Source organism: Physella acuta, unplaced genomic scaffold, assembly GCF_028476545.2.
Source record: "Physella acuta isolate Inbredline_101_S28 unplaced genomic scaffold, ASM2847654v3 ptg000037l, whole genome shotgun sequence".
Taxonomy (NCBI): domain Eukaryota; kingdom Metazoa; phylum Mollusca; class Gastropoda; family Physidae; genus Physella; species Physella acuta.
In genome coordinates, this window is record NW_026731557.1 from 5,001 (window position 1) to 59,529 (window position 54,529).

The 54,529-nt window shown below is 37.7% G+C and overlaps 2 protein-coding genes across 3 annotated transcripts; one reads left to right on the forward strand and one right to left on the reverse strand.

Annotated features, from left to right (window-relative positions):
* Positions 1-36,696: 36,696 nt before the first annotated feature.
* Positions 36,697-44,380, forward strand: LOC131942857 (major facilitator superfamily domain-containing protein 9-like). Its single transcript, XM_059302820.1, has 8 exons — positions 36,697-36,841; positions 37,805-37,892; positions 38,137-38,180; positions 40,469-40,598; positions 41,286-41,495; positions 41,914-42,117; positions 42,835-42,982; positions 43,291-44,380. Exons 1-8 carry the CDS (start codon positions 36,743-36,745, stop codon positions 43,667-43,669), a joined length of 1,302 nt encoding a protein of 433 aa, XP_059158803.1. The 5' UTR covers positions 36,697-36,742; the 3' UTR covers positions 43,670-44,380.
* Positions 44,381-44,449: 69 nt separating this feature from the next.
* Positions 44,450-53,224, reverse strand: LOC131942846 (heterogeneous nuclear ribonucleoprotein R). 2 transcript variants are annotated; one of them, XM_059302798.1, is made up of 10 exons: positions 53,103-53,224; positions 51,108-51,243; positions 50,489-50,712; positions 50,277-50,384; positions 49,757-49,933; positions 49,172-49,307; positions 48,292-48,500; positions 47,825-48,194; positions 46,523-46,626; positions 44,450-45,895 (listed from the first exon to the last, which is right to left on the reverse strand). In XM_059302798.1, exons 2-10 carry the CDS (start codon positions 51,241-51,243, stop codon positions 45,524-45,526), a joined length of 1,836 nt encoding a protein of 611 aa, XP_059158781.1. In that variant the 5' UTR covers positions 53,103-53,224; the 3' UTR covers positions 44,450-45,523. The 2 variants fall into 2 exon arrangements, with proteins under 2 accessions (XP_059158781.1, XP_059158791.1); XM_059302808.1 differs by having other exon boundaries at positions 45,676-45,895; positions 46,519-46,626.
* Positions 53,225-54,529: the final 1,305 nt, after the last annotated feature.

Genomic DNA, 54,529 nt, shown 5'->3' on the forward strand with positions numbered 1-54,529 from the left:
TAGTCCCGGGCGATTCCATTTTTTTAAAACTAGGGGTGTTAGGTTATTTTTTTTTCCTCTCGATTGCTGAATATCGATTTATGTAAAGGGTAAAATGTAGCGGATATAGAATCCATTCTAACACTTCCCCCTTCCTAGCCCCCACCCCCCATAAAGACAGAGGTGTTTCTATATTTAACGCTTCATGTGACTGTTTAGCCTCTAGAGAAAAGTTCGCCAGGATTCGCCTCTGAACTATGATGTACTTTAGCACAGCGGAGTTTTGTACTTTGTCGTCTGCCATGGCCGCCATACTTCTTCCCCCTCCCCCCATCTCCCCCACCCCTCGTCTCATATTTTCTGTCTCGTTTTTCCGATTTCTAAGAAGACAGAAAGCTTCCAAAGTTTTTCACGTAAAAGAAAGGGAAAGTTAACGATTAGTGCGATTGATTGCTGCAGTGAAAGGGTATAATTAAGAGAGGGGGGGGGGGGGTGGGTGTGGGGTGCGTGGGGATGGGTGGGTGGGTGGGGCGTTTTTGTGGAGAGTGTGGATTGTGTGGGTGGAGAGTGTGGATTGTGTGGGTAGGTGGGGTGGAGAGTGTGGGTGAGTTGGGGTGGGTGAAGAGTGGATTGTTGGGTGGAGGGTGTGGGTAGGTGGGTGGAGGGGTGGGTGAGTTGGGGTGGGTGAAGAGTGGATTGTTGGGTGGAGTGTGTGGATTGGGTGGGTCGATTGGGTGGGTGGATGGTGTGGATTGGGTGAGTGTGGGGGTACGAGGGTTAAGGGATGAAGATGTGTGAGGATAAATTTAGTGAAGAATTTGGTGTGGTAGAACAAATGGAAGACTTCTTTTTTTTTTCTCCCCCCCCCCCCCCCCTTAGGATTTTTCTTTTAAACACAGGGCATATAAAATGTTGTCCAGACCGTCTTACTCATGTGGTCTGACGATAGAGCGCATAACATCTACACAAGTCTCAGTGTTCGGATCTACCGCTCGATACTACAGTAACCCACCCAGCTTTGATGTGTCCCTGATGGGCAAAGTGCTGACCTTCGTACGCCGAGGCTCACTGACACAGGTGAACTCTACTTCACCATCCCCTATGGACCGTACGTTTCGAAAAAGGTACTTTACTAAATTTACTTGAAGCTTTAAAATATAGAGACAGGACATGGAAGATTGAAGATCAAAATCAAGTTGTGTCCTTCTAATACCCCTTGGCTCACCCTAGGGTGGACGACTCTCCCCCCTCCCCCTCTTCCCCCCCCCCCCCCACATCCCTGCACTGATCTCAAGAGAGAGAGAGAGAGAGTGAGAGCGAGAGAGACAACACATCTTTAATTATAGCGAGCTGACACTCTGTATGCTCATATGTAAACAAATGCTGGGGAGAGCGGGGTTGTTATTGTTTTTAATTACTAAATTTTTAATTACTTACTTATGCAAATTAAGTGGTACATAATCCTGTCTGATAGAAATGTAAATTTTTGTTAGTTTTCTGTTTACAGTGTTTGTAGTAAATAATTTGTTTTTAATCTAAAACTCGCATTTAAGAGACGTTATTGCTAATCTTACACTCGAGGGATGCGAGAGAGAAGGAAAGAGAGAAGAGAGAGAAGGAGGCAGAGAAAAGAGGGAAAATGAAACTGAGAAAAGGAAAAAGATTGAGAAGGAGAGAGAAAAGTGAATGAAAAAATTGCACGAATTCACTTAAAAATCTCCTTACAATAGTTAAAAAAAAATAATTAGAATAAATTCATTTGAAATCTCTTCATTTTAAACTCCCTTTCAATCTCCTTACATAGTTAGTTACGAGCGTTGTGTATATGTCCACCAAAAATTACCTTCCTTACATGCGTAATTACCTTCACCCCATCACGTGACATGATGCAATCGCTAACCACCCACCCACCCCCCTTTTTTTTAACCGGACTGCCGGCTTAAACACGCAATTCCTTGAACTGAACTAAGGGAGACGATCCGTTTGTGAAAAATTTAGTAAAGGGCGGCTGTGTGTGTGATGGGGGGGGGGGGAGGGTAATTAAGAGTCACCTGTTTTTAAAATTCTAATTAGTTGGTCAAGCGATAGAAGCTGTTTACAGTGTTAAACTAAAATATTATATAGTTTGTTGACTAACTCCCCCCCCCCCCCCCCCCCCACCCAACCCTCCTTCTCGCGCCCTCGCTCTTCTACACCCTTAAAATAGACATTTGTAGTTATATTGTACCTGTCTGGACCTACGCTCATGGTATACACAAATGTCATTTAAAATAACGTACATCAAACCCAAATGAACCTTTAATTAAAACATAAATTAATGAATTAAGTATGCCTTTGATCTCGATCTTGTATTGTTATGCAAATCACCCATATGATGCCCTGTATAGGATTTTTTAAGTGGTACATTTTTACGCATGTTTCGTTCATATATATATATATATATATATATATATATATATATATATATATATATATATATATATATATATATATGTATATATATATATATATATATATATATATATATATATACATACATACACATATATATATATACATATATACATATATATATATATATATATATATATATATATATATATATATATATATATATATATATATATATATCACTATCACCATCACCACCACCACCCCCCATCCCCACCACCATCACCTCCATAAAAATCACCACCATCACCACAACCAACACCACTATCACCACCACCACTAGAATATTCTAATTCTTTTCTCTCACGAGCTTTTTTTTTTCTCAAGGCATTTAAAACCAAAATAGCCATGACGCGTTGAACGGCACTGATAAGGATAGTTACAGTGTGGGGGTGGGAGGGGGGAGGGGGGGAGGTAAATCAGGGGCGATGGCAAGGGAGGGGGAGTGAACACAAAAAGTGTAGGAAGCCAGGAGCCACGAGAGGGCTGACATGCACTTTTATCCGTTTCAATCATTGCCACTCAGTTGTCTCCCCCCCCCCCCCTCACTACCTCCCCCACACACGCTAATTACAATTAATAAACAGGTACCGATATAGCAGGTATTAAATGTGTGTTGACATTTTTAAAAAAATACTTTCAAATTGATTTTATTTTTATACTTGTAAAATCATGTTTCTTTTATTTTTTAAAAAAAAATAGCTAGTTACTAAAAAACTATAAACTGTGGCGTTTAAACGAAATCAATAATGCTGGGTTGGGTATCAATACGTTAATATGATTCGTTGGCGTTCACGCATGCGCTGTAAAGTAAACATACCACAAAAAATTAACGTTAGAAGTCAGCCTTGAAAAAAAAATGTACTTTAAGCGGATACGACGCTCTTGTGAAGCGTAGTACACATTTTTAGGTCCAATTTTTTTGTTTACCTTTTTTTTCTTATTCTACATCACATAGTTAAAATATTTGGCTGTGGGGGATGATTTTAAGGCTATTCTGGATATTGGCTGAACTTAAAGACTTCGTGCCTCGATTTGGTAAGGTCGGTTGTAGAGGAGGCGAGGAGGGGGGTGTTAAGGGGGGGGAAGGAGAAATGTAGCGCAGACGTTGTCAACATCTTCGGCGTGACGAGGGAGGTCACGGCGGGGTCAGGGTAACTCGTCACGGGGAAGGTCAAGGTAAAATCGATACGGCGTTTTGTTTTATTTCTTGTTGTTTTTTTTTTTTTTACTTTATTGTCGTCAGAAGAAAAAAAAAAGCTGTAGAATAAAAATAAAAAAAAAAACAGAAGCAGCGATGTGATGGATTTGGCCATTGAGGAATAGAAGAATGAATGGGTGTTGTCTGGTGGCCGGTTATCTTTGTTGAATGGATGGGGGGGGGGGGGGGTACATGGTAGGGTTTTTATTCTCGATACTGACAATTTCTGCTGCAGCAAATTACAAGCAGTGTTTCTTTCAGACTTTTTTTTCTCCGGGGGGGGGGGGGGGGATATGATATTTTCGTGGGGGGGGGGGGGAATTGGAAAAAGTATATATTTTCTATTCGTTCGTGGGGGGGGGGGGGGGGGTTGCGGTAGACTTTCTTCGGAGGGGGGGGGGATGACGATGCCGCCCCGAAAAGATGCCTCTAAGAAACTCTGCTCACAAGCGCATTCTTTATATATATATATATATATATATATATATATATATATATATATATATATATATATATATATATATATATATATACAGAGAGATCTATAGAATTGGGGATCAAGCTTGAAATCTCTCTTACCGAATAAAAATACTGGGATGGTAAGATCAATAGTACATTAACAACGTTTTCGTAGGCTCTGTGGTGTAGGGGATGGGCGGTGTGTGGCATGGATGTGGTGGGGCATGGGCTGAGTGGTTGGTGAGGGGAATGAGTGGTGTGGGTGGTGGGTGGTGTGGGTCGTGGGTGGTTAGGGTCGTGTGGGGGTGAGCGGCATGGATGTTGTTTTTGGTTAGGAGCATGGGTGGTGTTGTTGGTGTGTGGTATGGGTGATGTGGAGCAAGGTTGGTGTGGGAGTAATGACAAGATGTAAATGAAATGTAAAATAGGGCGTGTCTCTGTTCAGAATGAAAGATGTTGTGTGGGGATAGGGGAGTGTGACAGGGTTTGGGAGGGAGGGGGGGTAAGTAAAAATGTGGAAGAAGTGTGGGTGTTGTGGGATGTGAGGTAGAATTAATGCGTAAGGTAATGTGAGGTAGAGTGTGTGGGATTATGTGGGGTACACATTAGCTATTATTGTGTTGGGGTAAAAATTGTGTGTGAATTGTGAGGGGTTTCAGAGGTAAAGATTGTGTGGGGTTGTGTGAAGTAAAGATTGTGTGGGGTTGTGTGAGGTAAAGATTGTGTGGGGTTGTGTGAGGTAAAGATTGTGTGGGGTTGTGTGAGGTAAAGATTGTGTGGGGTTGTGTGAGGTAAAGATTTGCGGGGTTGAAAATGTATCGTGCTCTGTGGTGTAGACATTGTGTGGGTTGTGTGGTGTAGACATTGTGTAGGTTGTGTGGTGTAGAAATAATGTGGGTTGTGTGAGGTAGACATTTGTGGAGTAAGCTGGGACAGTTTCTTGGATACATGTTGTATTTGATATACTGTATACAGTGTGGGGTACGCATGGTGTGAGGGTGCGTATAGTGTGAGGGTGCATAAAGTATGGGAACCTATAAAAAAGTACCGCTAAAGAGATGAAATACCAAGGGCTGCTTTATTGATTTGACTTTTTTAAATTATTAATGGCACACAATTATTCCATAAAATTTCTGTAGGCGTTGAACGACTTTAAAACAATGCATGTGGACCATTACTACAAGTCAAACTCGATCAGTTTTATCGAAAAAAACACGACACTTTTGCCAGCGCAAAGCCCTACCAAATTGACATTTTTTTCTGTTTAATTTCTCCCAATCCCACTTTTTAGTGTGCACTTGTTTACATTGAAAAAAAAGACATCAAATTGTATTGGTTGTAAAATTGAATTCACGGGGCTGGCCCGTGGCTCTGGTGTAAACACTGTGTGGCCCGAGTTCAATTGCGGGCCCTGGTTCCTGTCATAGGTTACTCAATAACAAATTACGTCACAGCGTGACGTCATTCCCCCCGTCATAAAGTTGACAGGAAAAAAATAGCGTCCAGTCCGGTTGACTGTGCTCTTGGGGTACTTTAGAGAGAGAGGACACTAGGGGTTTCTTCCTACTGGCTATATTTAGCGGTGGAATAAATAGAAGGAAAAAAAAATTCGTTTGGATCAAAACATGTAAATGGTCCGTAGTTCGCCTCGCTTAAAAAAACTGGTAACTGAATCTTAGAGATAACGAAATAAACATGATACTGTTGACTTTTTGAGGGGAGGATATCATACAAAGTGCAGAGGGTTGTTTAAAAAGTATGGGTTGATTAAAATGTTTTATGTAAACAAATTATATTTATTAGTCTAATTTGTTTAAATTTGTTGAATAAACGAAATGATTATTTTTTACGATGCGTGGATTAATTAAAATTTACTCTGCACACAATATATAATTAATAATTAATAAAAGAGTTGGATGTAAGTGTATATTGCATTTGGTTAAGTGGATACGTAAAACAGATCGCCAGGCAGTGGCGTAGCGAGGTCGGGTGTCACCCCTCCCGGGGACAAACTTTCAGTTTTCAATTTGCACCCCCCCCCCCCTCAAACTTTCGATTTCCACCTCTTAAAAGACCATTTAACACTCGAATTAATTTTGCTATTTTTTGCCTTGGTGTCACCCCCCTAAATGGTGTCACCCAGTGCGGTTCGCACCCCCCCCCCCCCCCCCCCCTTGCTACGCCTCTGTCGCCAGGTAATGGATTTCTGGGTGGATAAATAGAATGATTGGGTATGTTGATATAAGGTGGATATAAGTATTACAGCAGTGGATAAATACTTGACCATAATATAGAAGACGCTAACCCAGGAGATAAATGATGAATGAATTCATCATGATGTTACATGTTCATATATCATGATGTTACATGTTCATATATCATTATGTTACATGTTCATATATCATGATGTTACATGTTCATATATCATGATGTTACATGTTCATATATCATGATGTTACATGTTCATATATCATGATGTTACATGTTCATATATCATGATGTTACATGTTCATATATCATGATGTTACATGTTCATATATCATGATGTTATATGTTCATATATCATGCTGTTATATGTTCATATATCATGATGTTACATGTTCATATATCATGATGTTACATGTTCATATATCATGATGTTACATGTTCATATATCATGATGTTACATGTTCATATATCATGATGTTACATGTTCATATATCATGATGTTACATGTTCATATATCATGATGTTACATGTTCATATATCATGATGTTACATGTTCATATATCATGATGTTACATGTTCATATATCATGATGTTACATGTTCATATATCATGCTGTTACATGTTCATATATCATGCTGTTATATGTTCATATATCATGATTCATGTTCATATATCATGTTACATATTCATATATAATGATTCATGATCATATATCATGATAGGCCTACGTGTTCACATATCCGGTTCATCAACACATGGATACGTATGCAGTTGGTTGGAAATCTAGACAGTCTGGAAAGGACAAACTTCCCTAATGATATCCTTGAATCCCATGCACAACCTGGGCTATTTTTAGCCCCTCCATTGTCCTCCTTTTAAAAAGACGTTCTATAAATAGCCTAATGTAGGCTGAGGAACAAGGACTGTGTATTATAGTTCAAGAGAAAGATTTCAATAGAGACACGCTTGTCTCTGCCGTGTCGAAATGGCGGCCGTCTATTTTTAGATAACATTAGATAAAACATTCGATCGAAAGTATAGATTACCGATAGGTATTGATTTTAATTTCAAAGGAATTTTTTTTTTTAATTTAGATTAAATCAGGCTGTGGGAAGTGCTTAGTGAAAGCACAGGGTGATGGAGGGGTGCGGGGTGGGGGAGGGATTAAAAATAGATTTGCTTACTCCACCATTTTTTTTTTAAGTTAGAAGCAAGTTGGGAAATTTTATATTCCCAGATTAATTCTAGAGCTGAATGCATACTCCACGACATTTGTATACAAAGTTAGACGTTAGTCGGGACATTTTAAATTCACAGGTTATAGATTAATTACATGCCTGTGCGTAAATATCTGTAAAGGAGAGGTTATGAAATGAATATTTTCTAATAATAAAGTCATAGATAGTTAAAATAGCTAACAATGATACTTCACTCCTTCATATCTGACCTAACACCAACTAAAACTAGTTTTAACCCTGCTTCTATCCTTAAGCTTAGATCTAGAACTAATGATTGAATAATCGTTATATAAGTACAGCGAATCAATGAAAGGTAATGATTTTCTAGAGAGCATTGCTCAGACGTAAAGTACTTTTTTTACGACGGGTTTTGTGGTGGAAGCTTTTTTTTATTACGATTTGATATTACAGACAGAAAACGTGAGTCATGAACACATTTACTCAACGACATGAATGACACATACGGACACACTGACATACCACACATATAGGTTTACTATGTGTCACACACACACACGTTGACCTGAACACTTCATACTTCACACACACACACAATCATACAATAGTGACAAACACATATAAACTCACCAATTACATTTGTACACATACACACACACAAGTACACACAGTAAAGCAAACTCTTATCTATACATACACATAAGACTAACAGGACGCACAATCACTAGCTAAAGTTACAAACTTTACACACAACCATACAAAAACACGCAATAAACACACACACACACACAACACATGCATACTACTAGCACAACTACACACGTTCATTATCACGCTTACAAAATCAGATGTGCACACACATTCACTCGAAACACCCTTCACCCACTCCACCCCTTATACCTCACCCCTTGCACTACCCAACCCTACATTATCCTGCCCTTTACACAACAACACCGTTCACCACAACACTCCTCACCACTCAACACAACACCACTACCCACCTCAAAACTAACCTCAACCTAGGACCCACCCCTCACCAACCTAATACCCACCCTTCACCACCCTAATACCTACCCCTCCTCACCCTAGGACCCACCCCTCATTACCCTAGGACCCACCCCTCACCAACCTAATACCCACCCTTCACCACCCTAATACCCACCCCTCCTCACCCTAGGACCCACCCCTCATTACCCTAGGACCCACCCCTCACCACCCTAATACCCACCCCTCACCACCGTAATACCCACCCTCCCCACCCTAATACCCACCCCTCACCACCCTAATACCCACCCCTCACCACCCTAATACCCACCCCTCACCACCCTAATACCCACCCCTCACCACCCTAATACCCACCCCTCACCACCGTAATACCCACCCTCCCCACCCTAATACCCACCCCTCACCACCGTAATACCCACCCTCCCCACCCTAATACCCACCCCTCACCACCCTAATACCCACCCTCCCCCACCCTAATACCCACCCCTCACCACCCTAATACCCACCCTCACCACCCTAATACCCACCCCTCATTACCCTAGGACCCACCCCTCACCACCCTAATACCCACCCCTCACCACCCTAATACCCACCCCTCACCACCGTAATACCCACCCTCCCCACCCTAATACCCACCCCTCACCACCCTAATACCCACCCCTCACCACCCTATACACAGCACCACACTAACACAACTCATGTTTGTTTTTAGACCCCCCCCCCTTACGAAAACTAGGTCAACTCACTCACGCGTAAAACACTCTAATGTGAGCAAAGGTCATCAAACCTAAGCCAGCAGCTCACCCATCTCACTCCGTTAGATAACGCTGACGCTGCTTCCATCCCTCCAATGTGTGGAATGTTTTCTTGCCTGTGGTACTGGTTCAAGGAAATTTTACCAGTGGTGTAGGGGAGAGAATCGGGGTTAATGGCTTGTTTCTTTTTTTTTTTCTGTTGCGGTGGGATGGAAAGATCTAGAAAGGTCATATTTAAAGTAATAGAATTGCCACTTCCCTATATATATATATATATATATATATATATATATATATATATATATATATATATATATATATATATATATATATATATATATATATATATATATATATATATATACAGGGTTGGACTAGATGTAACCAAGAGACCCGGGAAATATAAATAGAGAACAGAAACGGTAAATCGGGTATATTCTAACAAATTATTTTTTTAATCAAATAATTGGACTATTACAGGACCGTTCTTGGGGGCCCACCGAGATTTTTTTCCTTGGGGCCCTCCTGAATTTTTCTCGGCAGACCTGCGGGCCAATGCACCCATATAAATAAATAAATACATAAAGAATTATATAAATATATACATATAATATATATATATATATATATATATATATATATATATATATATATATATATATATATATATTCATTCATTCATGTATGCAGATATATTTATACAGATATAAGCATACACATTCTCATACGCGTACACATCACACAAACTCCTTACAACCTGTCTTTGTATCGTTTTGTTTTTTAAATATTTGAATTCTAAAAAAAACATCACCCTGTGTGAATATCTCCCCCAATTATACCTCGCTACGCCACTAGGTTCAAATCTCTCTACAGCTGAACCATTAAACTCCATACAGACTACAGACAAACATTCAATCGAAGATGCTCACAGTCTTAAGCTTAGAAAACATAACTTGAGAACGCTCCAGATTTTTTAATAGTTTTAGTTCAAGAAAACAATAACAAAAATACAAGAGGGTGTGAGTGATTGAGAAGAGAAAGTAGGTGGGGGGGGGGGAGGTTATTGGAACAGCAAATGATCACCACAGTTGTTGACTGGTCAAGTGGCTATCAATGAACACAGGTACACCACTTGTGTTGGTCCAAGTGTGTGTGTGTGTAGGTGTGAGTGTTTACCTGTGATTCTCCTGAACAAAACAAGGTGACCAAAACACGCCTTGATGGACTTCAGTTTCACATAGTTATCGGTAATTTCCGGAAATTTCCGTTAATTTTCAATAGGCTACTTTAGAAGAGGGGGGGGGGGATCAATTGTATTTTTATTAAGACCAACTCTAAACTGATTATGACTACTTCTTACTATCAATACCCCTAGAAATGACCTTTGTCCTCTATCAAGAATCAAACACAAATCATTACTCTTACATCGATACCGTGGATAAATCTCGACGCGATACTGTATACGCGTGCGTGTATCGAAGAAGTATCGTACATTGCTACTACAAACTTGGACGTCTTCATAACAAACGAAGTAGAGTCGGCCTGTTTCGGTGGTCGCGTCTTACCTTAGGGTCACGTGACAAGCGCGGTGTACCCGACTAGAGAACCTGTCACAGGGTGGGGTGGGGTGGGGGGTGTTGAGGGGGGGGGGCGTGGTTGGGGGGGAGGGGGTGGTTGCAGATCCTGACACTCCAAGTACTGGCACCGTTAACCAGGTCACCAGACACACCCACTTAGTAGAACGACAGTGGCGCCACTAACCAAACGATCCCTGGTCGGTTAAGACTTTGGGTCCCTCCCCCCACCCCTCCACCGTACAAACACTGACCGATTTGTTTACCGAAGTTGTCAATACAATCATAAACCGGAGCCAGCCAACAGAATTCACGCCTCTTATACCGCTTCTCAAGAAAAAAAAAATCATACTCAAGTGTGGACCTGCCACAATATCTGTTGACCTCGTTTTCAAGTATTTTTCTGTTTCAATTATTTGTATTGAGCTCTCACCTTTAATTAATTATTTTTAAAAAGATGGTCTCAACAATGTTGCTGTGGTCACCGTCGACAAATACTTTAATTTCAAACGGTTATGTTTTAAACTTCGTTTTTTTTTTTCATTTCGTTCTTTTATATGTTCTTTATTTTTGGTTGCTTGTAATTATTTGTGTGCGGGACGGTGTGGTCGGGTGACAGAGCATACGAATGATAAACTGAAAGTCTCGAGTTCGGATCCCCGTGGCTGATTTCGTTGTACGTCCATGAGTCCAGCAAGCTCTGATGGGTACTCACGTCAGGGAAAGTAAAACAAGCTGGGCATAAGGCTCATTACACAACCCATTCATATGCCGAGGTCACAGAAACAGGTAAACTCTGCTTCATCTGCCACATGATCCGCCAGGTTTGGAAGGGTGGCTTTACTTTATTTAACCTACTACTTTGAAGGTTATTTTCACGACGAGAATTTAACCCTAGCATGAGTAGGTGGCTTTTAGGGACTATTGGTCTCACATAATTACAAGTGTTAATCTATGGCGTATCTAGGGGTGGTGCTGAGGGCTAGTCAACCCCTAGTATGGAATAATATATGAGAGAGGAGAATACTACAAATATCAATGTAGACTTATCAGGGTGGCAAAAAAAAAAAAGAAAACCTATTTTACTCATTTCTCCTCTAATCTCCCTCATAAACTTCCTTTACCTCCCTTTTTCAATGATGTTGTCTCTCTCCTTCATCCTCCCTGATATTACTTTACTCTTTAATATACTCATGCTTTTAAGAACAATCATCATCATACCTGTGGACCCTTGTGGAGCATAGGGACACAACCACACCTCTCCATCGTACTCGGTTCTGGACGATTCCTCCAAGTTGGGTCCACGTCCTTCCGGCCGCTTCTGTTTCACTGATAACTGATCTTTTCTATGTTAGTTTTGGCCTACCCATTTTCCTCTTTCCTAGTGGATTCCAATCTACTGCCTGTCTGATGAAGTCTTTTGTTGGTTTACTCAAGGAATATCTAATCCATCCCTATTTATGCTTTTGTCTTACCGTGCTTCTCTCCACAACTCGACATAGGTATTTTATTCCGGCCACCCGATGTTCAATATACGCCGCAGGCATCTATTAATGAATGTACAAAGTATATTTCTATTATGGCATTAAACAATTTGTGGTCTACCATTCATCAAAGTTCTACTAAATCAACGTCTCCCCCCCCCCCCCCCCCCCCCCCCCACCAAATCCGACTTTGACGAGACTAAAGAGGTATGTTGAGTTTTATGTTCCTTGATCTCCCAAAGTACACCTTGAAGACGACGAGCGATAAAAGTTTGCTATTTATAGACCCTGTCTGTTCTCATGAGTCCCTGTGTTATTATATTAGTTTTATGATGATCAATTTTTCCCTGCACTTCTTACAGCCCATTATCCTTTCTTATCTTGCTACTTCCAAAATTAACATAACTCAATTAGTAAATGTTTAATGAACATTACTCGACTGATAAATTTCACAGAACATTTCCCGACTAATAAATAATTATTTCAAAGAACATTTTTTGACTTGTAAATGTCAATGAAAATTATTTCTAGACTGATACATTTAATAAATTTCAAAGGATATTTCTCGACTGATAAATTTAATAAATTTTTAAAAAAACATTACTCGACTCATAAATTTCATCGAACATTATTCAAAATTAACTTTTAATAAGCTCCTCTATAAATGAGGTAATTATTAAATTATACGATTTTTAATGACATAATTTAATTGTACAACGAAAACTAACAAACAAAAACAACATGATGTAGACAACTGTGGTGATAATGTACAATATCGATAGGTCAAAGACTAATTTTTCTAATGAAGAACACTCCCAATTAAACTATCGTTTTACGGTAGACAAGGAAAAACACGTATTTATTTCAGACGAAGCATTGTGTGGTAAGCCAAACTGCCACGAGTTTCTCCAACTAGAGCCAGGTACTCTACAAAGCTGGGTGGGCTCAACGCTTCCCATTCCAGAAGTTGATTATTTAAAAATCCCACCAGCAAAGAAGAAAAAACATCAGTACTCAACTTTAAATTGTGAGCATGGTTTTTCATCATCCGTTCTATTTTTAAACATAATTTCTCTTTGTATATATTCTTCTATCCGCCCTGCACTCTACCTTGAGTTGAAAGTATTCGTAAAGGTTCCTAGAAAAATGTGCAAACAAAAATTGCGCAAATACCAACTAATTATACAAATAGGGCTACTTCAATTTTTTTTTCATATTTTGTGAAAAAAATGTTTGTTTTTTTATGCTACAAAGTTCATGTGGGAATTCTTTGTTAAAGTCTATAAATGTTTAAGAAAACTAATATACCCTGTTTCCGTTGCGCAGTTTTCCGTAACGCATCTTACCGGTCACCATTCGTAAGATGTTTACAAACAAAAATGTTATTATTTGTTCAACATTAAACTTTACCCTCCTAAATACACGAATACATTCCATTAAAACCAGGAGAAATAAAATATCTGAAGAATCAAAACAAAGTTTACAATCTTCTTCCTGCGCGACTCATCAGTCACCTGATACAGCACAGGTAGGTGGGTAAAGGTATGTAGGGTAAACGTTTTCAGAAGTTGTCTTTCAACTTCGGCTCAGGGGTAAGTAGTTGAGCGTAAGCACAGCTGGGGGTTTCAAAGATTGGAATTTTTTAGATTGTCTCATTATTTTAGCCAGGAAGTAAATAGTATCGTAATGTAGTAAATAATGACGGATTTATAATTGTGTGCAGTACGTCTTTTGTGACAGTTTATTTACTGTAGGGATGACTGCTGTATTATTTATGTTATGAGGGATTTAAAAAAGGTCAGAATATTTCTAGAAAAGAAAGGCTTATAATTACAGTTTTTCCCCAAAAATAGCACAATAGCTTAGACTGTAGCAGAAAGGTGTTATATATATATATATATATATATATATATATATATATATATATATATATATATATATATATATATATTAATCGTGTTTGGTTGTAGATATGGCGATTTGCTCCCGTGGGCATCGATCTATCGAGATTTCAATCTTATGACCCACCACCCCCAAACCCCGCCCATACGACATTCATCCATACCCACCAAGCTTGAACACACCCAGAGTTTATCAACATGTGCGGTCAAAGAAAGGCAGCTACGACATGTTAAAGAAAGTTTGCTGCGGCATTTCTTAGAAATTCAGTATTACATTTCATAGAAAATCTGTTGAAATGAACGTAATGTAAAAATATGCGTGTACAGATATATAACCACCCGTTTTCATTTAGTAGCACTGCGAACCCAACTCAACGAAAAACAAGATTTTATTTCCCTCGCTTGCAGGAAATGAAGTGTTCAGCAACCATCGTCTCCCTTGGATCATAAAAAGTCAATTAACTCCCCTTGCAGACCGCCATCTTGCGGTACAAGAGTAAACACCACAATCACGTGACACGTGCGACATATGCATAAACCGGCAGATGGCCGCTCCTACATTACTATGTCAACATGACAACGTTAGCATGTTATTTTCGTCCCTGTAGTATTTACAGCTGATTAAGCTCAAGGATTGTGAGTGCTCAAACAAATTTTTTTTGTATGTGTGACACAATTCGTTGTTTTCGGTCTAGCATTGTTTTCGTGTTGAAATATAATAGGGCTGGTAAGTAGGTCACCAACCAGTTCTACGGCTCAATAAAACCTGCATGAGCCATATAACTGTTTACTGGCCTACTTACCAGCCCTATTGGCATGAACAAGATTATACAAATTACACCGATGTGCAGTAATTAAGAACAGGGCATACAGTCGTGCTTAACACTGCTAACATGAAAGTCTCGTGTTCGGATCACGGACTTGAGTTTGTAGGGCGTCCTTGAGTCCACCCAGCTCTGATGGGTACCTGACTCCTGCCAGAGGTGTCTGACCCGTTCAGGTGCCCGGGGCGAACTATACATTTTTTGCCCCCACCCCCTCCCCCACATACACATTCTTATTGGCCTTATATAGTTTTACACGTTGCCGAAAATGCGCCCTCCTCTCCATTAGTTGGGAAGTTTGGGAGTGCTTTTTACCAGTCAATGTCTCTTAAAAAATTTTACTATGTAATATAATTATTTTTTTTTAAACAATAGTTAAATAAGTCCGTAGAGTTAAGTGGCAGTCAATACTCTTAACTTCGGCTGTGTATAATATAGTAATGTAGCTTGGAATTAACTTTTAATTTTATTTTCTACCCCGTTTGGCGTCCCCTAAGATCGGCGCCCGGGGCGGCCGCCCCACCCGCCCTCCCTTTGCTACGCCTCTGACTCCCGTTAAGGAAACTAAGGTGGTTGGGGGCATAGTGCTGACCGTATTATCCTCCAGTTTGACGAGGTCATTGAAACAGATGAACTCTACTTCATCTGCCCAGGTGTCTTGGGAGCGAACGTGAAAAGATGATACAGTGAAGAATACACCGTCATTCAGTTTAAGTATTAAAAGAATCCACATTTATTACAATGTCTTTATGAGAAAATTTCAACATTTCTCCCACCCATAACAACCCCTTCCTCTATCTGTAATAACCCACCCACCTTATAGCAACCCCTTCCCACACACACACACACACACATATCCCCCACTCATAAAACCTCTTCCCACCTATAAAAACCCTGACCAATCAAATTCACTGACCTCTGTGAAACAACAGCTTCCGTCAGACGAATGTTACCGTATTGTTTTTTTTTATAGAAGACAATTATCGATTCAGATGTAGATGGAAAAAAACCGGCCAAGGACGCAGTCTGACATGCCAGGTTGACGTTGTAAATTATGCTATCCCCGTTTTAGGTACAGCTGACTTCATCCTTCAGAGCTGGGCTGAAATTTCCGTCACCAGTTAATGTCCTTGGTTTAGCTCTCTGTCCCATCTGTCATGGAATCATCACATCTGATCTACATAGCTTATGTTACACAGGGGCAGACGATATCAATTGAAATCTACAGTAGATTGGTGTTATTTTTTTTAAGCGAGTTCAATCAGTGGCGTCTCTAGGTCGGGTGTCACCCGGTGCGGCACTACGCGGTGTCACATCCCCCCCTCCCCAAGAAACAACGTATATATATATATATGTGTGTGTGTGTGCGTGCGCGCGCGTGTGTGTGTGTGTCTTGGCATACATAGGCCTATAATTTAAACATATGCCACACACGAGTACACCGCAGACTTAATAGTAACGATGTTTATCTATAGTCTGTACATTTTGCAATTTGTTGCCTTGGTGTCACCCCTTAAATGGTGTCACCCTGTGCGGTCCGCTCCCCCGCCCCGCCCTCGCTACGCCACTGAGTTGAATACAATGGTTCTGAAGCTGTTTGAAATATATCTCCCCCCTCCTCCACCAAAAATATTTGGTTTCTTGTAACACATTGAGATGTAGTAGGATTTAATAACAGAAACAGAGAAATATTATTTGCTAAGTAGGTGTCTACCATTTTCAGTGTGAGGAAGGGATGGGTGGCTTGCGGGGGCTAAATTAAACTTGAGGGTGTGGGCCCTTATATAAAATTAACTACAACTATAAAAAATACTAGGAAGCACTTGTGTGATTAGCGGTACTGTTGTAGTTAAGTTATCTTTTTCTCTGTTATCTCGTCACTAACCTTAACCCTGACCCTATCCCTAACACCAGACTTCCCCTCGAGCTTTTATACTTAACCAGGGGACAAATCACAAATCAGGAAGTCATCCGCTAACTAGAAAATTAAAATGAACCCGTTAACATTAGAAATCCAATTGATCAGGCTGAAAAAAACAAAATTTACCCTAATCCTAAATAGCTTCTTCCTTTTTGTTTCATCAACAGCAGGTTTAAAAAAAAAAACGTTTTGCTGATTATGAAAAACAAAAACCCCAGACTGCCTATCTCTGATATTGATCTTTTAATCAGCCTCGTTTTGAGTATTGTCGACCTGGACTTTGGACAACCCAAGTTCAAGCCAAGCCGGTCTAAAATAACCTCAAAAAACATGGCGGCCAAATAAGGTTGACAGTACTTGAAGTTTACATTTAAAGTATTGTATTGGAAATCGCAGTACTACATATATATATATATATATATGTATATATATATATATATATATATATATATATATATATATATATATATATATATATATATATATATATATATATATTATGTATAGGTGTGTGAGCACATAGTTTTACGAGCTATTTTTTTCCTATTTCCTGCCCCCCCCTCCACATATGTAGTTGTTCCTTTTATACTAGAGTGTTACATAACATTAAAAATGAACCTAAACCGAAAAGTCTCGAGTTCGAACCCTCGGGCAGATGAGATTCGTTAGTGGGGACAGCCACTCTTCTAGGAAAGACAACTCCAAAATCAAACTACTTCTGCCTTGTAGTTTGTTCTTGGTTGGACAAAGGCTATGGAAGCAAATCCAAAAAGAAAAGCAGGCTGAAATCGGAGTCAATGGCCTCAATGGCGCATAACCAGTTGACACGTATCCTTAATTGTGTTGAAGGGGACCCCTTCTAACACTAAAATTAAGAACGAAGAAGAAGAAGAAGAATATGATTTTAACATTTTTGTTACACCAACTTACACTAATTCGAAACAAAAAAAACTAAAACTTTCCGTCTATACCTCAAAACAAACTCCATCCCTTACAACAACCAAAGAAAACTAAAACTTTCCGTCTATATCCTACAAAAAACTCCAACATTACAAAAAAATAAAACAGCTAAAACTTTGGACTGCGGCGACAAATTAGAAATCATTTCTCGCTCTCTCTCTCTCTGCTTCAGGCGACAACTGATCTCGGTAATTTCACTTTCACGACATAAAAAAGAAATATAGTATTAACTGAACGCTTTCCCACGCACTATACAATAATGATCTTCTTTCTTTTCTTTTTTTATACTCTCTCGCTGCATTGCGCACGCACACTGCTGGTATACAAGATGGTTGCCATGGTTCTCGTGCCAAGATGGAACACAAAGGTGCAAGGCATGAGAACTGCCGAGAACGACATTTTGGCTGAACGGAACGTAGGTCTTGGTAGGATTAAAGGGCAAGCTACTTTTGACATCGGCGTCTACGTGGGTGGGGGAGGAGGGGGTGATGTGGGGTAACTGTCAGCCATTGCAAGATAATAAATTCGGATAATAATTAATCTCATGGAAAAGCTTAGAATTTATCTAAAATTAGATTACACCTATCTAGTATGTTGGTATTTGTATATCTAAAAATTTACGGCGGTGAGGCAGATAATCGTGATCTATATTTTAATCCTCAAGTAACTAATATTTTTAAACTATTTTTGGAAAACATTTTAACACTTGTGGCATTTGCATGAGCAAAACCAGGAAATCTAAAAACTCACTTTTTCCACTATGATAAAGATTATTACATAATTACTTGCAGTATCCAACTTGGCAAAAATTTTATGTTTCGTTAAAAGGCGGGAAAAGGTTGGGAAACTACCTGTATCTCCTAAATTAACTGTGTTGATGTAAAATTTTGCAATTCGCCATCGGTCTATGAATATACTAGGGAAGTTAATCGATGATTTCGAAATATTGAGACATTATATATTTAAACAAAAAAGAAAAACTTGATGGAAAATCTGTCTCATTAGCGTTAGAATAATGGTTATCATCTGGGAGGGGGGGGGGGGTTCAGTGACGTCATTTTATAAAGCACTTCCTGTTAAGACATACGGGGATGTAGGAGAAGTGAAGGGGTGGGAAGGGGGTGGGGAGTGGACAACAGAAACCGTCTGAATTTTAATGACGTTTTCATTATCTAAGTTAAGTTGACAATTTAAATCTCAGCTCACCTTTGCCTCCCACCCTTCAGATACGAAGGTCAACCTGACCTACCTTGACCTACATTAAGGGCACCCGCGACTCCAGACGCATCTATTTTATAAAACGTTTCATCCATATTTGAGATCAACGGTAAAGTACACATCTCGGCCTTGACCTTCCTCCTGCTCATGCATCCACGCGTTTGTCTGCGATTTGACCTTCTACATGTGCAGAATTTAATATCAGTACCTTTTCCAATAAGGAAACTAATAATGTTAGCAATACTTTAGACGTCTAATAAAGAAGTTTTAAAAAATAAAGGGAAGTAACACCACGGAGAATAAATGCTTGGAGACATTGTTTCATAAACCACTGCACTTTAGCGTGCGGACTATGACACGGGCTGTTAAAATATATTATTGATGGGTAGGCGGTGTTTTCTAATAAACGTAATGTTGTGGGGGGAGGGGGGGGGGAGGGGGTAATGTCACTTAGGTTTGTGGACATAGACTATGGTGATATAATTATCTAACCGTTTTATATAACGCTGGAGTGTGTGTCTTTTTTATTTATTTCAAAACGGGATGTTATCAAATGTGTGTACTGTATGTCTATACACATATTTATGACCTTGTTAAATATCGAAATAAAAGTTAAGCCGTTTAATACAGATCAATAGCGCGTACTGTTTGTATCTTTGATGATCTGTTTGTTATATCGACCAACAGTGTAGAAAGTAAGCCACAAACACACTAGCTCCAAAAGTCCGGAGTTCGGACCCCCGGACAGATGGGGACAGCGACCCATCTAGGAATTTTTAAAAATTTAAAAATCAAACAACGGCTGCCTTGCAGTGGCCTTAGTAGTGGCTAGCAGTTTGGTCTAGTTAGTGGCTAGCAGTTTGGTCTAGTTAGTGGCTAGCAGTTTGGTCTAGTTAGTGGCTAGCAGTTTGGTCAATTTAGTAGCTAGTGATTTGGTCTAGTTAGTGGCTAGTTATTTATTCTAGTTAGTGGCTAGTGGTTTGGTGTAGTTAGTGGCTAGCAGTATGATCTAGTTAGTGGCTAGCAGTATGGTCTAGTTAGTGGCTAGCAGTATGGTCTAGTTAGTGGCTAGCAGTATGGTCTAGTTAGTGGCTAGCAGTATGATCTAGTTAGTGGCTAGCAGTATGGTCTAGTTAGTGGCTAGCAGTATGGTCTAGTTAGTGGCTAGCAGTTTGGTCTAGTTAGTGGCTAGCAGTATGATCTAGTTAGTGGCTAGCAGTATGATCTAGTTAGTGGCTAGCAGTATGATCTAGTTAGTGGCTAGCAGTATGATCTAGTTAGTGGCTAGCAGTATGGTCTAGTTAGTGGCTAGCAGTATGGTCTAGTTAGTGGCTAGCAGTTTGGTCAAGTTAGTGGCTAGCAGTTTGGTCTAGTTAGTGGCTAGCAGTTTGGTCTAGTTAGTGGCTAGCAGTATGATCTAGTTAGTGGCTAGCAGTATGGTCTAGTTAGTGGCTAGCAGTTTGGTCCAGTTAGTGGCTAGCAGTATGGTCTAGTTAGAGATGAGTGGGACCACCTACAATGCTCCTTAACTCTGTTGGAGATCGATGACTTAAGCTGTTTGGTTACATGACCGTCGAAATGACCAGAGACCCACGGGACTGCCATTAGAACCAGAGACTGCCATTAGAACCAGAGACCCACGGACACAAAGCCCACGGGATTAATGAACCATCTGGCACATGAAATGATCAAAGGTTCCCTTCAATCCCTTAACCATCCCGAACCCCCGCCGGTAGTCTTAATGTTTACAATTCCCTTCGACAGTTCCCTAACTATGAGCAACTGTGTTAGTCAAAGTCAGAACGTGGTCTTAATTTATTTAATTTTTTAATAGACAAGGAGACCTTCCACAGTAACACAAACATGTAGTCAGCCATTCCATAGTTACAATCAACATTGGGACTTCTTTGTTCTAAAAGACCAATCAAGATGTTGTGGTTGAGTTGGGGGTTGGTGATGCTGTGACTAGCGAGAAACATTCTGTTTTCTAACCAAGTATGCGCAGACAAAAAAACAGTCCAGCGGTTCCCAAACCGTAATCAGTGTGTATCTGCTTAGGTCTACAGACTAAAAATCGAATCATCTCGATTAGTTTATAGAAACAATCGTTCACTGCGCAGTTTAGTTGTCAATGATATCGATCCCATTGACGACTGTGATAAGGAAAAGACGAAATACAAAGAAAAATTTAGTTTTAAAAAAATATATTAAAATAACACCTGAAAATATTTACGGGCATACGTTTCTCAATTTAAAAGCAGATAATTAACGTCTTGAGGGATAAAATTTTAAAAATAATTAATTGTAAATGGTGTTTTCCAGTAAATTATAAATTTAATTCTATTGGAAATGTTAAAGAAAGAATAATTTCTCTCAAAACATCTGATGTTACTTAAAAACTAAAAAAAAATGAAAAACAAATTCATTTTACCAAAACTATTTGTGAGTATTACCGCCATCTTAGATTGTTGTTTTTTAATCCAACATCCTCTTACTTAAAATGGAACAGGTATTGATTTCTTTGTGTTGGCCTTCTTGCACTGAGTAGAAGAGCTCACATGGTACCACATGTGCAACTTGAAGTATGACGTGGGGATGTGAGTGTGGGTCAATTAAAATGTGGGGGGAGGGGTGGATAGAATGGAGTTTATATTAAAATAATTATTTTTTTTCCGAAGAGAAATGTAGTGGTTGGAGTTAAATTTAGAAACATTTGAGCCTGGTCTAAACAATAAGATATTTTATCAATTCTCGTGTTTAAATGTTGTTTTTAATCGATGCCGTGGCAACGTTTTTGCACTCATGAAGATCATCCATTGAGGGGGGGGGGGGGGGGGGGGGGGGCTGGTGGCCTTATGCAGCATGTATCAAGATACTTAGACAAAGCTTGAAATGTTAATGAAAACAGTTGTTGGCACTTCATACCCCCCCCCCCCCAACACACACATACGCATAGACACATCACCACCAAACACATATTACTCAAACATCACCCGTTTTTTAAGAATCTTAATTTTAATGGCGCTTTTTTTCCCGATTGTGGTAGAGTTAGGGGTAGATTTTATCGCGATTTCTAGATAATCATCACTTTACGCATAAAAACAAAAAGCTTTCCACCATGTAGAAACAAATACTTGTAACTTGGTGAAAATCTTTAAGCAAATTCATTTTTAATAATTGAAATCATTACACTGAAACTTGAGGTTAAGTTCATCTGTTTCTGTAGGAATAGTGTGGTCGGTTCTTTACTTTTCCTAACGTGAGTCTGGTACCCGTCAGAGCTGGATGCACTCATGTATGTTCTACGGGCTCGAGCTCGAGACTTTCGGGCTAGCAGTCGTGCGCTCTACCACCCAACCACGCCGCTCCGATTAATTAGTGTCCCCGCTCAAAATCCCTAGTCCCCGGATGTCAAGACAACCTTGTCACAACCGTTAGGACCCGGTCCTTATTGTGACAGGTCCTGACAGCTGAATACTAATCATGCATCTCCACAGCAGTTACCGCACTGATCTAATGCAGCGATCCAAATCAACGACGCATATCTCACTCTGGTTTCAGCAGATGGTGTGTGTTTATCCTACAGCGTTATGTGTCAAATAAAAAAAAAACGCAGTTTGACGTCTTTGTTTGGACGTGTGGCGGATTTTCAATAGCACGATTTGAACTTTGACCTTTTGACCTATCGCTTGTTACAGTTTAAGTTGACCTGTGCGTGTATTGTGTAAATATCCGTTGGTGATCCAAAGGTAAAGATAAAATAACGAATGCAAATGTTGGAATTATGTCAAATAAAAATAAAATAAACAACTTTTTTTTTCGTATTTTGGGTTAATCCGCCAACACAAGTATGTATCATGTCAACATGTTAGTTGCCTCATGGTCCGTTAACTCCAACTTCAGCCTGATTTTCTTGCTGGTTTTGCACTTGTCCACAATTACGAGAATGGCTAAAGTATATATTTTCTACTTAAGATTTAGTTTTCTTTCTATTCCTTCCAGGGGGTGGGGGGAATGGGTGGATGTGTTCCGAGCGGAATGCCCCACCTTCCGCCTACCGGGAGAGATTTCTGAACGTCGCGTTGTACTCTATAATCTTCTTGATCAACTCTTGTCTTCATTTTATTTTATACGTCATCATCATTGCCATTCACCGCCACTGGGGTATAGGCCTCCAATCAAAGATCTCTAGAGTCCTCTGTCCTGCTGGGGTATGGGCCACCAACCAAATATCTCCAGAGTCCTCTGTCCTGCTGGGGTATGGGCCGCCAACCAAAGATCTCCCTCCAGAGTTCTCTGTCCTGTGCCATCTTCTCTACCTGACTCCAGGTGTAGCCCATCTTTGTGGTTTTAGCTTCAAGGTCCAGTTTTCAGGTGTTTTTTGACCAACCTCTTTAGCGCTTTCCTTGAAGGTTCCACCTCAATGCTTTTTTTTTATATTATTGACCACAGTTAATTATATAGTTGATTCACCACAGTTTACCCATAAATATACCCTTTAAACATCAATGTCCATCCCAATATGTCCATACTAATTTTTCGTCTAACTTAAAATTACAAATTAAATTGGAGCTGACTTATTTTTACGCCAACTGTTGCATATCGATAGTCATTGTGACCTTAAGACATTTCTATTTATAGATGTTTGCCACGCGGTGACTCCGAGATCGTCACCTTGTTTACTTGACACCTATCACCTGTGTCTAAAACACCATTCCATGTTCCGGTTCGCTTCGTTTCGGCTTTATTGACATCTGGTGTGTGTGGGGTGTAAGGGAAGGTAATGCTTGAACTTTATTAAACACTGGAAAAATATGATGAGTCATAAATCACTTGCTGCCCTTTCGTGATTAATTCTCTGGGCTTTTTTTTTCACACTTCACCGTAAATTGCGTGACGTTTTTTTTTCTTCATCATATTTTATTTTCGTCTTTTTGTTTGTTCGGAATATATAAAAGTACATTCAGAAACTTCGCTGTTGGCAAATCTACCATTTTTACCTGTCCCATTATGTAAGTAATTTTTCTCAAAAGAGCTCTGAAGGTAATTGAGACAAATACGTCAATAGTTTTCTTTCAGTAACCAATAATAATTCGTGGAGTCAAAACAACCTACGTCGACGTGGGTTAGAACTAATCAGCTCGTGACTTAAGGGCCCGTGACAAAAGACCTCCCTATCCCCTTATACATATTGAGAATAGGGCGAAGTCTCATGGGTGTTTGGGAGTTACATTTAATGACCCTGCTTTAAAAATGTGTTGTAGGGGGCGGGTCGAGTTAGTGTGAACAAGCGAGAAAAACGAATTATAAAATGTTTATTTTTTTTATGACAAACATGTCATTCGAAATAGCATGTCATATGTAACAGGGCCTTATGACACTTGATGTTATGTCTTGATATGTCATTTACAAACATTATTGATGGCATGTCATTGATAAACGAAGTCTTAATGTCATGTCTTGACGATATGTCAATGCTGAACATAGTCGTGATGACATGTCATTTATAAACAAACCCTACATGACGTCTGTAAAAATGGATGTCATGTCAAGTTTAAAACAGTTTTGACAACACATCAACACCATTGCCTGTAAAACCTGGCTGTTGTAAGCTGACTTTTAAATATGAAATGACAAAACAAACTTTAAAACAATATTTGTAATGGTAGTGGTTGACGTGGACGAGTCGGTAAAAGTCTCGAGTTCGAACCCCGGGCAGATGAGGCTCATATAGAAGAGCTCCAAACTCAAACAACTGCTGTATTTATGTTTGTTTTTTCTGTTGGACAAAGACTATGGAAGCAAATCCAAAAAGAAAAACATTCTGAAATTGGAGTCAACGGCTTCAATGCGCATAGTAAGACACGTTATATTTAAATGTGTTGGAGGAAATCCCTTCCAACATTAAAAAATTAAGAACGAAGAAGAAGAAGAAAAGAATTGGTTTGGTCTACGACCTAGCTACAAGAAAGTTTTTCAATACCTGTATATTCATACTTTTAAAAAGTTTAAATGAAATTCTATGTAACTTGTTTTTGAATATCTGTACTCGGTGGTTAGGCAAACCACGCCCTAAGTTTTACTTGCGAAATTGTTTTTAGTTTTTAGTTCTTTTCGTTTTTGGTTATTCAACTAGTTTTCTAATTACCTTTGTTTTGGTTTCTTATTTTTAGTCAACGAGCTCTCGAATAACCAATGCTTCGGTCACACCCTGCGTAAACCAACTAGTAACATCACCAAACACTTACTAGACTGGAATCCACAAGAAAAGAGGACAGTAGGTAAGCCAAAAACATGGAAAAGGTCAGCTGTCAGTGAAGTAGAAGCAGCCGGAATGACGTGGACCCAACTTGAAGGAATCGCCCAGAACCGAGTACAATGGAGAGGTGTGGTTGTGTCCCTATATTCCACACGGGGTCCACAGCAGTGATGATGATGGTGGATGCTTTGACGTTTTAGGTCAGTCAACTAGTTCTGGACTGCTAGCCCGTAAGTCTTGTGTTCGAATCCGGGTTCAAGTCACTAGACAGTCCCGGAGTCCACCCAACTCTGATGGGTACCTAACCCACGTTAGGGAAAGTAAAGGCAGTTAGGCATAGTGCTGACAACACTATCTCTTCATATGCCGAGGTCACAGAATATCTCTCTCTACTTCACTTGCCCTATAGACCGTCAGGTTTGAAAGGGAACTTTACTACTTTACAACTAGTTCTCGAATAGAAATTGTATTGACCAATGGGTGTCGCTGGGGCCATGTCTACAACTCCAGTGATATCTGTGAACGAATGGGGGATTTGATAACAAGATCTGATTTTAAAAAGTGTATGTGGTTGTGTGTGTGTGGGGGGGGAGTAGAATGTGGGGGTTCTTTTATACAAATTGAATACCCGGAAGGAGGGGGGGGGGGGGTAAAAGAGACGATGCATGACCTGTTTCTTTGCGATGTGTAGCGGTAGATAAGGTCACTGGGGAAGTTTGGAATAAACACATTTTCTTGAAATAGAAATTGTTACATTACGGCAGAACCAAATAGGGTTTGAAGAGGTTTATAGTGGGGAGGGCGGGGGGGGTGTATCCGATGAACCTTAGGAACTGCCCTTCATATCAGGGGAGGAAACAGAAGACTAGGGTAAACAAGGGCCGGTAACGCCCCCATCCCTCGACATCTCGTTTATTTGTATCTAATTTAAGTAACAGGTTCCAGAACTGTTATGGTGAAACAGTGGTTTTATCTCCTATAAACTGTTGTTTTATCTGCTGTAAAACATTTGTAAAACTGTAAAACAGTTATCTTTACCAACTGTAAAACAGTTGTATTACCTGCTATAAAACAGTAGTTTTTACCTATTGTAAAATAGTTGTTTTACCTACTTTAAATCGCAACTCAACCTCCGCCCAATGTTATAAAATGCCCCCACACCTTCATTAAAAGCTAAATGTTATTTCCTCAAAAACATGCCCTTGTATTGAAAATACCGCGGATATTTGAGTTAGGCATGTCACAATATTGAAGAAATTCGCATTTGGTAATTTCAAATAACCTTGAATGAATAAGGCCTGGGCATTAAATTTAGAATATGAACCAGGTTTTGTGATTTCGTTGGGGAAACCCTTTAGGAAATCTATACCGTGTGTACGTAGCATTAGATAGGTAAGTGGCCGTAGTCCCGGCCTCTCATAAAAGATGTTTGCATGAAAGTCTTAGCGTACACAGGAAACGAATCTCTTACACTAGCATGCCGTAGAATGTTTGTTTGGAGAGTATAGTTATGGCACGGGTTGTTTGTAACACTGAGCGGAGGCTAAAAGGTCACGGTCATGTAGTGTCATGGACAGAGGGCATGTCCTCCACATAGGCAATGCGGTCACGGTCGTATGTCAACATGAAAGAAATGACTTAAGTTACGGTAATGGATGTTGTTTTCCTTGTTTAGTAGTAGGTAAAGTAGTCGTAAATAAATGTCGTTGGAATGGGAAGTATAAAGTAACATTCCGTTTTGTGCGAACAGCTAAATATTGGTGGAAATATTGTTGTCACGACTCGTACTGAATACAAAAAAAAAACATTGAAAAAAGTATCTCCCCGGCGGGGAATCGAACCCCGGTCTCCCGCGTGACAGGCGGGGATACTTACCACTATACTACCGAGGACACATATGTACGGAAATCATTTTTCTTTATATTTACTTCTACCTTTGTATATTGAAAATTCCTTTGAAGCTTACTGGTATAGATCTCATAGTTTTAAAAAAATCTATTCATTTACGTTGGCAAGGATTTACTTAATAGATAAATCTAAGATCGATTTTTCGATTATACTTATTCCTCTTTATGTTACTGGTAGGCGGAGCAATTTTCGCCAAAGCTTCACTGGCATTGCGACACAAGTATGTCATGTACGTTCTGCTTTATATTACGACCGCTTGCCACAAACGAAAACAAAGACACTGCAAACGTAGTGAGACTTCAAGGACACCAGTACGTGCTTACATTCAATATACGCTAATGGGAGATGTAGGGGAAGGAGGAGTTAAGTAATATCTCTCTCATTCTGACAGTTCATCAAACGGCAATTTAAAACACGCAGACAATCAAGCAATGCTTCGAGGTCAAGGCTATAGATAGTTGTTTCACATACATACGCTTAAAATAGAAGTGCATGGGTTTATTTATAAAGTGCACACAGCCCGATTCTAAAGATGTCAAGGCGATACTGTCTGAGCAGAGGCGTAGCGACGGGGGGGGGGGGGCAGGGGGGTACATATGTCCCCGGGCGCCGACCTCAGGGGGCGCCAAAATGGGTTGGAAAAACAAATTAAAATCTTATTTAAGCTGCCGTTTTGCATTATAAATATATAAGTTGAGGGGGAGGGGGTGCAAATCGAAAGTTAGGGGGGGTGCAAATAGTAAATTGAAAGTCTGCTCACAAGGGGGGCGCCAAATTGAAAGTTTGTCCCCGGGCACCGGGAAGGGTCGCTACGCCTCTGTGTCTGAGCAGACGATTGGTATCGTTGTTAGCGAGGTGTTGGAAAAATTTCCTGTCTGGGCGTTGATTAAAAAAATGGAGTAGAAATGACGGGGAAGGTTTTAATTTTGTTAAATCTTAACTCAGTAGCGGAAGAAGACCTGGCTATTTTAAGCGGTTGTGAGGTTAGGGGTCGTCCATAAATGACGTCACACTCGAAGGGGGAGGGGTCCGTAATTTTGTGACAGTGTGATATGAGGGGTAGGGGGGGGGGGTTCAGATAGTGTGACGTCACACTTTTGCATAATAAAAAAGCCATGTTAGAAAACGAGTTTTAACCGTTATTTCGCGTTTTAGAAAACGGTTTTAATATATTTATAATAGGAATTGATTAAAATACTCTATGTTGACTGAGTTCAAACAAGATTTTGGAAAAATATCAATTTTTTAAGAAAAATTCAACTGGAGTTTTGAGGGGGGGGGTGTTGTAGGCTGAGGTGTAACGTCATTTTAAGGGGGGGGGGGTCTGGCTTTTTGTTACGATGTGTGACGGAGGGGAGGGGGGGGAGGTAAAAATCGTCCAAAAAAGCGTGACGACATTTATGGATGACCCCTTAACAGCTTTGCTTACTTAGAGTAAGGATTTGTTTCTATAAAATAAATTCATATTGGAAGTTACTCGGTTGATAGTACTTTAACCACACGCTAAACGTGAGCTTCAATCATATTCTTAACTCTAATTATATATGGGTTTAAGTTAGCACTTGTCAGTAGTGTATTAATGCCGAGGGGTGGGGGAGGTCCGCACCGGGTGACACCAAATAGGGGGTGACACCACATCTAAAAATCGTAAAATCAATGTTTTATCCAGTTAAAATAATAGAATAGTAGGGAGAGACACCAGACCGAAAATACAAAATTGTTTGATGGGGGTGGGGGCGACACCCTCGTTTACCGCCCCTTGTGAACTCACTGTCATTTGTTACTAAATATAGCCCTAACTACCTAAATTTAGTGGTATAGAAAATTCTTCTGGCCGCTCCACTTTATGTTAACTCTAACCCTATTCCTAGCTCTTACCTTGAAGGTAAAGTTTCGCAATATATTGCTGATGAAGTGGTAAGATAATAACTGAAATGAAGAACGGGAGGGGGGGGGCGTCAGGGCCGTAAAGCTCATGGTTGCTAAACCGGAAAACCCCGAGTTCGAACCCCAGGGCAGAAGAGGTTCGATAGCTGGGGACAGCAGCCCATCTAGGGGCAGTAAACACCAAAATCAAACAACTGCTGCCTTGTAGTTTGTTCTTGGCTGGACAAAGGCTATGAAGGCAATTATATGAAGAAAAGTTGAAAGGTAATATTTAATTGTGTTGGAGGAAATCCCTTCCAACATTACAATGACGAGAGAAGAAGAAGTGAGTGTGAGCGTTTGGGGAAAAAAAACATGGAGAACAAAGTTAGTATTTTTTGTTGTCAAGACTGTATAAGGGGTGGGGCGATGACTGGTGGAGGGGGCGGGGAAGGGGGGGGGTGCAGTAGATAATAACCATTAAATATGAGATATCATGTTCTCTGTGTGTATTGTTTGAAGCTTGGGTCTAAAGTTTCTCTATAATTAGCCGTACCCATATGTTTATCGAGTGGACACAAGACGATTATCCTTTCAAGTTTAATGTTCAGTTAAAGGCAGGATATGTTTGTTAAAGCGGTCCAGTCATGAATATGATTTATAGCGGAGCACGGTTAAGCCAAATTAAGCCCACTAGCTTTTTTGTTTTTTTTAAATTGACGAAAATACGATTTTTATTTGACCTTCAGAGAGTAAGTTTTGCCCGGCATTAAGAAAAACAAGGAAATCTAAAAATAGCTCCGAGCTCAAGGACACGTTGTCCTGTTATGAAGCCGAAATGATGTGACGTGTACAATCAGGTCATAATAATCTCACATCGAGGCTGGCTAAAGGGAGAGCAGGCCAACTTACCCTAACCTAGAGGGATTAATTTGTTTTTTTTTATTTTTTTATTTATCTGCACATTTTACTGCAGGTTACGAATGACTTGGTGAGGTCAGTGCTACCTGCACTTTGATGAAGCAAATATGTTTGCAGTGGCGTCGCTAGGTCGGGTGTCATCCGGTGCGGCCCCTCATGGTGTCATCCCCCCTCCCCCGGTCGTTGATTGCCTAATCAGTTATTAAAAATATTCAACTAAACTTTTTTTTTTCCTCTGTAAATTTTGCAGTTGGTTTCACCCCCACCCCTGGGCTATAGCTCGATAGTGTGCACAGTTAATAGTAAACTTGTTCATCTATAGCCAGTTATTAATTCAGCTTGGATGTGGCATTGTGTTCTCTATAATTGACAGGTTGCGCAATCGTGTAGCCCCCCGCCCCCCATCTTGCCGGGATCGCCAATTTGTACTAAAAAGATTTTTTTTTTACTCTAGAACTGGCTAAAAGAATTTTTCTTCTATATATTTTGCAATTTTTTGTCTTGGTGTCACCCCCCCCCCCCCTTAAAGGTGTCTCCCGGTGCGGACCGCACCCACCGCCCCCGCCTTACGACGCTGCTGTGTTTTACCTTGAACTTTTTACAAATAGAAATAAAATCATTAAACAATCTACAGTTCTATAGCGCGGAAAGGAAATACTAAGCTGAGCGCATGTTGGCGTCTGTGCATTACAATTGACTAAGAATTCTATATTCGTGGGAGGCTTTTGTTTGAGTCTCCGAGTCCACCCAGCTCTCATTAGGGAATGTACAGGCGGCTGGGCAGTGTACAGACGACGCAATCTCTTCCTATGGCGAGATCACTGTAACGGTTGAACTCTACTTCATCTATCCCCATATATATATATATATATATATATATATATATATATATATATATATATATATATATATATATATATATATATACATGCATATATATATATATATATATATATATATATATATATATATATATATATATATATATATATATATATATATATATATAATCAACAGTCACACGCCCTTCACATGCACATCCTGGACATACTTCCCATTTTCCCCATAACCTGAGGTCAAGTATTTGTGACGTAACTCACATTCACGTGCCGGGGTTACCGCCTCCCCCTCCCTTTCCACTCTTCACGTGACACAAGCTACTACGCCAGCCGTCTATATTTAGAAACATATTTCGGTCAATTTTCCGTTTTCAAACAGCCCACGTGACATGTTTGTTGACGTTTGTTATTGTAATGGAAAGTAGGTGATAGCCGATGAAGTAATGGACGCGAAACTTGGCCTTTAAAAAAAAAATATCTCAATGAGTCATTAAATATTTTTTTAATAGCGCGCGAAACTGCAATGCGTAGGTTGCATTCTTATTAATTCGCTCAAGTAGGGCGGGGAGAGGTGGGTCTTCTAAATATGACGTCAAGCTTTTTAAAATGATTTTTCCCCTCCAAATAATCTGGACCCACCCCCTCACTCTTAATAATTGAATATCAAGCAATGATCACGGATGGGGGGGGGGGGAGGTCTATGGAAATGTTAAATAATATTTCCACAGACCCCCATTCGTCATAACATTTCTTGAACTACCGCCCCCACACCCACATCACCTACGCCCCCCCCCCCCCCCACACCACACAATGTGGTACTAATTATATCAATTATGGGAGACGCCGCATTAAGGCAAAAATCGCTCATTAAACGGCCATTAGGAACAGCTGTACATTCTTAGCATGTGGTGAGTTTTAAAAACAGACGTAAGCTACGTGGTGGTGTTAGCTTATTCTGTTCATCCACCTAAATAGCGGAACTCGGCAAAAATAAAAATAGAAGCAAGAAAATCAATAGCACTTTACAATTATGTAAGCCACCATGGCACCATCATAACAACACCCCAACAAGCCCCCCCCCCACATACCGTATTGTTCTAAATAATATATTGCCCTGTCCCTAATTATAATCATTCTCCCAACACCAACACTATTGCCATTCACTAAAGTATATCGATTGTCCTTGGCTGGCAACATACTTTTAAATGATGAGTAATGCTTTTTTTTTTTAAATTATTTTACGTGGGGGAAAAATAAAGCGTGTCAAGTCAGGAAACTACTAGAATCTACTACAGCCGCCCCCTAAAAATAACATTTCCATGTTAGCACCAATTGATGAGAGGAAAATTCTGCGAACTTTAGCCTAGAAACCAAGTTAAACGAAACACGACGACCCCCTAGATCACAAGCTTGTGCCCTTCCCTCTACTCCACCCCTAGAGTTCATTGCCCCTTTGCATGATGCTTGCGCCATTGTTTTGCCCGCGGCTGAAGAAAAAAAAATGCAAAAAAAAAAACATATCGGAACAATTTTATTTATTTACTGATTGTGAGTTCCGGGTGTCCTATTTTTAATAGTTACATATCATTCTGTAAGCCAATGAAACTGCTGGAAAGATAGTGTGATATGGTTATCGACCCTTCGCGAACAGCGTATGCTTGCCGGCTTTATTTGCTGTTGTTGGTAGTGACCTGTGTTAGAAGGCTTAGCACTCCTTGTGCGGAGGTTGTTACACATAAGGGCCCTGAACTCTTGTTTTTACGCGTTGCACTGTAATGCAGCTGTTTAGAAGAAGGGGGAAAAAAGATAGCAGTATAAAAACACATGACGTTGAGTCTGCAGTAGTGTTAAAAAGGTGGATCGGATTACGTTTGAAATTTTAGAACCGTGTTAACATTTATGATGGTATCAACTATTTACATCAACTCCTGTAAGAAAATCACGAGGGTAAAAAAATATACGAATTGCTTCATTGTGGCCTAGTTGGTATACGTCTTATTTGTTTCAAGATCGTAAAAGTAAAATACAGTTGGGGGTGGGGGGGGGGGGGGGGGGGTGGGGGGGTGGGGGCTCATCCATATAAAGCCACGCTTTTTCGACAGTATTTTTACCTCATGCCTCCACTTCCGTCACACATCGTCACAAAAGACAGACCCCCTCCTCCCCCCCCCCCCAAAAAAAAAAAGACGTCAGCCTATAAGCCTCTCACCCCATCTAAAAAATTCACACCTCTCCCCTTACAACCTCCTCTCCCCCCCCCCCTCCAACTAATACCTTTCCCCATATCGTCATACATAGTCACAAAACCCAGACCTCTCCCCTTACAACCTCCCCTTCTCCCCCACCCCCCACCTTTCCCCATATCGTCATGCGTCGTCAAAAAAATCCGGACCTCTGATCTCTCCCCTTTCAACCTCCCCCACTTACTCACACTCCCATCTATATCACACTCACAATATATATATATATATATATATATATATATATATATATATATATATATATATATATATATATATATATATATATATATATATATATATATATATATATATATATATATATATATATATATATATAAGGGAAATTAACATTTTTCCATCATTTTTTTTTCGTTAAAGTACGCTGCATCATATTTCTGTCGACATCGCTATTCGATTCAGGATTAAGTTTGGGGATACGATCCGGATTAGAGCCATTCCTTATGCTAAAGATACGGTAATGATAGGGATAGGGTAGTAATATTAGCTAACCAGCTTCGAATAGGTCTACTCTACTCCCACGGTGCCGGCGTGGTCGGGTGATAGATCTGTCAACGTCTTAGCTCGAATGTTACCCCGAAGGTATCGAGTTCGGATCTCGGTCCCGCCTCGAGATGCAGAATGTCCCTGAGTCCACCCAGCTCTGAAAGGTACCCGGCACGCGTTAAGGAAAGTAAATGTTGCTGGGCATAGTGTTATTGCATCATCCCTGCATATACCGTGGTCAAGACACATCAACTCTACTTCCTCTTACTTATTAATAGTTTGTTCTAGAAGGGAAATCATACTCCTACTGTTCATCAATGGTATCTATTTATACGAGTGTAATTCGCTACGTAACATTTCTCGTAAGCCAAATAGCTTGTATCTCAAAGCAATTCTCTCCATTGAGATTAACTTAAAGACCATTAATCCGCTCCTAAAATGTCACCCCAGTCCCCAGTTGTTTTTGTGTGTTTTTTTAATAAGGAGATTTGTCTCCCCCCCCTCCCCCTCCCCCCCCGTGTTATCTCGCTTGTCGAGGCACTCGTATGTTGAGGTACCACTGTGTTCTCCTTTTATTAATTCGTCCCATCAGTATTACCTTGTTCTATCTACATATTTTTATTTTTTGGAAAAACTCGAGCCTGTGATAAAGAAAAGCACAGTTCAATCTCCACTGGTATTCTTATTCATGTAATGATCATCATATATGTCTGTATGTGAATTATATTAGTTACTGTTTATTTTTTTGACTTAACACATGAATGTTTTTATGTTTGCTATCATATGATCGGTTAAAATGCTTTCACGTGACGATCAAGTTTATAGCCTGTACATCATCAGTACAGAAATTGGCAGTCAAAGGGACAGCATTACATATTTTTAATTGAATTTTCTTCAACATTCTTGATGCTTTCCCTTATATTGCTATATCGCGCAGAAACTGAATTGTTAGTCAATGACTCTGATGTAGCATCGTCAGTAACAAATCCCAAATTACAACTTGAGCAAATAGCACTGCAATAATCCTAGCCGTCACACTAGCCCTAAAAATAACTTTAAATGTTTTTTTACTGCCATTCTTTTTCCCGTTTGCTAGAATGTGTATTCACTCGTAACTTCATAAGCTTAAATTTCGATTCCTTTTTAATTTACAACACGACTGAACCTTCTAATCACTTTTTAACCATAGATGTTTTTTTCAAGTCGTTTTGTACAGTTTTAAATATAATCTAACTCGTTCCTGGTGTTTAAAGTTTACTCAATCGCATTTCTCAACATGGTAGCAAACCTATCACGAATGACTACTGCTTTACAAATCAATATTAGATTCTAGATCTTTATTATATCTTTTACTACTAACTTTGGGCACTAGGCCTACTTGAAACTTCTACTAGAATGTCTACACGACTCCTCAATATTTTAACTTCGTTAGCAACGTCATAAATTATCAACTGTTGTAACCAGTGTTTCTTGTGTTTCTTCCAGACTTTTTTCTCCGGGGGGGGGGGGGGGGGGGACACTAATAAAAGTGTATGTTTACCAGAGCCGGCGTTAGGGGGTGGCGAACGGGGCGGTCGCCATAGGCCCCGCGCTTGAAGGGGCCCCGCGCTTTAGCACTGTAATTGTTATCTGAATTAGTTCGTAAACTTAAAAAAATTGTTGCTGAATTCAATTGGGAAAAACTAAATGGTCGAATGCCGACGTTGTTGATTGTTATAACTGAGGCCACGGTTGATGTTGGTGAGTCCCACCTGAACTGGGACAGGCCGTAATTCGATACAAAAATAGTGTCACACCTACTCTTTGTGTAGGGTACGGTCGCCTGACATTTGACCTGAGCTGACTGGAGATGGCGGTCGAGAATTAGCCCACGACGTAAAGAGATACCCTATTGTATGCGGACCCATGAAGACGTCCTTTTAGTGAACAGACATATGGGATGTCTGTAGTAGACAGTGACCTGATGAACTCTAGTCCTGACTTTCTTGTTGTAGATGTCGTATAATGTCGTATATGTACAGTGCTTCTTCCAGACTTTTTTCTCCGGGGGGCAGGGCACTTGAAATTTTCGGGGGGGGGGGGGGGGGGGGCGGACACTTAAAAGTATATATTTTCTCTATAAATTATATAAATTTCATTTCGTTTGCGTTGCCCCCCCCCCCCCCCCCCGAAGAGATGCCTGGAAGAAACTCTATATGTAGGCCTACTTGTCTTGGTGTAACAAAATTAACATTCAGTTGCGTGCAGAGGGGTGGGAGGAGGGGGGGGGGGGCTGCTTAGGATCAATAACAGGCGGCATTAAACAGAGTGTTTTATTAATTTTTGGAAGAAAGTTAAAACTGTTGTTATGTTGTGTCACCTTAAGGATTCACCCGTTCAATAATTAAGACAATAATGATTTTGGTTTTAAAATATTGTATGAATTCTAAACAAATTTTGAAGTCTATACTGTTTTGATACATCAGGCCGAGTTCGCTGTATTGTAAACTTTATTTTCCTAATTATTCGGCACGTGATTAAATTTTCTTAAGTGATTTGGTATGAATTACATAACTGTTAAAAGTGATTTAATATCTTAGCAAAGGAAAAAAAAACTATGAACATATATATATATATATATATATATATATATATATATATATATATATATATATATATATATATATATATATATATATATATATATATATATAATGGAAAGGCCCCGCGCGGATGGTTGGCCCTAGGCCCCGCGTATTCCTAACGCCGGCTCTGATGTTTACTATATGAAATCCATCTCATTCGGGGGGGGGGGGGGGAGATGCCTGGAAGAAACTCTGGTTGTAACTTATAAAAATCAATTTTAAAAATGAAATCCGGTGAATTTTTGGCTTTTTGTCTTTTTAGCTAAAACTAACTAAAGTACTAAAAGACAACTCGGCATTTCTAGAGTTGTTCATTTGAACTATTTATAGATAGAGCTTGATCTGGCGGTTCCGGTGACGTATCAGGTTCTACTTTCGATTGTTTATGAGATGGTCTTGTGTTCTAGCAGACAGTCTAGTTTCTAAATCTAGTAGACTAGTAATGAGTAGATCTAGGCCTAAAAATAAAAATACGGAATCAGATCCGTCGTCAATATGTATTACAAAAATGTCACACATTCTGTATTTAAGTGGTTTCGTGGTAAAGTATAAATTAAATTAAATTAGGCCTAATAATAATTAATACTTTATACTAATATATAAATATTAGGTAATCTATCGTTTTGGGTACGTAAAATCGCCCGCGACTAGTAATGTGAAAAACAGGTGACTCCTTAAATTTTAATAATTATTTCACATTTTGAGGAGGATTTATGTTTTGAAAAATACAAAAATGTTTCCTTCTTTCATTTATGTACCTGTTTTTAAACAATTGAATTAAAACTTTTCAGTAATAAATGAAGACTAGCGATGTTTCCAACAGATGCAACCATGCTCATTTACTATAGCAGCCATCTTATTTAAGTTTTTTTTATAGCGGATATAGCGCGAGACAGGCGGAAGTCACTCTATTTTACAAATGGCTGCTGTTTATATAGCAAATCTTGCTCGCAAACACTGCTGTTTAAAGTTAATTTCTGGCATATATTGATATATTTAGCCATTGATTTAGGTTTATTATTCATTTATCTATAATATTTGACACAAATATATCACAATATACTTCTATTAAAGCCTTGACAATGAGGTAACGTTTTCGTACATTAATAGCCGCGGGCGATTTTACGTACCCAAAACGATAGATTACCAAATATTAATATACTATATACATACACATTATTTATTATGATTATTTATACACCCCGCCCTTTTTAGAAAAATGACTGGAAGCAACAATTTTTAATTATTATTAGCGTTTCTTTCAGGCATCTCTTGTGTGGGGGGGGGGGGGGGGGGGAGTACTATTCACATCTACCCCCCCCCCCCCAATGAAAAAGAATTAATATACCGAATATATTTAAAATATAAATCTATACTTCAACCCCAAAACTTTCTATCTAGATCTAGATCTATATCATCAGCATATCTAGTCTCAAACAAGGGACATACTAACTTTAGCAAAGTAGATTCAAATGATTCAATTTATTTATTTTTTCTCATACAGGATTTTTTAGGTGTGAGCATGATAATGCCATTGGTATTACCTCAGGCTCGAGAACTTGGGGCCTCACCAACTTTAGCTGGAGCTATAGGTAATGGAAAATGAGCTATATCTCTATATCAATGTCTAAATTAGTAAATATGATTCACATTCAATACAACAATAATATAGGCCTATAATGTAAAAAATCATTATCCATTATTGAAATGGTAATTAGTAATTACATTTTTATTAATGTCTGGTGCTAAAATTTGTCAAATTTAGGTCTAGTATTGATATGATGGTATTTTATTTTTAAATATAATAGCTTCATTTCTTGTTATCCTTTTTATCAGGGTCTGTTTATGGTGGTTTGCAATTGTTTAGTAGCCCCATTATTGTAAGTAATGTAACAACACATTTTTTCTTTATGTCTTCTACTCTACTATTTGTAATTTTTTAATATAATCCTATTAAATTAAAATCCCTGAGGCAGGGTTTCTTTCAGACCATTTTCTCTTGGGGGAAGGGGGGGGGGGGGAGCACTTGTCACTTCTCTCCTGGAGAGATGCCTGAAAGAAACACTGCTTGGTCAAATTTATGTTACTCTGTACTAAATAATTTAAAATGTAATTTTTTAAATAATTCAACACTGTGAAGGTTGTTTTTTTTTTTACATTTTTCATCTTTGTTGACTATGACCTCAATTTTCCAGTATGCTAATTGTAGGGCATATTATAAGCCTATATCTTTTTTTTGTGTTTGTACAAGTGGAAGTTTTTTATTTGCTTTGTTTTTTACTTTCTCGTATATACGTAGTATAGAGAAAGTATTGTAATCGTGCAAAAAAAAAAATCGAGATTTTTACAAATCTCGACGTTTTACACCTCACTGATACGGAAAAACATAATTTTGCAATCTTGTCCGTATGTCTGTGTGTGTGTGTGTCTGTGTGTCTGTGTGTGTGTCCGTGTGTAAACACGATAACTTGAGTACCGTTACAGCTAGGTTGATGAAATTTCATATATAAGTATTATATCAAAATCGTAGATCCGTATCAACTTTTGAGCGATTTCCGACAACCGGAAGTGGTACTTTTTCTACTTTGAATTTTTCAAAAGCCTATAACTTGAGTACTATTAGTACTATTTAAGATAGATAAATGAAATTTCACATGTAAGTAAAAGATCTAATTCTCTACCTTCTGTTAAATTTTGAGTAATTTCCGTTGACCGGAAGTAGTAATTTACGCTACTTCCGATTTCTCAAAAAACTAATGTAAATTTTAAAAGTACTAATAATATTGCGCACTATTACGCACATTTGGTTTCGGTGCTAGCTTGGTGCGCATTTTTTTTTCTACTAGATTTTATTCTATTTTTAAAAGTTTAAGTAAACAAAAATCATGTCTATATTCCGAGTTGACATCCCACGTAGTGTTATATTAGAATATTCGAGAAAGTTTAGGGGAGATCACTCCCGGTTTATTTTACTATTTTTATTAATTTTTTTGTTTGCATATCCTTGTTGTTGAAATAGATCCACGCCTAGCTAGCTTTTAGTGTAGTAAAGCAAAGTTGCTGAATAGAGCAGACAATCAATAAACTTGGCAACAGATGGTAAATCACTTTCCCTTGTGAACGGCCTACCATTAACTGATAGTGTAATAGATACACCATTAGCATGATAATGAAGAGAAACAGAACAGAATACATTCTGGTTGGAATGATATTGATAAACTGAATAAGAATGACTTTTGTTAGTATGGCATTCTTGTTGATGCTGTAACAATAGTAGCATTAACTGAAAAAGATGGTTTATTCATTATTGTTTTCATGAGTTTTTTTACATCTGGTATTTCTTGATTTTTATTCAGGTCCTGAGTTTTAACAATAAGTAAGGTTTGAAATTAAAATTAAAACTAAAAAATAGATCTATGTCTATATTTATCACCAAGACCTCAGGCAGATGAGGCTGACAGCAGGGACAGTAACTCTTCTGGAGAGATAACTCTGAAATTAAACAACTGCTGCCTTGTAGTTTGTTCTTGGTTGGACAAAGGCTTTGGATGCAAATCCAAAAAGAAAATCAGGCAGAAATCATAGCCTATATGGTGCATAACAAGTTGATAAGTAATACTTAATTGTGTTGGAGGAAAGCCCTCCCTAACACTAGAATTAAGAATGAAGAAAATAAATTACCAAGACACCTTATGACACCAAAAGAGAGCTTGTGTAAACTAACAATAACATGAAGAAAAGTTTATCATTTTTGTTTGTCTCATCAATAAAAAAATTAATAGTAAAGTTGCCCTTTCAAACTTATGATCCATAAGGCAGATGAAGTACAGTTCATGTTTCTTGACTTCAGCATATGAAGGGATGGTGTGGTGAGCACTATGCCCAGCTGCTTATACTTACCCTAAGTCCCATACCCATCAGAGCTGGATGGACTCAAGGACATCTTACAGACTCAAGCCTAAAATAAATATGTATACATTCAATAAAGTTAACGCCATGCAGACTCAGTTTCTGACAGAGATCCAAACCCTAGAATTTCAGACTAGCAGTTGAGCGCTCTACCACCTGACCATGCTGTCCTGCGTAATTTAAAGTAAAATTAAGAAATGTTAACTATTTTAATTTATGTTAATGTTACATCAATAATAACGGTTTTATTTTTTGCCAGGGCAAGTGGAGTGATACAGTGAGTCGCCAGTTCAGTCTGGTTGTATGTTTGCTCATGTCAGGCCTGGGGTATGCCAGCCTTGGAATATACTCATCACTTGCAGTACTGTTTGTTGGTCGCCTTGTTTTAGGTACAATGAGGTACTTGCTAATTTAGGCTCTAAATGTTCTGAACCCTGGATATAATCTTATTTTTATATAAGATAATACGAAAAGATCTGAGTTGAACCCAGAAACAAAGGATCAGAGCGTGAACATGTACAACAGGTACTTAAGACTCCACAAAGAAGTAAACATTCATTTTCTTTTGTAAAACAGATGAAAGTACATTTTATTTTACTTTTAGATTGTTTAAAGGTGAGACTGACAGGTAGAAAATCTTGAGAGTTCATTGGGCGATCATGGGTACCTGATGTATGCTGGTTGAAAGTAAAGGAGGCCATGCTTGGTGCTGACCACACAATCCTTTCATATGCTGAGGTTAAAGAAACAAATGAGCTCTGCTTCAACTACCCTTTAGACCTATGGTCTAGAAGGATACAATACTTCTAACTTTAATTAAAAAGTCATATTACTTTTTAATCTTTTACCTTTTTTTTTATTTATCTGAGAATCTCTCACTTAAGTGCTAAGGGGACATTTTTAAGTGAATTTTTTAAATATTGACTCATTATTACCAATTACTGAGCAGCTAGTACTTTCAACTATTTTGATTTGCAATATATTTTCAGAAAATTATTTTGATTGCATGCATTAATTTGCAATATATTTTCATAAAGCGCTGTGCCATTGAGTTCCTTTTGTTGTTTTATCCCCAGGATGTTTCAAACACAGCCAGACCATCACAAAAGCTTTCCTGGCTGATGTTCTACCCAAGGAATCTCTTACTGGGGCACTAGGATCATTTAATTCTTTTTCCAGCATAGGTTTTATACTTGGGCCAATCATTGGAGGCCATTTAGCTGAGACCAGAGGTGGATTTACCTTAGTTGCATTTGTTGCAGGAGCTATTTTTGTTTGCAATGCTGGTAAATCCACTTTTTAATTTTATGTTGGTTTAAGGATAAGTATTATTAATAGGATTGGCTGGGTGTTAGGCTGTTTAAATGTGCATGACATATGCTGATAGTAGCTGGCGTTGATAATTTTTCCTGTTTTTGCTAATGGGATGGAAACTAATGGTGTGGCTGAAATTGTATTATTTTAAAAGCCACTTTGAGACAAAATTACAGAAAAATAGTTGATGAGAAGACAGAAATAGTTTTAAGTGTTGAGATCCTACAAAATGACAATGTAGTAACTAAACTGTAAACACTTAGTCAACTTTGCAATTTGCTCTAAAAGTTTTAAAAGATTTGATTTTTTATTAATTCGGTTTTGTTTAGCAAAGAAATGTTTTGGAAGTTTCCTTTTTTTTTTATGACTTATATAATGATTGCTTTTCAGTATTGGTGTGGTGGGCAATACCAACAAATTTCTCTGCAAGCCATCATCATTCCAGTTCTAAAATGATAAAAGAAGACAGTTCAACTTCATTAAAAAAGCTGGGTTCGGATGAAATAGACTTCAGCTTTAGCAAGATGGTGAAATCATTCAGAGAATTTGATTGGATAGAGCTGTGGGATTTGTTTCTTATTAAATTTTTAGCTGGTTAGTATTTTTTTGCATTTTGTGGTGACCAAAATTATAAACTTAAAACCATTTTCTTAAGAGATAATTTTCCATTTATTTTTTTACTTGTAACGCCATTACTTTTGTCTGATATTAAAATTAAAGCTAAATGATATTAATTAATTGGTGTTGCAGCAGTGAATTTATCAAATTATATTCAGTGTAGGATTATGGTAGCCTACTATAAGATATTTATAAAGTAAAGAATCCTCTTTAGTAGACATAGTGTTCCAATGGGCAGATGAAGTAAAGTTCATATTTCTTTACCTCAGCATACAAAGGGAGGGTGTGGTCAGCACTTTGCCCAGCCACCTTTACTTTCCTCCACCTGAGATAGTACCCATTATAGTTGGGTGAACTCAATGACTTTCTACTGACTTTGACCCGGATTCAACTTTCGGGTTAGCAGTCTAGTGTTCTATCTCTTCTAAGGCCAAGCTGTCCCATATTTATGCAAAATAAATGATTTAATTGTTCCTTAACCGCTGGGGTCGTTGCTGCACCATAGTAGATTTTCTCATCATTTTCTGATGCTCTCCATAACTGTGCAACCGACAGCCAGGCCATGTTTATGCATCTTTTCATTTTTAAATATTTACTACTGTGAATCCTTTTTTCTAAATCCTTTATTTGTGTTTAGCCAATTATCGTTGTTTTTTCTTTAATTGTTTACCAATATGTTTAACATTTTCCCAGGATTTTCTGTGATAATATTTCGTACTAACTTCACTATGGTGCTAAAACTAAAGTTTGATGCCAGTCCTAAAACCCTAGGATATCTTACATCATATTCTGGTGTGGTAGCCACCTTGTCTGGGTTTATCCTCGGAAAAGTCACACAAAAGTAGGTTTGTTTTATTTCTTCTGTGGTAGAGGTACACTAGTTATATATTGTTTCTATTTCTATTCAATCCTCCAATAACCTTGAACTTGAACCATTCTTTACATCTCAAAACAAAACTTTTTTTTAATTACCTACTGTATTTTAAAAATATCTAGAATGTAATTTATACTGACCCATGTACACGCCAATGTTAATAATAATGCTAGCAGAGATCATTTAGAAAAAAATTAATTTTTTTAAATTGATAGTTAAGTCTCACAATTTATTTACAAAAGAAATCAAATTAATCTATTTTGTTCTTGCTTCAGGTACAAAAGCAACGCTAAGCTTTTTCTTCATGTTACAGTGTTGCAAGTCATTACCCTAATGTGTTTGACGTGGTCATCCTCACTTCACTTGTTGTTGATTTTCTTAATGCCCTTGAGTTTAGTTACATGCATATCAAGAGTGAGTAGCACAACGCTCACAATATCTCGCTGTGGGGATTCTGCTGTTGGTTCTATAATGGGCCTGAGCCAGAGCGTGATGTCTATTGCAAGGATGATTGCCCCATTCATTGCTGGATTAGCCCAAGAGTTCAGCATAGATGGTGCATCCTACATAAGTATACTAGCAGCTGCATTTAGTGTAATTTTAATGCTTTTTCGCCCCCAGTGTCCTCAAGTAAGGAAAGAGAAACTTAGCTAGGTTGAATACCCTTGTAGTGGCATTGTTATTACCTGTGTGTAAAGGTAATGTGATAAAGGTGGTTAATTTTATAAAATATCAACTTGATTTATTTCATAAAGGTGTTGGAATAATACATAAGTATATTATTTTTGCGTGTTTTTTTTTAAATTGTGTTGTTAAAATATATTTTTTTAACAATAAAAACCTGTTGTTTCAATAGTTTGTATATGGTCCCTTTTACACTTGCTATGTTTAACATAAATGTGCTAAGCTATATAACTACAAAGTTAAACCTATCAACCACAAAAAAATTTCACACAATTTAAACAGATTAAGCAGATTTCGGACTATTGCTATTTTGATTAAATAAAGGTGGGAGGGTATTTTTTTTAAAAGCTTTTTCTTATGGCCAAACATGTAACCTGACATTTTGATCAGTTCCTAATAAATAGAATGTTATTGATGCTCCAACCTAATAAAAATTTCCCTCATCAATAATGCAAGTTATTTGGATTTTTGTGAGGTGAACATTAGGGAAGAAACTTAATAACAAATTTTTAAATTACTAGATATTAAAGTAGTTGTTGCCTTATAAAATCTCATGCAATTTTTGGTCACAAAATATTTTATCTTAATTAATAATTGTATTAGGGTACATAAGTATGAGGTATATTGGTGAGATAAATAGTAATTCAATAGACCACACATTATGTTGCATGGATCCAAGCTAACTGAATCACAAGTTCTTTGAAAGGTTAGTTTTAATGTATCTAACTTTCAAGAGATAAGAAACTCATCTTTTTTACATAAAATGCAATTTTATTTGCATGAACACATGACAATGGTGATGATGAATAGTTTCGATGAAATGAATATAATGTATGAAAAGTCGGTTAGTGGAATGCTAAACTGCCATTTCATTTTACGGCATCTGAAGGGTCCAGATAAAAACAATTTTCTGTATGTTGATACTTCATTTTCGTCTTTAATTCCACTAACCATATATTGTTTGCCATTAATTTGAAAGCAAATTTTAAAATGAACTTTGTCATTTCACTACATGACAATTTACACAAAATTTCATTACGCAACACCAAACGATAAAATAGTAAAATACTGATACATTTTTAAAACTATTTTTTCGGCATTCTGGATTAAAGATTCTTTAGAATGTTCACAAAACTCAAATTTATTTTATTAAAACGAGTCTTGAATGTACGCTCCCTATCCCTATACAATGTGTGCAAATGGAGACTTTTAGCCTAAATAACAGAGCATCTAGTAACAACTGATGCATGTCATGTTATTTACTGCAAAGGTCTATTTATTGTATGCAAAATGTTGCGGCATGCACTGCAGGATCCAAATATTGGTCCTGTTTTGTTGCATAAGCTGCCGTAGAACGGAACCCTTGTGCCTGAAACCACACGGTGCGGAGTCAAGGCAACATCCATTCATGCCTGGTGCTTATTAAGCCTGAGGTTATGATGAGATATTATATATAGGAGACCGAATAAATTTTTAATTCAGACTTTGCCGAAAAAGAAAATTCTTTGGGGGGATATGCTTTATAAGATCAAAAAAATATGTACAAGACGTAGGCCAGGAGAAGATGAAATATACAAATATTTAACAACTACTGTTGCCCAGCAAAAAATTTCGAAGCCTTTTGTTTTTAGTAAACTGGGCCAAAGACATAAGCCATTGACCCCCCTTAGTTTCACTTGACCACTTACTTCACATGGGTCATAAATTACCAGGCTGCAATTTCAGCCCAATATTAAGCCATCTTTTGGTTACAATTTTATTTATACAGTATTGGGCAGATTTAAGTTTTATCACAAGTTTTTATATTACTTTAAGACTAAGCTGTCAACCCCAATTCTGCCCATATGAATCTTCATACCATGCATCATCATTTCCATCATAGCTCATGGCCCCATACATGTCCTGCTTCATATCTTGTTTAAGAGGCTGCTGCGCTATAGGCTGACTGCCCCAACTTTCTGTATTCCGTCGCTTCGAGCTTCCTGTCTGGAAGTCTGTGCCTGCTTTCCGTTTTCCTCCCCTGGCCGCGACTGGTGATGACCCTGCCGACGGGCTGTTTCCGTTGCTAGCCCCACGTCCCCCGCGCGAGGCCCCCCGGGCAGGTCCAGTTGCACGGCCTTTAGCGGCCGCCCCTCGGGTTGCCTGACCTCCTGTTGCGTGGCCACGAGGGCCCCCACCACGACCTCTGATAGGCTGCTACCATGAAACGGAAAAAGATAGTTTTGAGACATTTTTTGCCCTAATTATTAGCATGTAAAAGTGGCAAATTATTGGTGAGGGGGAACAAGATTCACCTGGAAATGTGTTTGATACTTTGAACATTTCTTACTAATAGTTTGTAAAGGGGTATTCAATAGATTTATTTTGCCAAAACACGACTGACTTTTCTACAATTCAAATTTTTAAAAGACTATTTTTGGTGTACAATTTTGATTTTAAATTGGCTTAATAGATATTTTCAACACATTTGCAGTGTTTCTATCCCCTCAAATAGGAGCATACTGTAAAAATACAGTATGCCCCTATGAAATCCAAGCAAGACTCTTCTACTAATGAACCATAATTTATAATCAAGGTTGAACACAAATCTATGTTGCTTACATGGTAATCTATGTTTTAAATTACTACTAAGGTAATTTTTCTTAACATACTACCTACTAAAAAGCTATTTCACTTAATGTCCATAAACTGGTTCAGAAGTAGGTTTAGCATACTATTGTGACTTCAGTGCTGAAGGTTAATTTATCAAATCTTTGTCCCAAAATATTGAAGTCACATCTGCATGATGAGTCTTGCTTGGTCTTTTCTAATATAAGTACTTACAGGGGGTATCCCTCCACGACCACGAGCTCCTCTCATTGGGGGAACAGGAGGATAGCCATAGTAATCAAAGTCTTCATATCCATAATAATCTTCATAATAAGGCTCTGAAAAATTCAATAAAAAAATTAATTTTTATCACTAGAAGAAATACATGTCATTAGACATCACTGGAAACCCATATGCTACTGATGCAAATGTATTACTAATGTGTCCCATGTTTTTATTTTCATACAAAAAGCATATATTTGTTATACCTTTCTATTAACTACTAGCTGCAAAGCCTATTGGTTTCAGACAAAATAATATTTGATTTTCAGTAGCCTTGACCAGTTACTAAGGATACAATTTCATGAAAAGAACATGGAATGACAAAATGAACTAATATCTCATCCAGACTGAGTACCCATGCTTTAAAAGTACTGCTGATCACTATTTGATCTATTTTAATATCTTTAGCTGAACTAAGTCCACCCTCAACCCTATTCCACCACTTATTCGCCAACCACTCCATTATTAAACTACCACTATCCACTAAGTAAAGTAGGCCAATTAATTTAAGAAACTGACAATCACCAATTTTAAAACAATGTTGCTTTCTAATATTACTTTAGCTGTAAACCTGTAATCTTTAACATGGTGCCATTTATTATTTATATTATTCCGCACAACCAACTCAACCATGCAGAAAAACAAGTCTTCTTGATATAGTCATTCCATGTTTGCATAAATATATTTGCTATACTTTATTTAAAAGTAGCCTATGTATACAAGAAATAGAAATTTTCTTGGTGGTTATTTCTCTTTAGAATCAGTGTTTAATTTGTTATATTATATATCTGCATATTTACAATACGTGTAACATTTTTAACTATCTAATAAAAATCTAATAATTTAAACAATGTAAAATATTGTTTTTAAAAGGCAATAAAAATTATATTTGTATTATAAAAACTATAAAAATAGTTACTTTTATAATGTCATGTCTTCTGTTACTTGACAAATTTAGCCAATGATGTATGTAGATAATGCAGGAGTGTGAAATTTTAAACAGCAACAACAGGTGTTTTGATTATTTTATTCTAGTGACATATTTTGAGCTTTGGTATTTTCAGCTATATTACTTTGTTTTATGGATCAGATAGAGATTTATAAATCAGAATTTTGATTAGATTTGTTTGGGTGATCAGTAAAAAAAATTTGCAACACTAACAATCTATTCAATGGAAATATTTCTAACATCTGGGCAGGTTTTTGGAACAGGTGTTAATAGCAAGTGAATTTTAAAATTTCTGTTAATCATACCTGGATATGGTGGTCTTCTTAATCCAGCCCTACTAGGAGATGGATGACCTCTTACTGGTGGCCCCCAGTAATCATCAAATCCAAAATAGTGAGCCCTCATCATCCTACGCTCTTGATCTCGTTTGCGCTGTTCCTTTTTCTTGTTTTCAGATGGAGGTTTAGCCAAAGATATGTCCACTTCAAGATTGCCAATTTTTTCTCCATTTAATGCATCCATCGCTTTAAGGGCATCATCTCTTTCTTCATAATGAACAAATCCATAGTCTTTTATTTTCTTAACCCTTTCAACTTTTCCAAATTCACCAAACTTTTCCTTCAAAGTTTCTTCACTAACATCAGATGTTAGGTTTCTTACATACAAAACCTTAACCTAGATTAAAATTGAGTAAAAATTTTAGTTTAACAATTTTGTAAAATAAAGTATAAAGTAGTTTTAATTAGCAGCTGTTAAAATAAGGAAAATTAACCTTGGACATAGTTTCATCATCTGGTTCTTCCATGGGATCAGCCCAATCAACTATGACATCACACTGCCAAAACTTTGGATGCCCAGCCTGCAGTTTTCTTTTAGCATTTGATGCCTGTTTGTGAGTTTCATATTCCAAAAATGCAAAACCCCTGTTCTTCTGTTTAGGATTGTCAGCAGAGCCATAGACAATGACATCTACAAGTCCATCTATATAGTTATTTAAAATAAAACAAAAAGTACTAAAAGATGTTTTTGTTCTAATGTTAGTATTAATTTGTGCTTATCAGTTAGTGTTTACAAATACATTTTTGGGAAATAAATATAATTTATTGCAAAATATATTAGAAATGTAATTAAGACAATGAGACAGTTAAGAAATAAAAGATTAATATCAATCAAAGATTACGTTAAGCTTCAATTACAATACTAAAGGAACTTTGTAGTCCTAAGTTTTACAATTTCATAAATAATAGGCTAAATTGCAATAAAGGTTAAGAGTTCAATCTACTACACAAAATACTTATTAAAAGAGTAAAAAAAAAAATCTTAAACAGGTAAAAGAAAAACTTTACAATGTTTAATACTACACTATAATCACTGATTGCTAAATGAAAATAACTGATGTTTAAGTTAAAACTATAAAATTATTCTTTTTCCATTTTTAAATTGGGATGTTAACCTTTGCAACTTCTGATAAACTTCATGTCATAAATCTGTTAACGATAATTTTTAGTTTTCAGTGGTACCTCCTAAAAACCTTTAATGATCATGACCGGTTAAATATTTTTTTTTCCAAAGAGTTATTAGCTTTAACTGCTTGGCCAATTGGAAATGTGGCATAATCTAAAATGTCTTGTTATTATTGAAAACAATAGTACCTGTTCTTTTTCCAAATTCTTCTTTAATCTCTTCCCTAGACTTGTTTTTAGGTATGTTTCCAACAAATAATCTTACATTAGCAATAGAAATATTTACTTTCAATTGCTTTCCAGATCTAATTTCATAATTGTGCAGCTGAAAAAAATTTATAAAATTGTTTCAACAGTACGGCCAAGTAAAATTAAAAATTAGTGCCTGTGTTGCCAATCAATGGATGTTCATTACTAGTTTTGGATGAGCTAAATAAATACAACCACCACCCCATTTATTTTTAGCCAGCATGCACTGAGTTTTTAAAAGACTTGAGTTATGGGAGTTGGTTGCAATACATGAGGCACCACTGTGAAAGTTTGTGGTAAAATTTCTTTGCCTAAAATATTAAATCAAAATAAACTGACACTGCATATAAGTTTACAATTCTGCTAAAAAATTGTCGGAAATAAAGCAATACATCAAAACAATGTTTTTATAAACATGCATCTTAAACATGTTTTATAATAGATTGAATTCAAATGACTAATATATCTCTATTTGCAGTGTATATGAACATATTTAAAATTAAGTCAGTGGCCTAACAATGTTACCTGATTTACAGCCTCAGCTGCTGCCTCTTTTTCACAAAATGTTATGAAGCCATAGCCCCTGTTCAGACCTGTCATGGGATCCATCATCAAACGCATGTCCCAAATCTTTCCGCATTTTTCAAACAGTGGAATCAATTCATCTTCAAAGACATCTTTAGGAATCTTTCCACAGAAAATCTGTTAAAAAGTTGAAATTGAAATTCAATAGATGATTACTGTTGAGTATAAATGACAGTCTTTTTCTAATTTTATATCAGCATGTTATTATGAAAATTATCTGTATAATATAAAGGACATGGTGCATACAATTAAAATATTTTTTAACATGCACAAATTTTAAAATCTCTACACATATTAAAACATCTTTTATGTAAAAAAACTAAAAATTTAGAAATAGCATTGTGAATTCTCATTTAATCCATTAACTTCCAGGTGTTACCTGCTAAAATATTTATTATTCTTGAAAATGAAAGGAATGTGTTACTACAATTTATTTTGCAACCAATTAATTGTAAATAACCTCATGTCCAGTTCCAGGTGGTGTTGGATCTCCACCTGGTGGTGGGCCTCCATATTTTCTCTGTCCTGTTGTAACATCTAATGAGTAGCCAGTGCGATCCAAGATTTCCTTATTGAAAAATTGTATTGATAAGTAAACATATAATACAACAATTTTTATACATCCTATCATTTAATTAGTTAAAATTGAGCTTATTTTTCTGTCAATCACACCTTTAATTTGGCTTCATCAGGACCTTTAACAAGTGGTGGCATGTTGCCTGCTCTTAGTTTATGCCTGTAGGTCTTCATCTGGCCACACAGAAAAGCACTTTTATTCCCCACATGCTCAAGATTGCTTTCACAAAACTGTCTTAAAACCTTGATTGCATCTTCTGGGGAAAATTCTTTTAGAGCATCCATTGCCCTATCATCAAGATCAGACTGTGAAAGTTTACCTATTAGAATTTTATCAAAAGACTTATTATGTTGCATTTTAATATAACAATCAATCTATTAAGTTAGACAATTAAAAAAGGTAACAGCATGTCCTTTAAAAACCCTGCAAACAAAACTGAAAAATTGTGGATCATGACAGCCTGACATTTATAAGGAATGTTTTCAAATGTGCTGATGGTTGGTTGCTATAGGGCATGTAAGTCTACGGTCTCTAAGTCTACTAGCTGGCAAGTATGAGAAGTTGTGACCTACTTACACACCGCAACAATTTAAATGAAAACCCTTTAGCCTATAATTATACAATATTTTTCAGAAGAAACATCAAAACAACTTAAATGAAAAACACTAAGGCCTATAATTATACAATATTTTTCGGACCGAATAATTTACTTACCAGTTTTATAAATTGTTAAAAGTTCTTTGGCAACTGTTTTGCTGATTCCATGTTCTAAAAGGGTCTGTGCTTCTGACTCTTCTTCTGGTGTTAGTGATTCTTCTTTCATATCAACATCATCTCCGTTTTGACTCATCTGTTGAATGTACATGCATATATATATATATATAGGCCTATATTTCAGAAACTTGTCTAGTTTTTAACAGGAGATTAAAGTAAGAAATGGTACCAGTTTACTGTTGACAAGCAATACATGTTTCATCCTTCAGGAGGCAACCATTTATCAATATAAAATAAGTAAAATATGTTTGTTCTATTTTCCATTTCTTAGTAAATAAGGGCCATTTATCATATATGTCATGCTATGGGGGAAGGAATCTGAAAAAGTAGATGAGGACTGGTAGGGGAAGGAGAGAGAGGGGAAAAGCCCATTGAATTTAACATCAAATTCCCTTATTGTTAAGAAGCAAATTGTATAGCTTACTATTAAACTATGTTAAGGTTGTTTTTTTTGGAAACAGTGGGCCTAATACATCACTCATTTACAATTCTAGTATTGATGTAGTAATTAAGTAAGAGATGAAGAAAACATGACCATGGACCAAATGGCCTTTTAACTTTTGCTTCATGCAAAGGACTAGCTTACAGAAAAGAACTTGGGAGTATTTTTATACCAGTGTCTGATAATAGAATCTTCTTTAAAAAAGGGATGTTAGGTTACTGGTAGGTAGTTAACTAAATACACACATGGCTGGCTAATGTCAATGCTAACCCTGTCCCTAACCCCAACCCTACCATACACCTAACCATTATTTCTAACCATAAAATTAGTCAAGATGACACTAATAACCCAACACACCTATTTTATGGAAGAGTATTATCAGACATCAGTATCTAAATTCATCACAATACAAGTTACTGAATATGGGGAGGGGGGAGGAGAGTTTTATCCAAAGCAGCCCACTATGATGAGAGAAGATGGCCCTTTTAGACTTTGGGTGGGACTTTAGGTTAAATTACAGCACCCCCCCCCCCGACCAAAGCGTATTAACTTGAAGCAGATAGATGAGGTCTGGAATTCAAGGACTTGGTAGACTAGTTACTAGTTGTTAGGTTTGCTGTCGTCCCTCCTGGGACTGGGACAAAGGCCGCTGACAAGAGCTTTCCAGGCGTCTGTCCTGGGCTAGTCTCTTGTTGCTAGTAGATCTATTCTAGATACTAAAAATACTATTTTGCTGAATAGCCTTTCCTGGCAAATGTAGAGATCTTGTGTATAGTCCTAGGATTGCCATTTCATTTAACGTTTAATAAGAATCATATTCATTGGTCAAATATCCCTATTTTCTTGAATATTTTAGAACAAATAGATCTAGAATCTAGATCTATTTGTTTTTAACTGTCATCTTTGATTAGGCTTAAAGGCTTAATCTAATAATAACTTGCAGATCTAGAGTCTAGAATCTAGAACCAGAACTGTTAGCATAAAAAAGGCATGAAGCAAAACCAGTTCCAATAACTGGTCATTCACAGATTTGTTTAGCCATAGGCCTATAATTTGAGAGTGCATGTTTTTCTGTAAGATCTAGATTGATTCTACATCTATTCTTAGAACCTTCATTGACATCTTGTTTATTATTCCGTGTTTCTTTGTTCTTTCCTACGCAGCTGGAAATCAGGACAGATTTTAGATCTTTAGACCTTGCATGTTATGTTACAACGGCATTGGACTACGTCATTGGTTAATCTTTTAACAAGTAATCAGTAAAAGTTGCAATAAAGACACCAGGATATGGTTAATAAGGGGGATTTTTAATATTAACAGGAAAATAGGACGACAAAAATCGTTTGCCGGCTAAACAAAATGGCGTTCAGTTCTCTGGACGAGCGTGCAATTTTCGCGTCAAGTATTTCAACATCTATGAACTACACTGAAGATAAAACTAGTCTTCGCTTTTAGAGGGAAATTAATGAGCTTTAATGTTAGTCTACTCATACCTTGAATTTCAAATTAAGCTACTTTCTTTTAGATAAAAAGGGCCAAATTCTCTTCTTTAAAACAAAAACGCGTCTTTTTCCGTGACGGATGAAATACAGAAGAGACCACGTGATATATTGGGGTTCACAAAATAAAATTCACGGTCAGGCTCAAACAACCGATTTATACGAAATCCTACGAAATAATTAGAAGTAACTGTTGTTTTTTTTTTTTTAATTGGGGCCCATAGCCTTGGTTGTTCTTTTTAAAATAAAATATTGCAAATCTTGGCCTATTATTTAGAATAATATTTTAAAATAGTTCGTATGAGGTCTTTTGTTTGACTGCAGTATTTTGAAGTTTTTAATCTACCCAAGTTATGGTCTACATGTAGAATAGATCTATAAATAGACCTAACCTTTTACAACTATTTATCCGCATGGGGTGGATGACGATAACGATAGGCCTAACAAAATTATTAAATTGATTCGTAGTAGTGACATTTATTTAACCATAAATTTGTTCAGCTGGTCTGGTCGATAACAACACTTCAGCTAAAGGGATGAAACTGAAAATGTTAACGGTCAGCCCAGCAGAGTTGCAAATGAAAATCGAGAGGCGCAACAACTCGGAAATCACTAGATCCATTTCCAGGGGTTCCAAAAATTGTAATTTAAAAATGTCTATTTCCTTCTCCCTGAGTTTTTTTCAGATGGGCACTAGAAATTTATGAGTGGAGGATAGTGGTTAAAATAGCCTATATAATATTTTCTATTTCAATTTATTATTTAAGTCTTTTTTTTTTGTACGAGGGGCGGGTTGGACGCAGGCAGTGGCGTAGCTAAGGGAGCGCGGGTGGGGCTCCGACCCTTACGCTCACCCGAACGCCGACTTTAAGGGGGCGTCAAAAGAGGAAGAAAAAAAAATAAAAAGCTAATTTTAAGCTAGGGCATTGCATTATGCAAAGTAAAAGTAAAGAAAGTAAATGATTACATGGCTTTACCAAGTGATTTTAGTGTTTTCTAAATCACTTGTGTTACGCCACAATAAAAAACATTTCTGGATAGTGACTGGTAAAAAGTGCCACTAACCGGCCTATCCAACTGAAGGGGTGGGGTGGTGTTGGTTAACTATATAACATAGGGAGGGAATGGGGCGTAAATTTGATAGTTTGCCTCGGACTCCTGAATGGGTTACTACGTCTCTGGACACATAGGCGGATTAAGGGCGAGGCTGAAAACTATAATATGAATTGATCACAATACTCTAGGTTGACTGAGTTATGACAAGATTTTGGAAAAATATCGATGTTTTAAGCAAAGTTCAACAGCATTTTTTTTTTTTTACTTTTTGTGACGACGTGTGACGGAGGGGAGAGGGGTAGATAAAAATCGTCCAAAAAAAACCGTGACATCATTTATGGATGACCCCAATAAACTATTTGGTA

Coding starts and splice junctions, on each gene's coding strand:
- LOC131942846 (XM_059302798.1), bottom strand. CDS start 51,243: ATGAGTCAAAACGGAGATGATGTTGATATGAAAGAAGAATCACTAACA. Junction 50,385..50,488: donor CTGATGAAGCCAAATTAAAG/GTGTGATTGACA, acceptor TTTTTCAATAAG/GAAATCTTGGATCGCACTGG. Junction 45,896..46,522: donor GTCGTGGAGGGATACCCCCT/GTAAGTACTTAT, acceptor GTTTCATGGTAG/CAGCCTATCAGAGGTCGTGG.
- LOC131942857 (XM_059302820.1), top strand. CDS start 36,743: ATGAGTAGATCTAGGCCTAAAAATAAAAATACGGAATCAGATCCGTCG. Junction 37,893..38,136: donor AACTTTAGCTGGAGCTATAG/GTAATGGAAAAT, acceptor CCTTTTTATCAG/GGTCTGTTTATGGTGGTTTG. Junction 40,599..41,285: donor TGTTGGTCGCCTTGTTTTAG/GTACAATGAGGT, acceptor TTTTATCCCCAG/GATGTTTCAAACACAGCCAG.